The sequence below is a fragment of the Polypterus senegalus genome, chromosome 5 (genome assembly GCF_016835505.1).
Source record: "Polypterus senegalus isolate Bchr_013 chromosome 5, ASM1683550v1, whole genome shotgun sequence".
Taxonomy (NCBI): Eukaryota; Metazoa; Chordata; class Cladistia; order Polypteriformes; family Polypteridae; genus Polypterus; species Polypterus senegalus.
Genome location: NC_053158.1, coordinates 170,721,175 through 170,793,263, shown reverse-complemented (window position 1 = coordinate 170,793,263; position 72,089 = coordinate 170,721,175). Strand labels below are relative to the sequence as shown.

The following is a 72,089-nucleotide window of genomic DNA, read 5'->3' as shown; positions in this document are numbered from 1 at the left end:
TCTCTGTGCCTGAATCTTTCGTAAAGCTTCTGTGCAAACAAATGGCACTTGGATTCTGAATTAAGGCTGCAGCATTGCTGCACAATATATTACAACATTGAGGTACTTTCACAATAAATTTATCTTTAGTTTTTAACTATGCCATCTGATTCCTGCATTATGTGAAGGTAGAATTGGAGGGGGTGGCCCTGAGAAGATGAATGAATGAATTAATCAGTTAATCAACCAATTAAATCACTGATGGTTTAAATCTGGACTTCACAGAACTATTATGTAGAGGAGTCTCTTTTATCTCACAAATTTACATCGCAAATGTTAACAAGTAGAAGACACATTTCATTAAGATTTTTTCTTTAACTCTCAGTCCCATATTTTCCTCGTATTTTTTGATATATTTAGATGTCTTTTCTTAGTCATAGAGGAATCTTAAACACTATGTTTCATCATAGGCATGTCACCTTATTTTTTATTCTTAAGAGCTTTTGGGATATGTTTGATCACATTTTGTATACAAGCCAGCAAAAATGAATACCTGTTAACCCATACTTTATTAAAATACATTTTACTGTTCCTGTATATTAACACTGAAAAAAATTACAGATTTCACACTTGTAAAATCTCAAGTTTTCTTGATCACCTCCAGGGCTAAATGCAGTAAGAAAGAGAATGTGCTGCAGATATTGTGCACTTGTTCTGTTGCACCTATCCATCCATTGCATGAAGTTGCCTTTTTCATGACAGGGTAGTAGGGAGGTGCGTCCATCCAGGGACCACTACCCACAAGGCAGGAAAGAGATTTAGAAGTGACTATTAGTCTGAAGGGAGATCATCGGGGGCTGCAAAAACAGAAAAGCCAATATGTATTATTTGATTTTCCAAGCCTTTCACAAATACAGTTTGGTTTTCTTGGGTGATGGCACAATGGTGATTTTTGTGAAGAATGTCAGTACGACAAATAGAATGGTTGGATATTAAAAATATCTTTGAATATAAGAATAGCCTAATTTTTGATGCGATTGTCTTTGAGGAAAGAAAGTTAAAGCAAGACAATCAGGTCATTATTTTAATGATTATGTAATGTATCTTGTCATTTTCATTTGAACTTTCATTGCATTTTTTTTATTGTAATGGCATGCTCTGTGAAAGATGCTATATACAGTACAGTGCCTATAAAATGTGTTCCCCCCCTTTGAGGTTTTCATACCATATTTTTTTTAATCACAATGGATTTAATTTAGCTTTTTTGAAACTGATCAACAGAAAAAGACTGCAAAGTGATCTAAAATTATTACAAATATAAAATACAAAATAACTGATGGCATACGTATTCCCTTCCTTCATGATAGTATTTGGTAGATGCACCTTTGATAGCAATGACCGCCTCGAGTCTTTATGCACAGGTCTCTATCAGCTTTGCACATCTGAACACTGCAATCTTCACCATCTTTCTTTGCAAACCTGCTCAAGCTCTGCAGGTTGTATGGAGATTGTGAGTGAACAACTGCTTTCAAGTCTAGCCACCTGTTTTTAATTGCATCTGCTTTCTGGCTCGGCCACTCCAGGACATTAACATTGTTGTTTTTAAGCCTCTTCTGTGCAGCTTTGGCTTTCTGTTGGAGGTTGTTGTCTTGGAAAACAAATCTCCCAAGATGCAGATTTGTTTCAGACTGTTTGGTCTTCCTCCAGACTCTTCCCATATCTTGCTACATTCAATTTCCCTTCTACCCTCACAAACCTTTTAGGGCCTGCTGCAGAGAAGCATCCACACAACATGATGCTGCCACCACCATGCTTCCTTAGGGGGATAACAAATATAGCTTTTATAAAGCGCAATTGTGGTCTCATCAGACCACAGAATCTTCTTCCAGCTGACGTCAGAGTCTCTCATGTGGCTTCTGACAAAGTCTAGCTGAGATGTCATTCGCATTTTTATTTTTTGTAACAGAGGCTTTCTCTTTGCCCTTCTCCCATAAAACTAGTGAAGCACCTGGACAACAGTTGTTATTTGCACATTCTCTCCAATTTCTTAAACTGTAGCTTGTAATTCAATCAGACTTATTATGGGTCTCTTGGCGGTCCCCCTCACTAGTCTTATTCTTGCACAATCACTCACTATTTGTGGATGACCTGCTCTAGGCCGATTTACAGCTGTGTCAAACTCTTTCATTTCTTAATAACTGATTTAACTGGACTCCAAAGGGATATTCTGGGACTTGAAAATTTTCTTGTATCCATCCTCTGACATTTAATTATGAATGCATAGTTGGATGTGTATTTATCAATGGTTAAAGGATTTTGCTTACACTCTTTGCATATATAATTCAGTTTTCTAATATTTGTAGACCCAAATGTGTTTGCATGTGTGTATTTAGAGGACAAATTTATTACAACTAAAGTAAATAATATTAGAATTCATCATGAAGGACATTCTGTAAAATAGGATCCAAGGAAGAAAACTCTTCTCCCGTCAGCCACAGGTATGAGGTAGGAAGTAAACCAGAACAAGAGAAGATGGAAGGAAAAAGTCCATGAAACAATCCATCCATTTTCTCTCACATTTATCCAGCTGAAGGTCAATTTGTACCAGTGTGGAACTGAGTATCAGGAACCAACCCTAAATTTCCCAAAACTGCAGAAACTGGGTATTGAGAAACTTTATGATGTACGTACATTATCTCTATATATACTGCTCAAAAGAATTAAAGGAACACTTTTTAATCAGAGTATAGCATAAAGTCAATGAAACTTATGGGATATTAATCTGGTCAGTTAAGTAGCAGAAGGGGTTGTTAATCAGTTTCAGCTGCTGTGGTGTTAATGAAATTAACAACAGATGCACTAGAGGGGCAACAATGAGATGACCCCCAAAACAGGAATGGTTTAACAGGTGGAGGCCACTGACATTTTTCCCTCCTCATCTTTTCTGACTGTTTCTTCACTAGTTTTGCATTTGGCTACAGTCAGTGTCACTACTGGTAGCATGAGGCGATACTTCTCCATGATGGCACATCAATACGTGTCATTGCCAGAAGGTTTGCTGTGTCTCCCTGCACAGTCTCAAGGGCATGGAGGAGATTCTAGGAGACAAGCAGTTACTCTAGGAGAGCTGGAGAGGGCCATAGAAGGTCCATAACCCATCAGCAGGACCAGTATCTGCTCCTTTGGGCAAGGAGGAACAGGATGAGCACTGCCAGAGCCCTACAAAATGACCTCCAGCAGGCCACTGGTGTGAATGTCTCTGACCAAACAACCAGAAAGACTTCATGAGGGTGACCCAAGGGCCCCATGTCCTTTAATGGGCCCTGAGCTCACTGCCCAGCAGCATGCAGCTCAATTAGCATTCGCCATAGAATACCAGAATTGGCAGATGCACCACTGGTGCCCTGTGCTTTTTACAGATGAGAGCAGGTTCACCCTGAGCACGTGACAGAAGTGAAAGGGTCTGGAGAAGCCATGAAGAACATTATGCTGCCTGTAACATCATTCAGCATGAGCAGTTTGGTGGTGGGTTAATGATTGTCTGGGGAGGCATATCCATGGAGGGTCACACAGACCGCTACAGGCTTGACAAAGGCACCTTGGCTGCCATTAGGTATCAGGATGAAATCCTTGGACCCATTGTCAGACCCTATGCTGGTACAGTGGCTCCTGGTGCACGACAATTCCTGGCCTCATGTGGTGAGAGTATGTAGGCAGTTCCTGGAGAATGAAGGAATTGATACCATTGACTGGCCACCACACTTTCCTGACCTAAATCCAATAGAACACCTCTGGGACATTATGTTTTGGTCCATCCAATGCCACCAGGTTGCACCTCAGACTGTCCAGGAGCTCAGTGATGCCCTGGTCCAGATCTGGGAGGAGATCCCCCACAACACCATCTGTCATCTCATTAGAAGCATGCACCGATGTTGTCAGGCATGTATACAAGAACACAGGGGCCATATAAAGTGCTGCGTACAATTTTGAGTTGCTGCAATTAAATTTTGGCAAAATGGAGTAGCCTGCCACATAATTTTTTCACTCTGATTTTTGGGGCGTCTTTGAATTCAGGGCTCTGTAGGTTGATCATCTTCATTTCCATCAAACGATGTGGCATCCTTTCGTTCCTAACACATTACCCAGTCTATATCAGTATAGATATCCAGGAGGATTTCTTTTTCCCATTGAGATCTGATGTGTTTTCAAAGTGTTCCTTTAATTATTTTGAGCAGTTTATATAAAATCCAAAGTCTGTCTGTCTGTCTTTCCACTTTTCAAGAGAGAACTACTTAATGGATTTAGATCAGGTTTTTTTTCTGTAATTTGCTTGAACATTGCGGTTCATCACACGAAGTATCATAGTATGCTTGCGGTACTGATTTATTTCTGCAAATCAGAGAGAGATGCAGCGGGTCGAGGGGAGGGGTCAGGGTCCTCCTCACTCACACACCAGTCTTGGGGCGTATGTTACATCCACTTTGCTAATGAAGAGAGAACTACTTAAATGATTTAGACTGGGATTTTATCTTGAATTTACTTGAACATTCCGGCCGATTTTGTGACTTTTATCATTGCACTAAGAATCATAGTTTGCTTGCAGGAGCGATACATTTGTGCTAATCCGAGACAGAGGCTGTGGGCCGAAGGGAGGGGGAAGTGTGACATCAGGAGTTGGGAGTCAGTCTACCTGTGTGTTTTGGAGTGTAACTTACCTTTGCTAGCGATAACGATTTTTTAATTTATTGAGTTTATTGAAGTTTGTCCTGTTTCACTACTACATAGACGGAGCCATTGGGAACGGCTAATATAATATAATATAATATAATATAATATAATATAATATAATATAATATAATATAATATAATATAATATAATATATTTTTTCCAAAAAAACATTTCAATGAGTATAAAGTAACGTACTTCACTGTTAACTCCAACCACAAGGTAGCTTAGTAAAAAGAAACACACATTGATTTACAATATTTTGATCATATGGTGAGATGAAATAAAGTTAATTGGACTATGAAATAAATATGACAGAATAATTTAGTAAGTGAAAAATCTAAAAATCTGATAAGCGAAGCATAACAATAAGAACAAAATCTGAATGCTAACGCAGTTTTCAATTTAAGATCTTGTTTTCCTTTTAGATGAGATGAGTTTTGAAAGGTATACTGTACTGTTTACAACAGCACCAAGAAACCAAAATAAGTGCCTGGGCATCACATCTTAGGTTAGGTGTTGATGTGCGGAAAACTGGGCAAGGAGCAGCAGAAATAAAAAGAGCAAAGCCTCCAAACCAGCCAGTTATTAGAACATTAGAAAGATTGTGACGAGAACAGACTATTCAGCCCAACATACTTGTCCACCCTATTCAGCAAGACTATCCAAAATAACATCAAGGTCCCTCAAGTCCTGGACCTCCTCTAACGCCAAGGGTGTTCACCACTACACGCTTCTATCACAGCACAGTACCACTGAGGCCAACAAAATATGAGATCACTGAATGATTTATGAAGTCAGAAGAGGTTTCTTTTGCCTTTACCTGTACTGTGTTAGATGTTGCAAGTTCGCTAATGTGTTGTGTTGTTTATTCCCTTCAGCTGCTGTTTGGCGGTTATCTATAGCATATGTGTCAGCAGGTATGAATGAACATAATGTCATCTAGTCACATGTAAATCTTAATGTTCTACAGAGAAGCATCACTACTTGAAATTAGTGTGCTTTGTCTAGTGACCTTTGGTGGTTGCAAGAAGTAACCAGCTTAAGAAGCACTTAGGAATAAATGAGCGAATCAGGGAACACATACTGTATACAATATTATGAAGAATTAAACACTCCTTCTTATTTACATAGGATTTTGGAAAACACTCATTAATTAACGATCTTAAAAAGGAGATTATAATACTTTTGGTGCTAGGACGCCTTCATGAATTGTATCCCAGGATACTAGTCCATGTCAGTGCATGCTTTTGCACATATACACACGCTCATTCATATCAGGCCAATGTCAACTTCCCAGTTAACCTAATCTGTATATCTTTGGGATGTGGGATAAAAACTGGAATGTTATAGACAAACGCACATAGATAACAGTTTAAGATTAAAGATAATCATCATTAATTTGGAAGAACTTTTTATGTTTAGCAATATCATTTATCTAAATTAGGCCTCAGAATTTGCTGATGTTCTATAGTGGTATTACCATTTATTTAGGACTGGAAAGTAAGTCATTCAAAAGAAGTATCCAGAGTTAGAAATTGACTGACAAACAAGAATCACTAAAAAAAGCTTACATTCCAATGGCTATGGTTGGTAATCTCACATCAAGGAACAAAAAGCAGCACTAATTGGTTTCCAGAAGAATGTATCGGTGTTTAAAGTGCAGAAGAAAAAGGAGACGACTGGACAGCTTTTAGCATCAAGCTCGTGAACAGTAGTTTTGGAGATTTTAACTCTTTCATCTTCAGTTCAGTTGATGCTTAGCTTTTATAGATTTATTTTGTTTTTTTTTGCTTGCATACCAAAAGAGAATATTGATAAAGTAAACCATGAGAGTACCTAGCATTTGATAGTCTTTTAGTCTTTTGCAACTTGAAAAGTGTTTTTAAATGAAATGTGTAAAAATGTTCAATGTACAGAGCAATACATGCTTTAGTTTAAATTTATTTTATATTTTTTGTTTTTGGAGGAAGAAAATTGATAGCACTGCTACTTCATTGATCCATCATCCTGTGATGAAATCCTTTATTATTTTACATTGTCTGTGTGAAGTTTACACATTTTCTCCATGTCTGCATGATTATTCTAAGATATTTCTCCCTGACATCCTCAAAGATATGGCTTGTTGTTGGACTGCAGACTCTAAATTGGCCCAAGTCTGCGAATGTGCATAACAACGTGTAACTTATGAGTGTATGCAACAATATGTAAATTAAATTGTTTTAAATATGGTGACTGATTCATATAACCATCACGAAGATGCAATTTAAAATGCATCAGAGAAATAACCAGCTAAGAGATAATATAATACCAGATGGATATAGTATTATTGCTGAGTAGAGTGACATGAACTAACAACATTTCAAGTACAACACACGAGTTCTGCCTTAATACCTTTTTTACACACCAATCTCCTCTCTTCTCTCTCCTCTGTTCCACTTCTTACCCATCAATCAAAACTAGAACCCAATAAACAGAACAGGGATCAGAACAGAACAATTCCTTACAACTAAGAACACAATGGATAATAAAACTTGTAACTGAAGGGAGAATAAATGAATTAGAAAACTAAAACATCAGAAGAGCATAATGCGCTTTTTCACTCTTACAATATCAACCCCAAACATGTTATACATTTTAATCTGTATTCTGTGTCTGAATGGTGCAAATCTCATAAAGACAGGAGCACTCCTCTTAATTAAACGGCCTTTCACTATTGTTTCAGAATTGTTACTTCACACAATTAGACAAAATGCCCACTAGAAGACAGGCTTTCTTGAAATTGTCAAAGATTTGGGTATTTGAAAATTAATTGACCATGAGTTGCAAATCACTCTTGTGAGATCTCATTTCAAATAATCCACGAATTTAAGCAAACTTTTTCAAGAGTTTAACAAGATCGTCAGATTAGGTACATGTGTCTAATTGAGCTTGCAAGGGCTGCAAAATTACGCCGTTTCTTTGTGAAAGAAACAGCAGTGATACAACAAATTTAAACCAGTAAGTGAGTATTTTACATACATGAAGAAGGTTAACGCTATAAATTATTATTACTTTTCATGCTTTGTGTAAAATTGATGAAATAAAGCCTTAAGTAGGGGAGATTAAAGCTAAAACTGGACTGACAATTGCATTTCCTTGATTACTCCCAATGCTTTCTTGATAGGCCTCAGCTCCTTATATGCCTGTGTTGAAATGTGAATGTTTGGTTTACTTTTTTATTAGTAAGGAAAAACTAATAACTGATACCTTCAAGATCAGACAGACACTGGACACAGAGATCCACTAGGCAGAAGAATATTTCAGCATATAGGACATATGTTATTTTGGCTAAATGTCTTGGAAACTTAATAATGTATTCAAAACAATGTTGAACAAGTATGATACAACTGGTAATGTCCACTTTGAAATCCACATTTGGACTCTTGGGATCTGTCTTTGCAGTGTTGCTAACTGTGAGAAGAGACTAAAATCACATGCAGCATAAGGTAGTAATGATCTATAGACAGACAGCAATCAGTTCAGGGAAATGACCAAGACTAGTTAAGTCAAGCGTGAATCATTGTGTAACTAAGCAAAACACACAAGTACGAAGGATATTGACAAAAAAGGCAAGTGTCAAACACACACAAAGACAATAACAAAGTAAATAAGAGTGAGAGAGAAGAAAAAGACTCAACAGTCAAGCAGTAAAGCAAATGCAGCATCTGTTTAAATAGGAATTTAACCTCAGCTTCAATTGGACAACAGCATCAGCTATTGCTGTGTGGGAAAAGTAGAAGAGTAGGAATATGTTTTAAAGAGGGGTTCTGCCAATATAATAAATATGTGACATTATTATATGTTTTTATTGTAAATGGAATGCTAGCAGAAGTGTTGAAGAGTTTGGGAGAAGAGGAAGTAGATGTGTTCTGGGATTGAATGCAGAAGATCCATGAACAGAAGAGAATACCAGAGGAGTGGAGGAGCATTGTGATTGTACCTATTTATAAGAAGAAGGGCAATATTCAGGATTGTGGAAATTATAAATATATAGCTGATGTCACAAACAATGAAAACTTGGGAAAGGGTTATAGACAGCTACCATAGGGGAGCAGCAATTTATTTTTATGACCGGCAGAGGAACAACTGGTGCAGTCTTTGTACTGAGACAGAGAAGAATAGAGAAGATAGAGAAGATAGAGAAGAATCAAGAAAAACAGAAAGGATTGCATGTGGTGTTTATTGATTGAAGATGGCTTATGATAGAGTGGCACATCAACAATTCAAGTGCATGAGACAGAAAGGAATACCAGAGAAGTATGTGAGGATTGTCTAGGATATGTATGAGGGAGTGAGGACTCGGGTTAAAAGCAGTGTTGGGGCAACAGACAAGATCCCAATTAGAGTAGGTCTGCACTTGGGAATCTTCTTTAAGTCCTTACCCCTTTGATCTGATCGAAGTGTTGAATCATAGGATAAAAGATCAAACCGCTGGCGCATGCTTCTTGCTGATGACATTGTGTTGTGTACCACCAGAAAAGAGAAAGTGGAGAAGAAATTGGAAGAATGGAGAATGACTTTGGAAGATGGAGGATTGAAGATAAATAGGAAGAAGACATAATAATTTAATGATGATCAGTATTCATTTAGGTCACAGGGAGAAGTACTGAAAAGAGTGGATAAGTGTAGAATCAGTGGTATCCCGAGATGGAAAACTAGATGCAGTGATAACCCATAGATTGCCGTGTGAATAGAACAAATGGAAGAAGGTATCAGGAGTATTGTGTGATTGAAGAATTAAGGTAAAAGTTAAAGGTAAGATTTTTTTAGACAGTTGTAAGACCAAAAATGATGTATGGAGCGGAGACAATGGAGCACAGGAGAAGAGTTAGAATGTGGCTGAAATTAGAATGTTGAGATGGATGTGTAGACTTACAAAAAGGAAAGAATAAGAAATGAACAAATCAGAGGTACAACAAAAGTGGGAGAGATATCTAAGAAAGCGCTGAAAAGTGAGTTTAAGTGGTATGGATATGTGACAAGGAGAGACAATGAATTTGTTGGCAAAAGAGTGATTGGAAGTACAGGGAAAGAGAAAGCGTGAGATGACAAAGTGGAGGTGGTGTGGTATAACGGGCACGCGGCTTCCAATAAAAAGCCCGGGTTTTAAATCCGTATAGCCGTGCTGTTCACCGTGGGTGCGACTGCATGACCACAGGGAGTTAATGAGGTAACGGGAGCGAGTTGCACCCGTACGTGTGGGTGCAGTCGTTCTTGATTGCCACATTGGCTTCCTGCGGTGTGTAATTAAGGCGCTGCCCCATGGAGACGCATGTGGGGTATGTATATATATGGGTCGACACCAGAGAAAAGGGGAAGAGATATGAACAGAAAAATGGAAGGATCGAGGCAAAGAGAAAGCATGAGGTTAAAAGACGGAAAACAGCAGTCATGAAGTTACGATCTGGCCACCTGGAAAGTGGAGACACCACGAGCTGGGGCCCCATGAAGGAGTGTTAGGCTGATGCGCTCTGGGGGCTAGTTTGCCCCACTGAAAGTTTGAGTGAGTGGGGTGAGCAAGGCAGGTGTCCTCCCAAGGGATCCGAGGAGCAACTACGGGTGCGCGATGGATGAAAGGAGGAGAGCCGACCTCGTCGGTCTGGCAGTGACATCCATAAAGGGGCCAAGACGGAGGTTGGCTTAAGGAGTTTGTGGCTGTTGGGGCTCCACCGGCTGCGACAGCAATGGGTGAGCTGGGGAGAAAGAGTGACAGAGGTGGGCTGGAGAGTAATGAGAGAGACTGCATTAACTTCTGCACATTTTATTTTAACCTTGGATTTTAAAGGATTTATTTATTGATGGCTTTTATCCCCACTGGACACTGGTTTTATGGAATATTTATTGGAACTGAAGCACTGCACTATTGATTTTTGTTTGGACATGGTGATTATTGTTTTAATAAAAGCACTTTAGCACTTTTGGAAATATCCCCTGGTTTCATTTGAGATTTGCCCTCATTTGTCAGCTCATCTCGGTGACATTACTGACAGTATTGGGTTCAAGGGCTCCCATAAAGAAGGATGGGAGCGTGGAGCGGACCTGCATCGTCACAGGTGGATGTAGTGCCAGTGCTAGGTTATTGTGCGCCCTAGGCCTAGCTTATTAATGTGTAACGCCCTGCAAGGGAAGAAAACATGCCAGACAATGTTTTGTTGATGCAGACAAAAGCCACTGAGCTTTATTACTGAACGTACTTCAAACTATATACATAACTGTTGCCTCTTCACTCATCACCCCACCTCCTCTCACACTACTGCATGTGTAAGTTGTGTCCTTTACAGATGTGCAGCATCTCCAGCAGCTACAAGTGCACCAACCGACTGTTTGGTAGATAACATCAGCGGCAGGATTTGACCCCTCTTTATGATCTGCACCCTAGACAAATGTCTAATTCACCTTAATGGTGGTGCCAGCCCTGGGTGGATGGATAAAGTAAAAGAAGATCTAAAGGAGGAGCAGGAGGTGTATGAAGAAGGTTGATCAAGCACATCGACCCCACATAGGAGTGTGAAAAAGTGAAGAAGAAAAATTGTTTTTATTAATAGAAAGTTTGTGTAATGATGTACCTTGCATTACTTGTGCAGGTTATCTGCATATAACTGCTTTAAAGTGTCATGGAACATATTACTGATTCAAATAAAGACTGCTGTCCTAAAGAGGTATATGTTCTTGTAAACAAAAAGTTTGAAACATTACATAGTATCAAGAGTATATATCTTCTGCTGTGCCTTAGAAACAAAAGGTTAACAGGGAAGGAAAGCAAGAGAAAATAGGGGAGCCATGTGTCTTTCACACCCATGGAAACTCCAGATTAAAATTACTGTCAACAAAATCAGCTTATCTCAGAAAGCCATTTGGAAAATAAATAAGTTTACTAGGTGTTGTAAACCCACATCATTTAATGGGGTATTCTTTTGGAGATCCCTACTCTTTATATCTATGATATCTCTGATGTGTCTGTTTCTTCACACTGAGCAAAAAGGTGTGAATAATCATTGGCATCATTATGGAAATCTATTCTGCATGTTGGCAAAAAATAAAATGAAACTGATGTATCTACTGGACTTGCTCCAGATAACGGCACACATGGTTTTATCAACAGTTTCTGTTTAGCCTGCTACTGGCATACTGTGCAGACACCTAAATGCTTTTGACAGGTTGTGTTGTTTAATTACATTTTTTATATCTAACCTTATTTGTATTTGAGGTATATTATTGACTTGTGTGCTTTTCTGTCAGGATAGAATTGGGAGCCTCAGACACCGAAAGGAACTAAATGGATGTGCTAATGGATAAACTTATTTGTGAAATCTGTTATATGTTATTGTCCAGAAGTTGTTTTTGCTCATTCAGTGTGTGATAAGACTACACATATAAACTCCTTCTGCAAATTACATAAAAACAGAACTCTGCATCCCAACAAAAGATAACTAGTATTCTCGTTCCCTCTCCTTGGAATACGTTTTAATCATCTTTATAATTTGTCACTAATTTTAGGTGCTGCACATTAAAGTAGGGGCTACTGAAGAACATCCTCAGCATCACCATATTGGTGCTTAACCTGTGTTCACATGCATGTCTTCAAAAGTGATACTTCTCTTTGGGAATATTTAAATATAAAAATAAAAGATAATATGGCATGACCAGAAGTAAAATTTGGGGCTGTAATTTGCAGCAATGCAATATTTACTTAATACATTTCCTAATCTTTTTATTTTCATGAAAAACTGATAATCTTTAATCACAATTTATGATAACTGAGCAGTAAAATTACAGCCACCTTGTGTTTCTCCAAAAGTTACAATCAGGGATGTTTCCACGATTTGATGGAATCAGGGATCTTTGCCCCCTTTAAGTGTGTCTGGGGCTTCCTTCTCTGAGACTTTTCACACTTTCATTTAACCTGAAAACATATTTTAATATATACTTGAGGTGGAACCAAATTACTGTTGGTACTCTGTATTTTTCAGTGTCTTGTTCCTCCTTGTGATGCATTTTAAATGTTATACAACTTCTTAGCATCCGCCCCCCTTGGAGTTTCCAGCACATTGACGTATATATACATCAATGTGTGATGTGCAATCTGAACTTTACAATTCTACCATGGGGTCTGAGGACCTAAACTCTTTTAAGAAACTGACTGATTGATTTTTTCCCCAGATGGAATTTCTAGAGTGTGTGAACTTGCACATTTCTCTCTTTTTGGAGTAGCAATCGTCACTATTATTATTCATGATGATTTATCACTTTGCCCATGAAAGAAAAACTGGCAAATATGCCCTCTGTGTTGAGCATTTGATACTGAGATATATTTGAATACTGTCATTTGCTGGTTATACTGTACTAACAAAATACCCGCGCTTCGCAGCGGAGAAGTGTGTTAAAGAACTTATGAAAAAGAAAAGGAAACATTTTAAAAATAACGTAACATTTGCTTTCTATTCGTTTGCATAAGCACAGTCCTTCACCAGCAATTATTTAATGTTAGCTCAGACCCGGCACTTTTGCTGAGTTTGTGCCAAACACTATTCTATCTCTGACCATCTCATCTTCGTTTGCATAAGCACAGTCCTTCACCAGCAATTTTAATTCAGTTACAAAGTGATCAAAAGTCTCGTTTATACCCTGTGTTCTCTCATTAAACTTGTATCTTGCGAATATCGTATTCGTCTTAGGCATGACAAATGCCAGCGTGTCTATGAACTTAATTTAAAGTTAAGCTTTACACTTTGCTTTCCTATTCGTTTGCATAAGCACAGTCCTTCACCAGAAAGTTTAACTCTGTTACAGAAATTTTAAATCCGTTACAAAGTGATCCAAAGTCTCATTTATACCCCGCGTCTTCTCATTAAACTTGTATCTCGCGAATATCGTATTCGTCGTAGGCATGACAAAAGCCAGTGGCAGTGTGTCTATAAACTTAATTTAAACTTACAGTTTCCACCGTGCTTTGTTTCCGCAGTAGCTGCACTTATGAATATGCTTGTATGAGTACTCGCTTCATATTCTTTTGCTGCCTTCTCAATTGTGTAATGCACTTTTTGTTCAGCGCTCTTTGGAGCTCTTCCTTGTTCTCTGCGTACTGCGTTCACAGTCAGTTCACGTGAGCCGCTCGGAGTACATGCATCAAAGGTTCTCAGCTGTGCTTGTGCTCTTGTGCGATGTCCACGGCTTTATTTAATGTTAGCTAAGACCAAACACCACCCTGACCATCTCATCTTCGTTTGCATAAGCACAGTCCTTCACCCGTGAATATTTAGCGGAAGAGTGTTTTTATTGGATTGCCGCTGACGGACAGCCTTCTATGGGCAGGCACTCAATTACGTGGGAGGCATACACACGGCGACTGAACTGCAGGCTATGGCCGTATATACTGTATGTACATAAATAGGTTCCAGTTATGACCATTACACGTAGAATTTCGGAATGAAACCTGCCTAACTTCTGTAAGTAAGCTGTAAGGAATGAGCCTGCCAAATTTCAGCCTTCTACCTACACAGGAAGTTGGAGAGTTAGTGATGAGTCAGTCAGTGAGTGTGTGAGTCATTCAGTCAGTGAGGGCTTTGCCTTTTATTAGTATAGGCTAGCAAAATACCCGCGCTTCGCTGTGGAGAAGTAGTGTCTTAAAGAAGTTATGAAAAAGAAAAGGAAACATTTTAAAAATAGCATAACATGATTGTCAATGTAATTGTTTTGTCACTGTTTTGAGTGTTGCTGTCATATATATATATATATATATATATATATATATATATATATATATATACACACACACACACACACACACACACATATAAACATATATACATATACAGTAATCCCTCCCCCCCCGCGATAGGTGAAAATCCGCGAAGTAGAAACCATATGTTTGTATGGTTATTTTTATATATTTTAAGCCCTTATAAACTCTCCCACACTGTTAACATTATTAGAGCCCTCTAGACATGAAATAACACCCTTTAGTCAAAAGTTTAAACTGTGCTCCATGACAAGACAGAGATGACAGTTCTTTCTCACAATTAAAAGAAAGCAAACATGTCTTCTCTTCAAAGGAGTGCCGTCAGGAGCAGAGAATGTCAGAGAGAGAGAAAGAGAGAAAAGCAAACAATCAAAAAAATCAATACATGCTTTTAAGTATGCAGAAGCACCGCGATAAAGCAGCATTTTGTAGAGGAGCGTCCGTATTTTCTAGGCAAACAGCCTCTGTGCAAACAGCCCCTCTGCTCACACCCCCTCCGTCAGGCAAAAAGAGTGAGAGAGATAGAGAGAAGCAAACAATCAAGCACCGCGCAGGAAGCATATCTTATACTGTATCATTGAGGAGTTTTAGTTAATATGTAATACATGCTCTGATTGGGTAGCTTCTAAGCCATCCACCAATAGCGTCCCTTGTATGAAATCAACTGGGCAAACAAACTGAGGAAGCATGTACCATAAATTAAAAGACCCATTGTCCCAGAAATCCATGAACCAGCGAAAAATCCGTGATATATATTTAGATATGCTTACATTTAAAATCCGCGATGGAGTGAAGCCGCGAAAGTCGAAGCGCGATATAGTGAGGGATTACTGTACATGTATATACATATCTACATATATATATACACATATACACATCTACATATATATACACATATCAACATATATATATACACATACATATACACACACACATACACATACACATATATACATATACACACACACAGACACATATATACACTTATATATACAGATATACATATATATATACACATATCTACATATATATATACTGTATATAGCAAAATCCCCATGCTTCGCAGCGACGAAGTACTGCTTTTAAATTTTTCTTAAGAAGAAAAGAAAACCTTTTTAAACTGAGGGAAAATATACCACTAACTATCTGTTAAGGATCTCTTTGTATACCACGTTGTCAGTTCAGCACTCCGGTTGTAATATGACCAAGCTGTGCACTGAGCTTACTTTTGAGAATGCAACGTATAGTTGTCCAGGAGAAAAGCAATGTTGCCTCAAATCAATGGCAACCTTTTGTAGGGTCTGTTCCTGAGACTTATTAATTGTCATCGCGAAGCAGAGCCTTACTGGTAATTGAAGGCATCTGAATTGAAATGGGAGATCAGAGGGTATAACGGTGATGCGAGGAATTCATTCAGAGAGTGGTGCTCTGCTGTTTTGTGTAGCTGCCTTCACACAGCTTCTCCGCTGCTTTATAAACGAACGCCATATAAGGCCATCCTTTCTCCTTGCTTCGCGGTTCTGTATTGTTTCAGTGTTCATTTATTACGATTGTTATAGTTACTGTGTAGCTATTTGAGACTTACTTTACTGTTCAGATACCCATTTCCTTTATGTAATCCGTGGCTTCTACGCTATGTTTTGTTCGTTTATTACGATTAGAGATATTTATTGATTCCCTTCTTTAGCTGACTGCCTGCTCATATAAGGGCTCCGCTGGTTTTTTGTGAAGCAGCCTTTACACAGCTTCTCTGCTGTTTTATAAATGAACGACATATAAGGCCATTCTTTTTCCTTGCTTCACCAAGGAAGCTGCCTTTTTATTTAATCCATGGTTTCTCCGCTGTTTTATTATTCGTTTATTACGATTGTTATAGTTCTCTTTGTATAGCACGCTGTCAGTTCAGCACTCCGGTTGTAATATGACGAAGCTGTGCGAGCTCACTCTTGAGAATGCAACGTATAGTTGTCCAGGAGAAAAGCAATCTTGACTCAAATCAATGGCAACCTTTTGTAGGGTCTGTCCCTGAGACTTATTACTTGTCATCGCGAAGCAGAGCCTTACTGGAAATTGGAGGCATCTGAATTGAAATGGGAGATCAGAGGGTATAACGGGGATGCGAGGAATACATTGAGTGTGGAGAAACTCTAGAGACAGCGTGTGTATTAACTTGTGGATTTTTCTGTGAGTATTTGGTGGCAGCGTGACAAAGTTGCTTCCGCAAGACCGCGTTAGCTGTGGAGCTCAGCTCGGAGCATATTCTTTTCCTACCTTGTCAATTGTGTAATGCGTTTTTTGAACAGGTTTGATGCATGGAAGTGATCACTCGTACTGCGTTCAGTCAGTTCACGTGAGCTTCTCTCGTGTGATGTTGCGATGTCCACGGCTTTATTTAATGTTAGCTAAGACCCGGCACTTAAAATTTTCTCGCTACAGCAATTTTAACTCCGTTACAAAGTGATCCAAAGTCTCGTTTATACCTAGTGTCTTTTAATTAAACTTGTATCTCACGAATAAAGTATTCATCGAAGGCATGACAAACGGCAGTGGGAGCGTGTCTATAAACTTAATTTAAACTTACGGTTTACACTGTGCTTTGTTTCCGCAGTAGCTGCACTTATGAATATGCTTGTATGCATTTTTTCTTCAGCGCTCTTTGGAGCTCTTCCTTGTTTTCTACGTACTACGCTCACAGTCAGTTCACGTGATTACGTGGGAGGCGTGATGATGTGACACGCAATTCCGCCCCCATGGCCATCGAGCTAAAGTCCATTACAGTATATGGATAAAAATAGGTTACAGTTATGACCATTATGCGTAGAATTTCGAAATGAAACCTGCCCAACATTTGCAAGTAAGCTGTAAGGAATGAGCCTGCCAAATTTCAGCCTTCTACCTACACGGGAAGTTGGAGAATTAGTGATGAGTGAGTCAGTCAGTGAGGGCTTTGCCTTTTATTAGTATAGATAACAAAATAATATGTTGAAATATCTTCATTTTGAATTACTTTAAAGCATTATTTTTCTGACATTTTATCATCATTGGTGCTGGTAGATTATTAAATTATGAAAATTATGAAATGCAGGGTCTCTTCCTCTCTCCCTTATGTGCAGTTTGCTGGAGGTTGTCTCCTTCCTCAGCTGCCCTTACTATTCACGTTTTAGTTAACTGTAACTTGGCCTTTGGCACTGTTGTATTTTTATTTGGCCCGTCATACATACCTCATCATGCCCTATAGTCTGCGTCCACCATAACTCAACACTATTATAATTCAGCAAATGTGCAAACAAATAAATTTGAAGATAAACTGACAAATTAGACAGATGCCAAGTAAAGCAAATAAAAGGGTAAACAATACAAAACAAAACAGAATAAAGGAAGAATGAAAAATACTCCATCTATCCATCCATTTTCTAACCCGCTGAATCCGAATACAAGGTCACGGGGGTCTGCTGGAGCCAATCCCAGCCAACACAGGGCACAAGGCAGGAACCAATCCTGGGCAGGGTGCCAACCCACCGCAGGACACACACAAACACACCCACACACCAAGCACACACTAGAGCCAATTTAGAATCGCCAATCCACCTAACCTGCATGTCTTTGGATTGTGGGAGGAAACCGGAGTGCCCGGAGGAAACCCACGCAGACACGGGGAGATGAATGTAGTACTTGTTTATTGACTGTATAGAGTATGCAGGCTTTTCCCCATGTTTCATTGATTTTTGTTTCCTTGGTATTCCAGCTTTCCTCTCGCACAATCAAGAAAACCAATAATAATCGATTTCTAGAAACTGACTTATAGGGATGTAGTTCCCCCAAACTTGGAATTGGATAAATGAGGAGTTCATGTCTTAATCTTACTATCTTGTTATGTACTGATTTGAACACAGAATTCATGAGTGCCAGGTAGAGGAAGGAAGCAAAAAAAAAACAGTTATTGAAGTAAAACAGCGTGCTGATTGGATGAAATGTTATAAATGTTGAAACACAGAAGAAAAACAGAGTATTACAAATAGCTTTTAAAAATTACTACAGTACCTCAGAAGTTTGCAAGATGCAACATTTAAAAAGAATACAATATTTCCAAATATATTTATTTTATGCAATGCTATTCTGTTAACAATTCTCAATTAAATAAGTAAACATTTATGGAAGATTTTTTTTCCCTTGCATTCTCCTCTTATTTTAAGAAAAATATTTTATTTTTATATAAAAATTAACAATTGATCCCAAATAAATATTTGTGTAAATAAGTAAAACCAAAACCATAAGATTTAATATATGTAATACTTTTAAAATACAAACATTGGTCCCTCTCAGTCTGTTTGTTTGGTAATTGACCAGCTGACACGGAGGAGAGGAAAACAAAAAACCTCTAAGATTGGTTCAGTAGGCAAAAATGCTCAAGAGATCAAAAAATAGTTGCAACAAGTTTAAATATATAATCTGGTAATAAAATCCAAAGACAGAACCGAAACTAATGAAATTCCACCAGAAAAATAGCAATACTTACTAAACAAAGAACTCAAGACAAATACAGCTCTGGCCTAAATTGCTAGAGGGAGGGTTCAGAAGTGGTGATGGGGTCTTCACCCACAAAGTGCAAGGAATGGAGATGCATTTAAAGTAACATGATTATCAACTTTTACAACATTAACAGAAATAACATAAATATATGAAACATGAGAATTAAAATACAACAATAAAACATAAACAACACAAAAATAAAGACCCATACATAGCACAAATTTCCTTTTCTTATAAATTTTGACTGTATTTTCAATACACTCACAAAATTTGATTTAATAAATCATTTCATGTAATAAGACTGTTTACATTGCAGTGGTGAATTTTGTGCATTACATAGTAGAGATACAGTACATGTAAAACTTACAATAAAACATATTTTTATAGTAAAGCATATAATGTTAAACTAATTTTAAGTCATAATTGTCTGTTTCATTTAAATAAACCAGTGCTTACCAAACTCGGCCCTGTGGCCCCACTGTGGCTGCAGGTTTTTGTTCCAACCAGCTCCTGTTTTTAATTGGACTCCTGGGCTAATTAAATGAACCGTGTTTTGGGAAAAATATAGAAATTAGAAAACTACATTTGGTAAAAAAAAAATATTAAAATGTACTAAGCAGTTATGCGGGAATAATATATATTTTTTTCTTTTTAACAATATTTTCATCTTGATTTTCATTCAACTTTTCCAGGTGTTCTAATTGTTTAATTAATTGATTATTTACTAATTAGTGAGTCTGATGATAAAGTAGCAGCCCATGATTATTCAGTGTTATTTGCCTTGGTGTCTGCTCTGCTTGTTTTTAATTGCCATTAATAAGATACGTAGAAGGGGAAAACTGCACAGAGAAACGGTAAAATATAATGAAATCAACAAAAGAGAGTTAGGCATTTAAATCTATAGCAAAAGCAGAAACATTTCAAAATGTGTTATAAATGTGAAAATTATACTGCTGTGCTTTTTTGAATGTAGAATAAGAGAAAAAATAGCAACTAATTAAACGAGATCAGTGTTATCAGGTGTTGTCACTGAATATGAAGCTGGTTGGAACAAAAGCCTGCAGCCACAGTGGGTCTCCAGGACTGACTTTAAGAACCCCTGAAATAAACCATTAGAAAGTTTTGGTAAGTTAACATTATCTCCATGCTCCTAGAAAAAACATGTGTGCTTCAAACTGAAGATTAACTTTATCAGATAATTTTCAGCATATTAACTAATGTGCCCTGAGGATGTAACACCTGGAGAGAGCAAACTTGTGATTAATTATTTGTCTTGTGTGCAATGTTACAGTACGTGACCTAATGTTAAGCTGTTAATCCTTTTGACAAAGAAAACAACTACCAATTATTTTAACAAATTATATGATTAGTAGTGTAATATAATCAGAAGAGGTGAAATGAACCCAAAATAACATTTCATTTATGGACATTCATATTAAATATGTCCGTTTTACTTGAAAAAAATCTTAATTTTATTGTATTTATTAAGATTTTTTTTTACTCACAATAAACAAACTCTGCTCAATCTCAGACCTGAATAAAATGAATAATTTTGTCGTAGACGGAATCCTCTAACAAGAATCATTTAGCGAACAAAGAAAACATCTGCAAAGGGGATGACAAGACAATATACCTGTGTGTCTGAGTGGCAACTGTACAAGCTACCACTACCATCCTTATATATAATTTGATACTATCCGTATGTATGGATTTTCGCATCAATACCCCGTATGTGTGGTGTTTGCGTCAATACCTCGACTCAATACAAGTTAGAACCATGCAATGGGACTCTGTCTCTGTAGTTAGAACATAACTTGGCACACGCGGACGCAGTATTGCATGATTGGCTAAGAATGTTCGAATGCTTCAGTGACATCGCTGGTCAGCTGAGTATAGTAAGTCAGTGTTGGTTCGAGCAGATAACAGTAAGTTCAGTTGGTTTTTGGAACGCTGGTTTGGTGGGGCGTACTTTCCAGGACTAACATTGTCGACTGACTTAAACCCTTTGACAGCTCCGGAACCTTAAGTAATTTAGAACATATAGCCATTTGCTTGGTATGTCGAAATTTGTCTTTGGGCAGTTCGGTTTTGGCATCCGTCCTTCTGGCATCTACTGGCAAACTGAGTAATGATGGCTGGGTATTAACAATGGTCATTGTTTAAATTTTAGCCATTCTCAGATCTAAAATGACCACAGCAACATAATTATTACTCTGACTCTGATTAGAGTCGTAAAATACGGTTTGTTTTGAAAATTTGTTTGCCTGAAAAAATCAAATGAGGTGTGCTGAAGAGCTGAGTTCATGTCTTGCAGCCCCGTTTAAACAGGAAGCTCTTCATTATATCGGCCGAAAAGGTCTATTTTAAGCACAAATCAGTGCCATGATAACAAAATCATTTCAAGAACTTAAAAAAAGAAATAATTCTTTGCAGAGAAAGTATGAATTTTACAAACATAGAATTTGTAGCCTGATTCGATTGGGATCCCAGTGACTAGTCTATTTTATTAGCTAATATGAAATCATTAGATCACAACAGAAACAATCTCCACTACTGGATCAATATGCACCAGGACTTGCTGAGATGATGTAAAGTATATTTGCATTCACACTGACCTGGAAAGCAGGAAGGACTTTCAGCCTGTCTCATGAACAGAAACCCCATAACCATAAGCAAATACAAGTGGGGAGTCTTTTGATTCCTAAGCAAAAATACGTATTCCTGATGTTGAGGGATCTCAGAATTATGTGCATGTCCATCGTTTATAGCACCCATTTTACTTACAGAGTGAATTTCCTTCTGTTATCACCACTGGGTACATTCAGTCATAAACCTATATGGGGAATGTTTATAGTCAGTTGCACAGCACAGTTAACCCATGTATGGAGATACTTTAACCTTTTCAGCTGACAAAAGTGCAGTTTTCTTTTTCTTATGTGAATCGACTTTAAGCTAGCACAATAATATTTTGAGAAACTGTCCATTCCCCTTGTGGAAAGAAAGCCAGGTATTTTTGTTTATTTTGGGCAACATTGGAGAGAGATTGGTTGCATTTTATTTGACAAATTTTTCAGAAAGAGCTCTCTCTTTAGCTGGTCTTTGTTGCAAAATTGAGCTTACTCTCTGCTTCTTTCCTGATACTCTTGCAAAGAGTTAAAACAAACACTTTCATGGAGCTTGCTCTGCGCTGCTCTTTATCTGCTGGACACTTTCCAGGGAGCTTTGTCTTCAGCAAATCTTGCTTGTCATTTTTCAAATACCAACACAGTGGAACCTCTAGATACAATCACCTCTGTATACGAGAAATTCAAGATAAGAGGAAAGTATGAGCGAAAAATTTGGATCTAAATACGAGCATTGGCTCACGTAACGAGCCACGAGCCAGGCTGTAGTTATGCGTCACGCGTTTTTACCGATCCGCCTCGACTCAGGGATTCACCCAAGCTGACACTGCCAGCCCGTCAGCTCACTCAGTGTTCCTTGTTCTCCCGTAGCGTGAGGATCTATGCGTTTGTGCGCTTATGATTTCATTGTTTTGCTGTAGCAGTTCGCTGTATAAGCGTATCCAAAAATATCGCGGACATGCAGACGGAGAATAGGAGACGATTGCCCTCAAGAGGAGAGAGAGAGAGAGAGAGAGAGAGAGAGAGAGAGGGCGCAGAGCGCGCAAGCAAGCGAGAGAGATAAGGAGAGAGAGAGAGAGAGACGCTGCGCGAGCGAGAGAGATAAGGAGAGAGAGATGCGCACGAGAGAGAAGAACCATCAGCTCAGTTATGCTCACATGACGCTCAGCAGACAAAGTGTATCCATACTACTTGTATTGCAAGACATCGCTCGTTTTATCAAGTCAAAATTAATTAAAAAATTTAGCTTGTCTTGCAAAACACTGGTAAACCAAGTTACTTGCAAACCGAGGTTCCATTTGTATATATTATTTATCAGTGTTATTTGTTAGGAAAATTTATTTTTATGTTGATATTTTTGGGGGTGTGGAACGGATTAACTGGATTTCCATTATTTTCAATGGGGAAGTTTGTTCTAGATACGAGAAATTCGCTATACAAGCTCAGTGCTGGAACCAATTAAACTCATATCTCAAGGTTCCACTGTATATAGTTTGTAACTAAGGAACTTGACCATCTGGGAATTGTCATCTGGGACAGAATGAAGCCTGCATTAACTTTCCCAGGTTGCTATTGGCCTTGATGCAAACAAATTAAATTTTTAAGTGAAAGCTTAAATCAATGTCTCACTTTGAGTGTTACTAATTAACCAATATCTAGATTTATCATTACTTGTCTAACTGCAATTCCTTATGAGTTCAAGGGGAGCCATTTGAGAAGCCTACTATTATTAGTAAACTGGAGAAGCTGGAGAAAAGGTTTGGAGGTAAAGACAATCCACATTAGAGAGCAGCCAATAATAGTGGTCTCTACGGTTGAATACTAGGGGTATAAATTGAACAACAATATAGAAAAGAGGTTGCAGGTATCACTTGTAGAGTTTGTTTTGACTTTTCTTCATATCTGCATTTCATGTTAGGTGTCTGATAACATGATTAAACATCCCAAGTTAAACCTCTAACGTGGAAGGTATTGCTATTGTGTTCAGGGGCATCCAGCACTGAAAAATAATAAAAGTGATGCAAAAATACATTCAGCACATATGTCTTCTGACAAAACAACAAAATAAAGTAGGTCATTGTTCCAACACAATTAAGAGAGCATACAAGGGTGTTTCCTGATTAAATTTTGAAAATAAGACCAAATAACAATGCTCTTTGTTCAGAACTTCAAGCAGAAACTGAAGATTTCTCTTTGCTCTGAGAGGTCAGATTTCTCTGGACAAAGAAAGAAGGTTTAGTTTCGATTGCACATAACAGGATACATTTAAAGCTTTTAACATGGTCCTAACTGAATATACAAAACTATTCCTTTTATAGCTAGACATAATGACTTTTTCATGAATTCATGGCATACTTTGGAAAAAAAAACCTATGACACATGCAAAATGTAGTTGCAAAGTGAAGCTAGAACCTCAAATTAGAATGGAGATCTTTTGAGACTCTGGCAGGGACTACAGTCTGTTTTAAGTAACAGAGGCAGTAGTCAGAAGACGTTCATCGCTGTCTAACGTTTAAATGATTCCATACAATGTTTGTGTCGAGTCAACTGAAGTGAGATGTGTGCAGGTTTTTATTGGAAACAAAATATCTACACAGCTCAAACTGTGTGCTAGTGCTCTTCAAGTGTGCTGTCTGACCCCAAGGCTGTACTCCCTGTCAGAATGACTGTGTGAAAAACAGCAATAACCAGATTGTTACATTTGCAGATGACACCACAATAGTAGTAGGCTTGACCAGTAAAAACAATGAGTCAATGTAAAGGTATGACATTGTCCAACTGCTTAGATGGTGTGGGATAATAATCTGAACCTGAATATAAGCAAAACAAAAGAGCTGATTATGGATTTTTGCAAAATCATACACACCTATAATCCAATTCACTTTAATAAGCCTTAGGTGGAAACATTCAGCATCTTTCATTTTTGGGAATGCTTATCCGTAATAATCTGACCAGGGATGTGAACATGGAATGTAGCCATCAGCAACTTGTACTTTCTGTAATGCCTCAAGTATTGGGGGATGCTGCTGCAGGTACTGGTGAATTTCAGATATGGCATGATCAAACGTTTTCTTACATAGGCAGATCATCATGTTAAATGGCAGCAACTTGGATTGAGAGTGAAATAGGTTGCAGAGGATTTTGCACTTGCCCCAGAAGATCTTTGACTGTGGATTCACTATAATTGAATAGTGACTGAAAACTGTTGCCATGGTAGGACTTTTGGTCATCTGAGACCACGTTCACCATTCTATTCATGGGATCTTCACCTCTTTTCCTCCTGCAGAATGTACAGAGAGTATTCACACATACCAAGGTTTGTTAGAAGGTATATAGTGGTCCAATAACTCCATGGCATTCTTTTCCAGGATTCTTAACTAGCTAGATCACCTATTGTCTAGCTTTTACCTTTTGACCTTTCTGGTTTGGATAACCCTATTTTATATTATTGATTTGTAATTTAAATGTAAGTTGTAAAACTTTTACCCAGTGTTGAAAATGTATACAGTAGCTATTGATATTTATTAGGTGTTTGGGATTTTTTTTACATATTTTTTGACAAAGATTCATAGTTTAGGTTTTGTTCTGCCATTTTTTAAATGAGGCAGAGCAATATTTGAATTAGAACATTATTGGAATCATATTGTTCAGTATGTTGTAATTAGGCTGATGGAGCATCTACACAGGACACATACATCAGTTCTCCAGCAATCATACAACATCATAGTGTCCAGAAATACAAAAATGAATTGCATAATTGTACAAAACATAAATAACACATGCAAGAAAGGGTTTAATACATTCCTATATATATAGTTTGGTAATTGTAGTACAGAATTTTGTGTGAAGGGAGATGGGGAAAGGAGGAGAAGGATGCATAGTCATTAACATATCTTTCCTTTCTTGCCTTAGATTGGAGGAGAATGTGCCAGAAGATATTGATGCTACTTCCTGTTCTGTCCCTTTCTCATCTAACATATTTTGTTTATTGGAATGGCTGCAGGAAGGAGCATATCATCACCTGAAGCTTTATTAAAGGACCACCTTGCCAAACTGCAAATGAAATGAGGTTATTAGCAGCTGGTGACCCCAAATAATTGACATTTTCAACATATTTTTCTTTAAATATGTATGGTAACACTGTGAAATAAACCAAAGAGAACCCTCCGACTCAGTCTGGAATTTAAGCCTGTGGTGCTACCGGGTTTGAGAAATAAACCAGCAATGTTCAGGTTACAAAGCAATAGGAAGCCATCCCATTTGAGTAAACTCAACACATTACTAATCCTAATGTACAAACCTATACTAAACGAATCATTAGCCAAATGGTTGAACATATGTAAACCTAAGAAACCATTAGAAAAAATATCCACTACTTCTTTTATAATACAGTATCAGTAGTAGTTCCAGCTGTCTTTGCATCAAGTGAGTGTAGGCTCAGCTTCTACCCACTGTAACAGAGTCCCGATTGTGTAGGGTGATCCTTCACAACAAAGACTTACGCAACTGTCTGTTCCAAGGTGTACCTCAGTGCTGGAATTCAACACTGGAATACAGCTTGTAATGGCAATGGGAATGAGTGCATTTGACATATAGTTCAGCCATGCTTAAGGCAGGTGGAATCTATATAAAAACTAAATGTGGCCAATTTGAAAATGCATCAAAGACTGTGACTATAATGCAATTTGGTATTGTATGATGTAACTAGCTGAGACAGACATTGATTGGGAACATAACTAATGCATTTCCTCCATGTTCATCAGTGAAATGTCTCTATGGTCCTGAAAACCTCTGGAAAACCATTGCCTCCATTCCTTAAAATGACAAGAACAGGACAAAGATGAACTATCATTACTGCTTTGTGACTTTGGTTCTGAAGCTAGTATACCTTATTACCATCAAGTATTAGCATATGTATTCTGGCTGGTTGGTGTAATTTGAACTGAAAGTAATCACACGTGTGTTGAATAAATCTTTAGCTTTTATAACTTTCTTCATCCAAACTGAATAGAAAGATTAGATTTGTAAGAACTTAATCTTCTTTCTTTATCAGACTTGCCCTACCATCCCTGAGCCTCACGGCAGCCTCACACAGTGTGATGCCACATGTACACATACTAAGTGAAAGATAAGCTATACCTAAGTACACAGCTTGTAAACCAGATAGATTTTTAGTTATTTAGTTGGCTAAAAGACCCAAGTATTGTAACAATAAAAATGGACAGTTTGGTAAATACAAATCAAAACATGTAATTTATGTGCTTATTTTAGTGTTATTTTTTAAAAACTATTTAGATGTAGTTTTTAAGTGAATAAACCGTGTGACTAAGATTGTAACTACAGTCAATCCTTCTTTTTCGTGGGGATAATATTGCTGGAAAATGGCACATAAGTCAAAGGCGCAGATGTTAGTACCTTGAACCTTTGAGAAATTGGGGGTTAGGTTCCTGTGAACACCAAAAACTCTTTTGGTAGAGTTTGCTCAAAATACAGTTTTTTTACACATAATTTTTTATAACACCGTGTTTTTTCAAATAATTGGCACTTTTAATAACAGAAAACAATGAAATAACCCATAAAATGCAGCACACAAAATAAAATTGTTACTATGCAAAACATTTTCTCTTGCTAGTCATTCCCTAAAATTCTGTGACCTTTTTTTGCTAATATCTCAATAAAAAAAAGACTTTAGTCACTGCTATTGGAAGTTCTCAATGTCACCTCTGAAACTGGCCTTCATGACTGATGGATGTCCTTTCAGATTGTGAAGGACGTACGCCAATGATGTCTGATCTTTTGAGATATCAAAGTAAGGGAGTATAGCTTAGGTGTATTGACTCTTAACCTTGAGTCTGCGATTAAGAAGAGGATCAGGAACCTCAATGTCTGTAGCCAGCTGGTTGTAGCCAACAGTGACTGCCAACATTCTTGCACAAAGCTAATTTAACACCTTTATTTTCTCATGAAGTCACTTCACTAATTTTGCAAGCTTGAGCTTAGTGCCTCAAGCACACGCGCTACACTTTGGGGGCATAACTGCAACATAAAACTTGATTTTTAACCAAAACAATGAAAATATGCAATACATGCATGGGTTACTGTTCTTTACTCTACAATGCTAGGGTGAACAAAAAGTGCCAAGTAGGATACTATCCGCTCCCCAAACTTGCACTTAACAATTCTCTCATTTTTTTTCTACTTTACATACTATTATATCCATGACTTGGCAAGGGAGGGTTTTCAAACCCTTGGTTTCTGTTAGAGAATTGGTGCAGCCCTTTCAGTGGTAGCTGTCTTGTAATGGAGAGCCACATCTTTGGATCCCAGCAGAAGTGCAGCTCTTGAAGCACTCTAAGCCTTTGCTATGGTATTCTGAAGTGTAGCCCTTTACTTTTATTTATTGTTAGTTTGCAGCCATTTGTTGGTGGCAGCTTCAGTACAAGAAGACAGACAGCTGAGAGACTGCTACCTCTGCAGCTCCACCACTACTTCTCTCACTGTTTCTATGTGTAGTATTCCATGGCTGGCAGCACTGCCTCAAGTACAAAACAAGGCCTTTGTGGCCTGCAGCGGCTGGTTTTGACAATTGTTTTCATATATTATGAAGAACCCCAACACAGCACGTGACTGTATTCACCTTTTATAATCCTTATGTTATAAATAAATTATTTTGTGTTTAATAGTTGTAAATAATTGAGATATTTGCAGAGATTTGTGTACTTTTACATTTTTTCTGTTGATCAGTGTCAAAAAATCCAAATTAAATCCACTGTGATTTCATTTTGTATAATAAAATGTAAAAAGAGGTGAATATTTTTATGGGCACTCTGTATAGTACATTAATGTTAATCATGTATTTTAAAGACATAGAAAGTATATGCTGGATTGGTGAAGACTATTTTTTATTCTATAAATTCTACATTATCAAAATTTTATTTATATTAGATATAAATGATTTTTTTGTTGGTAAATGGTGCATGTGCAATACATAAATATGAAACAAACCTGACAGTTCATCTCAGTGGCTTAAGTCTTAAATTCTTTCTTTTTGAATAGAATTCAGACAGGCTACAAGCACAGAAGCTTAGCACTCCAGTAAAAAATAGCTATGCTTCTCCCAGTGAATGTGTGAACAATGGAGAGCACTGCTTCTCAGTCCACTCTTTCATGGAAACATAAACAGCAACCAAGTCTATGAAAAAAAACTTGGAGGAAAAGTTCCCAGGAAATGAATATCTAATTTAATACATATTTAGATTGAAAAGGCAGCCTCAAAGAAAAAGAAAATTATTTACTTACAAAGATGAAATTTTGAATGTATTGTAAAAGTGTAGAGCGATACAGGAATTTAAAAATGAAACCCATTAGTATTTCACAATAACTGAGTTTTCCTGCATTTCTGAATATTGTTAAGGTATGCTATGCAAAATTATGTTGGGATTTTAAAAATAAGCATTTTGTAAACTTGATTAGACACTGAAAAAGGATATTGCTATCTAGTTTTGTGCTGTATGAATTGATTAATGTCTCAGAAAGGCTTTTATCATCCTATGCCAACAGTTACCTAATGTATTTCAGTCAATCCGCCAACTCTCTTGCTTTTATTTAATAGTTTGCAAGTAGTTAAACTGCTTTTGGGAACTGGCAAACCACCAATAAGCCTAAAATGAAGACAAGATGAAAATAATTAAATGCCTTTTTTAAATTTACAAAAAAATGACAATTCAGAAATCTAGCCATTTACAGTAACATTAGTTGCCTCATAAGTTTGAAGTTAGCCTTAACTTCAGTGGCATTGACCTAGTTGGGCTTTCATATAACAATTGAGCAAACCACCAACTGGAAAATCAACCTGGATGAAAGTGTTTCAAAATGTGGTATAAACTAAAGTATGATATGTGGTTTAAGAGATTTTTGCAATTTTCAAGAATGAGGATAGTTTATTAGAAAACATTTGCTGTGAACAATTCATGCAGCTGATGATATGATACTGAAATGAACTCTTACATGAATGCTACTAATTTCCTTTGTTGCTAGTTTGAATATGATCAGATTGAGTCAATATTGTCTCAATTGAGAAGCTAGGAAAAGCTTAGGTTGCTGCTGGAAGAGGTGTTGGTGAGGCCAGCAGGGGGGGGCTTACTTTGTGGTCTATATGTGTATCCCAAAGCCCCAGTGCAGTGATGGGTACACACTGCTGTAAAAAATCAGCGCCTTTAGACGAGATGGAAAACCGAGGTCCTGACTCTGTGGTCCCAGGGCATCTTTCAAAAAGGATAAGGTGTTTCCCAATGTCCTGGCTAAATTTCCCATCACACCCTAGTCATTCTTGCCCCCCATTCATCCTCAATCCCTTATAGGCTATTCCTCTTACCCCTTCACCATCTAATAGTAATGTGTACTGTTGCCAAAATGGCTCCCATCACAGTATCTGGGTGTATGCTACAGGTTGGTGGTGGTTCAAATGGTTCCCCAATGTCTATATAAAGTGATTTAAGTAGGTTAGAAATGCACTACATAAATGTAATCAATTAATTAAATTAAAGTCTCTGGATATCTGAACTTGCAATGCTAATAACTGAACTACTGTGCCACCTGCATTCATTTTTGAGAGTTTAAGTATGCATAACTATAGTGACCTTTTTCATTGCAGTTTTCTAATATAATTTGTTTTGAGCACAACTTGAATATATTTCTGAATGTAAATAAAATTTAAACCAAATTCTTTTGTTGAAAAACAACATGTCAATGCAGTTCACTGTAAAGCTGGATTCAATATGTTGTACTGCTGTTGATATGTGGTTTTGACTTTTCATCAGTTGTATTCCCCTTTGTTAAACTGAACTGGTGTCCCCTTAGGCAGCAGCATCAGAAAGAGAAGATGATTTCAGCTTCAAAGCATTTGAGCCCCATTTTGACTCTCTACTGGTGTCCATGTTCTCTTCCTCAGTATCTACAGGCTGGATTTGATGATTTCATTTTCAGTTCCTTCTCATCTGTAGAGTTGCTGCCAGAGAGATGTAGTTGTATATCGTTGTGTCAGCATCCAGTATGCATCTCTGCTTGATTCTGTGAATTCTTCCTGCTTTACAATGTCTCCAGCTAGGAGAGAAAGAAATTAAATGAAAGGAGACTTTAGCCAACAGAACAAATTATAGCATCTCTGGGGTAAGATTTTGGATTTTACTGACATTTTGTAGGCTTACAGAAAAGAACATTTATTTATGGCATCCTCTTTTCAGTAAAGCATGGAACCATAAGCACACATAAGCACAATTAAAATGTTGCTGCACTAAAAATGATAATTACTTGTAGATAATGAAATTTTAAATGAATATTTCAGCATCATATTGTAAAAGAGGAGCATAATTCAAAAACCAATTGAATTGCTACATTGTTTTTGCAGGTTGTGATTGACACGGATGTACTGGCAACTCTTCTGGGATGGAAAGTGTTATTTTTGCCAGCCAGGTGGGCGCCATTATGTATAGACAGTCAGGATGAATGGGCATCCTGGCCAGGATGAGTGCCGCTCCCTTCCTCAGCTGGGATGCAGGGATAATGGACACATATTGGGAAACTGCCTCTCAATAGCAGATATCCATCCAGTTCACTAGGGGGCAGTACTCCCCACGTGTGCCTCCAGTTTGTGCTCCTGCAAGAGTTCATGGTAATTGTAATTTAGAATGACAAGCCTGTTGAATACCCGGAGGGTCGAAAGAAAGAAAGAAAGAAAGAAAGAAAGAAAGAAAGAAAGAAAGAAAGAAAGATTGTGTTATCTGAGGAAGACTGTGAAGGTAATTGTTAAAATAAATACTCAAATGACCCAGGAATGTATTTTGTGTAGTTGTGTCTGGAATTTGGGGCACAGCTATACCCCCTAGTGGCCACAAAGTAAATCCTAGAAAACTTTACTAAAATAATTTTACACAACTTTACTAAAATTCTGTCTGCAAACATAAGTGGTAAGAGTAACATCCATGAGACGTTCAATTTCTGCTAGAGGTGTCATCACAGAATGCTATTCTCTGATATTCATTATTAAATTAGGACAAAGTTAAGAGAAGCACTCAATGCAGATTTATATGTGTTTGCCTTTTCAGTAAAGTTTACTGACTATATTTAAATCTCAGCCTTTTTAAGCAGTTAACATACCAGATCTAGAAACCACTGTATATAAAATTGTCTTTATTTCTATACACTGACAGCTTACTTCACTAGGTTACCCTGCTCTTCACATGTAATTGAGTGCTCATTTAAAGACAGACATCTTATGTGCAAAAAATGATGTTTAAAAGAAGAAGGCAGATAACTACAGATCATGTGTGATTAATTCAGGGTGACACTGGATAAGAGTAACCTTTAATTTTAACTGCACCCAATGACCAATTATAATCCAATTCTGTCCGTTAAAACAAGAAAATGTGGTTATATGGATCTAGAGAAATAAGCACTAGACCTTGCAGGACTGCACAAACATTGAATGGCCTATAGAATCCCAGTGTTTGGTCATTCACGCTGATGTAAGGAACCGGGCATGGCATATGCATCCAATTTGTCAATGGTAACCATGAAAACTGGCAGTGGCAATTTGTTTTTTGGCACACATAGGGTCCCTAAATATACATTCAGCAATGTGAGAATACCATGACATATCTGCACATCATTTCCTGATCAATTATGTCCTGCGATGATAGCAGAATCATCTGTGAAGAGGCTTTATCAAAAGGATTAAATTAACTGGCATTAGTTTGGAAATAAATTCAGCAACCTTTCCTGTTACTACAACCATATCCCAATCAACTCTCTGTAAATGTGTTGGAAGTAGGCTATTTGAACTAGAGATTGTGAAAGCCAGGCAAGATTCCCTGTGCTAAATGTTTGACTCCTCATTGGGTCCATGTTATAATGAATTTAGATTTCTCTGAGAATAAATGGAAAATCTAATCATGAATTACTATTAGGTTGTTGTTTCTAACAAATTGGCAAGAAATTGGAATTACAGTATGAAAGTTTGCTAGTGTAATTTCATATATGAACATTAAGTAGTAAATTAAATAAATGCATTTGAGGGTGACAAACTAACCTATGTTTAATGTCTGTACTGTAGTATAACATTAGCATTACTTTGAATTTTATTTATTATAGGGACGGCACAGTGGCGCAGTGGTAGCGCTGCTGCCTTGTAGTTAGGAGACCTGAGTTCACTTCCCGGGTCCTCCCTGCGTGGAGTTTGCATGTTCTCCCTGTGTCCGAGTGGGTTTCCTTTAAAGACATGCAAGTTAGGTACATAGGCAATCCTAAATTGTGCTTGGTGTGTGTGTGTGTGCCCTGTGGTTGGCTGGCGCCCTGCCCGGGGTTTGTTTCCTGCCTTGCACCCTGTGTTGGCTGGGATTGGCTCCCGTGACCCTGTAGTTAGGATATAGGGAGTTGGATAATGAATGGATGGATAAATCATTTGCCAATAAATGCCATGGGGTTCTTCAAAATGCTACCACCTCACTCAAAGCCTTTTTCTCTTATTTTCCTTCTTCACTTTTACTCATCTGTGGCAGCTCAGTAATTTTTAAATAAATCTTGCAGCCTTCTTGCAAGTCTTAGCCATCATATACAATGTGTGATACTATGAACTATTTTGGCTTTCTTTCATGCTACTTGTTATACAGATTCCAATAAGGTATTTCCACGCTATTAAATTTTCTAACTCTTCATGCAGCACTTTCACATTTCAAAGTAATAAAATCTATACTGAAGAACTAAAAAGACAGGTTATTCTTTTTCATGAATTTGAAAAAGTCATAAAATTAACAGAAGCTTAATGGTGTTTTTCAAAAACAGTATGTTCCCCAGGCCGTAAGCATTATACCTGAACTAACCAGTTTTGATTTACAAATTCCACTATATATTTTTTACTTTTTGTAGTTGGTAAATAAATTTATGGGCAACATGGAGGTTGAAGAGGGTATCATTACAATTTTGCTGTTCCTGTATTCCAGAATTTGCTTTCCTCCAGGTGTTAATTCCAAAGATTTGTACTTTCCTCCCAAACCCCAAAAATATATACAGACAGATGTATTGTAAATGAGTCCAGCGTGAATTGTGTCCTGGCATGATTTCTGTGTGTCATTGTAAGGACTCACTCCAATGGCGCTCTGCTCTGACCAGAAGAAACTTACTGTACAAAACGAGAATAGGTTTATTCAGTTACTGATGGCTGCACCAAGCAGAGTACAGAACAACTGACTTTTACCATTTGGAAAAATAGGACATGGAAATTCTGTGTTTTCAGTAATCCAAAGTGGCTATCTCAGCAGCACATAGTGTTTAAGGTTAAGTATTCAAACACCCTTCTTTTTTTGCAGACTTACTTTACCAGTTAATTAGTTGTAGTTTAGAAGAGTAATGATTTCAGTTAAAGGAATTCTAGTTAATATGAAAATTAGTTTATAGTTCAAATTAGTTACAAAGTCTGTAGTGCTAGGGTGTTGTACCATGTTAGCCATTATGAATGTAGAGAAAAGCCAAGCAAAATGACACCTTTTATTGGCTAACTAGAAAGATTACAATATGCAAGCTTTCGAGGCAACTCAGGCTCCTTCTTCAGGCAAGATGTCAAGACAAAGTCTATAATTTAATAAGTGTACAGATGTCTGAGATAAGGTCTCATGAGAAAATATGGGATATGATTAATTACTGAATATACTCCAGAGTTTAAAACAGTGTTTTTTATGTTTTTCAATTATAATTCTTCAAGCCCAAGATTGTATGCCTAGTCTCCATTGTTGTAAAGTATTTTCAGGACTATAACATGCTATTTTAGTGTGCGACCCCTAGAGGTCTCAGTTAAACCGTAGAATTTCAACAGAGCTGATGTATGTTTTATTATACGCATTCATAATCTGCCCATTAAGTATTATGTTACACTTACCATATAGAAAGTGAAATTGTAGCACACAAAAAGCATGGGCTCTCAAATAAATACTAGCAATAGCTGGGGGCAGCTAAAATAACTCCTGATTATAATTTCAATATCATAACTTTAGACTCAATGCTTTAACTCTAATATTAATTTATAATTTAGTCTGTGATTTTTATAAACTACCTGCTAATATATGTCACATATATGGTTACCCTTTTAATCACATGTATTATCATTGAGTTTCCATTTTTCATTCTAAATTTGCTTGGATATTGATAATTATTTGAAAGTTTATTTAATCTGAAATAATTTGTGTTTGCCGCCACTTTCATTTTTACCACTAATTACGTTTGATGGATTTCTAATGTTGTAAGACATTTTATATTTTAACTTCTGTTCTTCTGTGTTACTGGGACATGATCAGAAGTCATTAATGATCCATATGTACCCAACAGTTTTGTTTAAAAATATAGTGCACTACCAAAAATTACACAATGAAAATAGTAGCACACTATAAACAAGATAAAAACAGGGAATAGATTTAGGCCCATTGATCGTGAATTTTAAAAATGCAACATTGCTTAATCAAACATAGGTTTGACTGTCTTAAGTGACATTCAGGAAGAAACTACCGTTCAGAAGGATTTTAATTATATTAGCTGTCTTATTTTGCGTGCATAAATATTTACAACTTATACTGACAGCTCATTCAACACATATTGATAGGACAATAATGGCCCTGTGGTCTTGTAATGCGTGGCTGTGAAAAGGGATGGATAGAAGTTGTGTGCAGTAATTAGAGGTGGTTGATGTTAAAATTTCAAATATGTTTAAAGATTAAATTCCAAATCTTTAACAACATTGCAGAAATCTAAATGTAATGTTTAAGGGGTAATTTCAAAATCTGTAATATCATAAATCCTGATTTTCTGTGGAGCACAACTCTTAGTTGTTACAAAGTAGAATGAATCAAACTAATTATCTGTGTGTTTTGTAAACCACAATCAGATGTATACCAACATGTACCAGAGGAAGGAGTTATTTTGTATTACTCAAGACGGCAAATGTGAACAAAGAACAACTGACTAATGATTGGCCACTTTCATTGACCAATTATGACAGTCTAAGGAATCAAGTTGCCGTATTTTTTGCTTTATTTGAAACAATGATGTCTGTTGTACCATAGCCGACTTGCTGGCAGATTCTTTTTTCATTTTATTTTCCATGCAGTAATATACATTTGGCAACTGTGACCACAAAGTCAACTCCCGTACAATAATGCCTGCTACAATGTATGTGATAACACGGCTCATTAAGCTTAACTATATGTAGCAAAAATGAACACTACACTGTCTGTGCTGCAATTTTCAACTATATATTTCAGAATTCAGAAGGAAATTGTTTTGATACACTTTTAGAAAGAGGGACGAAACAACAATATAGAGTAAGAACTACTGGTGTCTCAATAATAAAACTATCTTGTTATCCATACCAGTTCCATGACAATGTGAATGTAGTGTTATGGTAAAAACTGTCAAATTTCTTTCATTTACACTACTATCTGTAACCCGTTCAAGTCGATTCAATACATGTACAAGGATAATAATAGTAAGTCTCTGTAGTAGTGAATTTTAAGGAGAGATGCGGATTGGGAATGAAGTCTTTGGAGCATGATGAGGACATCTTCCATGTACTGGATTGTATGCATTTAAGCATCACAGCCTTCCCCACAGTTTTGCATTTGATTTCTGTAAAACAACATGATGATTGTTTTGATGTGCTTATAAATAGGCAAATAAAAAAAGAAGAAAAACAACAGTTACATGCCGAGTTAGAAGACACAAAGTAATTTCAACTGAGATTTTGCTTCCGTATTTGACAGGACAGCTTATGACTTTGCCTGCGGGATTTACACCGTATCAGCAATGCTACAAGTCTGATAATAGTCATGATCAAAAAAGGAAGTTTTGAACATTTTAATTGCTTACAAAAATAATAATAATAAAAACACATTTACCTTTTATTGTCTTTTTATTTATGACCTCACTGTAAACTCCCTTTTGGAGATGTTTTCTAAACCAATGCCCCACACTGATAACATTACTTCCCCTGTGTTGTTTTAAAACAATAGCTTGACAAATTCAGTTTCATCCCTTTTTCAGGCCATGAGGATTCTTGTTAATGGTCCTCATAATAATACAGATTAGGTATAATCGTTACTCAAAAGTGAATTGTCTTGTCAAATTTCAGTTTACTGAAATTCATTTTCATTATTGATTTTTCAATTAACATGCAATGATCGAGATGCCTTCTGACACTTTCTAGTATGTAGCAGCTAACATAAATAACTTTCTTTTCCATGTAAATAACTTTGACATTACGGTTGTTAGAGCAGGCAAAATGTTCAGTCTTTCCTTGTACTTTTTTGTCACATTTGTAATATTTCTTAATTAGAGATTTCACTTTACCCAGAACTAGCAGACACATAAGTGCATACGAGCCTTTTATATTCTGTATTACTTAACTTAAAGGGGAAAAACGAATGGTGGCCATAAAACTGACCTATACATAGTGATCTGGGAATAAATGAACATACCCAGTAAAACAGTAATGTCAAAACAGCAAGTGATTGTACACTGGAAAGTTCATAATCAACTTAATCAGCTGATGCAGTAAATGAAGTGATAAGTAATAAAACAAGATAAAAAACTACTTTCCAAATTTTCACCATGACAATGTTAGTTCGTTTGTTATCAGAACTTAATAAAATCAATTTCACTTATTCCTAATAAAAGCAAATTGTAATTTGATTTACTGGCACTGAAAGTCCAACTGTTTAAAAAAAATAGGACTGGATATAATTTTTTTCCCAATATTAAGAACCATGTGTTGAATGACAAAAATATGACAGATGTAGCATGAATATTTCCTTTATCTTAGGTTTGTAATAAAACATAAATAAATTCTAAATAACTCTTTAAACACTGTCTCAATAAGAAAACTGAAGGGCATGGACACTTAAAAGTCTTAAATACTAATCAAATTCTGACTCTTGTGTCTTTTATTTCTATAAAACTAATTAACTATTACAAAATATGCAAAAAATACATTTTAGTAAATTTACACCAGTTATGTTTTTAAAATTTCTTAAATGAAACATCTTGGTTGCCTGTACTACTAGAGACTATAAGTGGAAATTGTCAACATGTGCAGTTAAACAGTTTCTGAAAGAAAATTAAAAAATATATATATATATATATAATCTTGTCTCTGTGATTCTTCCCCGTTTATACAACACGCTGCAATTCCCAAATAATATATAAAAATAAAATAAAAAAAAACCATAATCATGAACACAAAATCGTACAAGATGGCCAAGACTTTATATTTTGCAACTATTTAAATTAAAATAATATATTCTCATATCTTACACTATTTCAAATAACGAAATGTAATTCAGTAACGATCTGTCAAAAATCTAATTTACAATTCTGTGTATAAAAATATAATTTATGGACCCCCAGTGAAGTATGCACCCTCAGCAGGTTAACAGTCATTTTAAGCACAAACGTTGCTGGTTTTTTTTTTTTTTCTTTTTGTTTTCTTAAACTGAAGAAAAAAATGTGCACTGGACTCAAAATTTGAGTTCAGTTACAGTAGTGACAGTTCAAGAGAAAATAAATTACTGAAATAGTAGGTTTAAGGCTCTTGAGGGTCCATTTATTCTTTGAGGAGAAAAAGTGTATATGTCAATGAAATAAATATTCCAGAACTTCTTTGTGGGGTCTCTGTCTCTTTAGTCCTACTTTCATTTTTGTCCTAAATAAAAAAGAACAAAGTCTTTTAATATTCTTTAAATTTGTTAACACCTTCAACTAGAGTTCATTGCCATTCCAAGTGGATGAATGGAGTCATTGACCAAGAGCCATGTTCCTATGTGATACAGAGCATTGGAATACCAATGAATGCCATCTTCTTGGCCAGTACTGTTGGTTATTGAATTGTCTTTTGGGAACAATAAAGATGTTAGTCCATATACCAATCGGACAGGTCCAAATGCCCAATGTGCCAGTCTGTGTTCTTCTATCACAGCATAGCAGGATGCTAGTATATGATCAACTACGATGGTACCATGGGTAGTGATTGGTGCAAAGGCATCTTTATGCTCTTCCAAGTAAATCCTTTTAACTGTAACCAGTTGGAGCGGATCACTTGCACCTTCAGCTACATAGACCTGTTGCCCAGGTTTTACTTTACTTGCAAATGTTGTCTTCATTAATGAGCCGCCAGTAGTGTTATCAGACACAAACAGAAGATGGGCAGCTGTGAGAGTGATCTTTTTGCCAATCTCCTCTGTTTCAATGACATAATAAATTCTCCTGGTATTGCTGTCTTTGTCTGCAAACATAATGAAATCTGTAAAAACGAGGCCTCCTTGGTCATTCACTGCCAATAGTTTGTCTCCAGGGATCAGATTTTTCACTAGTTTTGGTTCTCCGTTACTCAGTATCACAGAGGATGAACCAGGAAAACAACCACCTGATTTAGCAGCCACAGAGTTTTCTGTAAGACAGAAACATGAAAAAGCACAAGTCAGTTTAAGGCATACTGTACACCTTTTTAGTATATAACTGGTAACATTTCAAAGACCATTACTGATTACATGGCAGCACACACTAAATATATTATAAAAGGTTATTACAGTAGGTAAACAGCCTGACTTCTGCGATAAAATTAAGAAAGTCAAGATATCCAGAAAGATTAGCAAAGTAGTGTCAAGCAAACAGGCTATCATATTGATAGTGCAAGGGTTAAGAGGGGGCCAGAAAGATAATGTAACCCAGGCCGAAGCCGATTTGTAGAATTAGGTTATTCTCAATTGCAGGTTGTTTCATCTCTCTCTCTCTCTCTCTCTCTCTCTCTCTCCATCTCTCTCTCTCACTCTCTCTCTTTCACTCTCTCTCTCTCTCTTGTCTTCGTTAAAGCCCAAAAGATATCCCGTTGCTAATCAATTTGTAAGACTACCGCATTACAAAGACACTTAACGCGTTATCAGGAAATCGCTTTCTGTTTGCAAGCAAGAGGTCGGGGGTTATTGATTTGTTAAAGACTTTCGTGGCCATCATATGACAAAAATCTCAAGTGGACACTATTTGCTATGTGAAGGAACTTCCTGAGAAAACAACTGTTCTCCTCTTCAATCTCAAGTCAGCATTTTAGTAATCCTGAAATTTTCAGCGCCCTCCATCCATAATGTGAGGTAAAACCCCGCACAAATCTAAAAGAAAGAGGTGTGAAAAGGGAAAGCCTAGAGATGTGCAAGCTCGGTTCTTCTAATTAAAAACCGATAAAGAGCAGACATTGTCATTCAAATTCGCTTAATAGATGAACCCACTCTTGGAGGGAAGGACACTGACACTTTTCCCAGCTCCTTTCCCATATTTGCTCAGGTGCAGGAGCTCTAATGTGCCAATTCACGCACATACTCTCAAGGAAAAAAAAAAAATACAAGCCGCTGCGACCACTATTTGCACAGCAGAGCCACTCAAGATGTGTATTTGAATTTTAAATGAAGCCAATGTCTCTAAATGCTCGCAGCAGCCCATCAATGTCCTTTTACGACCACTGCCTAACTGACAATAAATTCAAGCCTTGGGAGAACTCTTCTTTACATTCCAGTCTCCGGGATCATACTTTTAGCAAACAGAGATGGGGAGAAAGGAATCTTCCTGCTCAGTATTTACGCGTTTAATCTTCTCATAAGATGCTTTGGCATGAAATGAGGTGGCAACAATTGAAAACCAGCTTTAGTCGACATTGCGCTGCTGAAATCAGCCTGGGTACAGTCACACGACCCTGCATGACATAGATCAAATATGATCTAAAAAGCTCAAGGTGTGCGGTGAATTTTAAACAGTAGCTTTGCCACTTGCTGTTTTAATACAATATGTGTGTGATGGGATTATTACATTCATCTGGTGTTACATAGTTGACCAAAACGCGAACAATAAGATAATTTAGAAAACCTCTATAGCCCTTCTCGTTCAAATGTATAGTGTCAGAGGCAATGGTCTTATCCTTCACAATTCTAAGATTAAATCCCTTTTACAAGACTGCTTCTATTAAGGAAATCCGTCACATTCTTTCAGGGATACAAAACATAATTCCCAATGTTATCCGGTGCAGAATTTTCAAATCTACTAAACTTCATATTAAACAAGATGAATTGCGGGTCTGACACCGGTGGGAAAATTATTCATGAACGGTCGACGGCTTTAAGTCAGCCTTTTTATAAGATACAGGCAGCAAAATTGTTATTTTTCTATTTGCATAAAATATGAAACAACAAAAACTGTATTCAATTTTGTTAATGGCTTTCAATACAAGGAGATTACAGATTTTTAATTTCAATATCAAGTTAAATTTGATTTACTAGTCAAATGTATTAAACTTTTTTTTCTCTTGAAACAGAATACACAACGCCTACATGTTGAACATGCACACAAATAACCAGCCTTAGTATTGAAAAGTGATTCGAATTAATAAAACAACTCCGTTATACCTGAGAAGCCGTTTCTTAGAATGTAAGATATTTGCATGTACATATTTACAAATTTAAATAACCAGTTTTCACTTCATATTCTAAACTATTGCTATTCATTCTCAAAACGCAGAGTGGCGTTACATGAACATAATATAATCTTTCACGTTTATCGGATTAGGTGTATTTCAACATTTCTGTGCACGTGATTATTAAAGATCTGACAAACACTTTCACCACTCTAGATTTAGGGAAAAAAAGTCTATAATCTTTTGACTAGTTTTTGGTTCAAAAGTTAATTTAGCTTCAGTTATTTCGTTAAAAGTACCCATTTACAAAAAAGAAATTGACTTTTCAAATTGCAAACAAACAAATACATAACAGAAACTTATTTGTCGGGAAAGGCTTTACCAGGACATAGCAGTTCAATTTCCAAACGAATCCCATCATCAACTATACATTCATCGCCATACTTCATTTATTCATTCGCTACAACAATCTTCTTTTTGGATAATGTCATGAGTCATAAAAACATAAACTTAACCGCAAAAGATTAACAACGGAGCAAATGATTTCATTATTGACTACCGTAATTACAGATGAGGGGTAATGGTTAACCAAATGTCTTTAACATATCAGACCTCTCACACCTAAGTGCACGTTTATATTACTCATGAGCCACAAATGAGATTTTCTTTTCCTTTAAACGAAACCAATAACTTTCGCCTTTTCAGTTTCCACCACAGATGTCCCAGTAAATGCACCGTTTGGAGTGGGTGAGCCCAAACAAAACGGTGGGCACAGTAAAATGGCTACAAAAACCTGTCCTGCTTCGCAGATACTGTATGGTTACAACAAATAATGATCCTTATTCAATAACAGATTATCTTGTGTTGCAAAACTTATGATTTTAATAATTTTAGATTTCCATATTTAGTGAAAAAATTTGTTTTTAATAAGACTGTCATATAATAATTTAGTATAAAGAAATTTATATAAGTTTCTTTGGGATGCCACATTTATTTGAAATTATTCACAGTTTACGCTCCTATTTTTAAAAAATAAATTCAAGCAAATGGTATTTTTTCAGCTATGGTTAGATTGCATTAATTTCCTTTTTATTTACCTCATTTTGCCCCCTTCAGTAATATAAATCTTTTTACCTGCTTTTACTGAACAATGTATGTGGGCTTTTGACTCATAATAAACCCAGTCAAAGCCAGCCTCCACTGCCAGCCTGGCAAGCATGCCATATTTGCTGCGGTCTCTGTCCGAGGTAGTGATATCAACGGCTCTCCCTTCATAATGCAGAGATTCTTCAGAGTGGTGACCATCTTCATCCCAGCCTTCAGTTACTCTCAGCTTCACGCCAGGCCACTGATTCATTACTGAGATTGCCAAAGAGTTCAATTTGTCCTTACATCTCTACAAAAATAAATAAATACAAAAGGAAAAAAGTTTTATTAAGAAGCCATAAAATGAAAGAACTTCCTTTGGTATACAGCTATAAAAGCATGAACCCTAGACAAATATGTATCCAACGTTACTGAATTTGTTTGTGTGACTTACACTGCGATAGCTGATATCTTGACTTTGAGACATGTTTAAACTCAGGTGGTATTGAAAACAAGCTTATCTTAATTTTGATTGACAAACTATACTGCAGTTTTCAAGTCAGTGCAGGGCAACCACTGCAACTAGAAGGAATACAATAAAGAAATAATACAGTTTAGTAATGACTTCTGTAATTCCACTAATTTGTTTTTCTTTAATCAGCACTACATGACTTTTAAACTAACATGATACTGAAAATTGAACCACGTCATATTTAACAACATGTGCTAGAATGAAAAGAGTTACAATAAAGCAAATTTGACTTGGACTTTATATTAAAATGACCAAAAATGATATACATAGTTATTTTTAGGTGCACTGTTATACCTTTGCTATTACATAACTAATATTTAAATTAACCATCTACTTATGTCATGAGAGTTGGACAAACTTTAAAGTTTCTTCCAGGTGTGTGTTGAATTGACTAATATGAATTGAAATGTTTAAATGAACTTCATAATGCCAAACAGTATGCCCACAACATGAAAAGAATGTATGCATGCGTAAGAAGAGTTCATATTTTACAAAATTACTTATATTCATTGTTACTTACACTTATTTATACAGAGGTGAATAATGTGTTTAATTTCTGTCAATCAAATTGAACTGTACTCACTACTTTCCTATTCAGTGTATAATCTACTAATAAAGCTAAATCCCAAAAATGACAGGAGTACAGAAAAGTACAAGGACACCAAATCAACATCAATACAAAGACTAGACTGCAAGAAACGGAGTTACCATTGTGATGTTTATTATTATTATTATTATTATTATTATTATTATTATTATTATTATTATGTTTTATGTTTCTATCAATCTCTTTAGCAACCTGAAGCAAAGGAGGGTCATCCCCAGAACACAGAGATGGAAAGCTTTGGCAAAGCACCCAAACAGGACTCAATGAAACATTTTCCTATACTTTCCACCTTATCCTTTGAATATGTGTGCTATATTTGGGAAGAAAATGCCAAACCTTCGTAATGGTGCACACATTTCGTTAAGGGAAACAGACACCTGGCTTGGAAATCTCAATATAGCTATGTCTATATATTGTATAATCGTCAAGCCCAATATAATGGAACTTGAAATATAGCACTTAGTAACCTCTCTTGAGACCTTCCACCGGGATGCTTAGCCTTCTCCAAGACAACTCTGTCCAACACTTTACCAATATGTCAAATAAAACATCACAAAGACGCTTTTCATCGGTCCCAGAATGGGACAGAAACTTTCATTATTCATGTAGTGTTACTTTTAGGAACGTGATTTGACTGCCTATGAAGAACTGTGAAACTATGATGAAACATGAATGTATTTTACTTTCTTCTATACCAATACTTATTTTGCATTTTTTTCTATTAAAATAAGGAGCTTAGAACCTTGACATTCCTCATTTTAAAAAACACTTGTCGTACATCCTGTGATATAGTATACTAGTACATGTGATTTTTAACGAAACGTGCCAAACTAAACGGCCGGTGTCTTGCAAGCATTTTGCTCCGCGGATGGCGAGTTCTGCGGCGTCGGCCGAAGCGTAGCCGGTTCTATAACTCAGTCCCCCTTTCATTCCGAACACCGATTAAGAAACATAAAGATCAAAATGCCCAAGATTGCGCTGAGCGCTCATAGCTCGCTGTCAGGAAGAGGCCTGCCAAGCCTCTCCGCGCGCACTCTGAACAGGATTGCCAGAGTCAAAAGCCGTGAAGCCCAAACTATTTATTAATTCATTGGGTCGTGTGCCGCAAATCAAGCCCAATTCTGCTCAGTCACCGTGAAGCCCAGCAGGACCCTCTGCTTAGCGCTTTGTGCTTTATACAAAGTTGTTCAACAAGCCCTCGCTGCCAGTCCTTAATCTCTTCACAAATGAATTGCTTAAAGGAAACACTTAACAAGTACCTGTCAGAGTAAACAACCTGGTGGGCTCTGCAAACTTAAGCAGGATTTTTTTCTTGGTTAATAAATTGTGACTGGCTATTTGTCTTGGTTGCATTTTAGTATCAGAGAAATCCCACATGCACGTTAATAACACGGCGCTTCTTTGAGGTGATCCCCGCCGGTTGCACGGAAGCCTACATCTTTGTACTTAAAAGTCGCTCGAGTTTACTCCGTGCTGATATCAATGATTATATGCCGCCCGAGGTAAACTCGTTTATTGCCATAATAACTTTACCTGGTATATGATTTACATTTAAGTTAAGGATAAAAACCACACCAGAACTCGGTTTTATCTTCAGCGTAAATGCCCCGCAGGGTACCCTATTCGTCTAAACAGACGGCTTTTGATCCGTTAACCGTTTCGGCAGATAAACCCACATTCAGCATTTTAAAATGAACGTTGGTTTGCAAAGAATGTGCAAGAAGAAACGCTTTATTACGCCGGTGAGACGTGAAACTAACAATTGGGCTGTCAACTTGCATTTCTGTAAACTGGCATGAACAGGTATAGCCAATACATGAAAGCAGCATCTTCGCGGCGAGCATGAGGTGCTCTGAAACAATAATTTAAAAATGAAATGATATCAAAGCGGGAGCGAATCCCCGACTGTAACTGCCTCTCTTTGAGGACCTTATAAAGCCTCCGGAGTCATTCAGATTAAACCCATAGAAACGTTTCACAAGAGACTCCTTCTAATCGCAAAGTCGGTGATGGACTATTAAGAAAGATGTCAGCTGTCAAAAAAATCCATGCCTGTTCAGCTTGCCACCAATGCTCCGTCGGACTAATATGAGTTGCTTTTGTTTAATACAGTTGAGAGAAATTGACAGAAGGTCATAAGTTCAAATGCTGCCAGCTAATGCAGCAAGAGTGGCAAGTGGAGTAGAAGAGGCAGTCTACTCCCAGGGAATTGCCTCTGTCTTGAGCGCTAACATCTTTTAAAAGCACAGCCGGGACAAATGCGTCTCAACAGCAAAATTCAATTCAGCCAGCACCCTAACAAAGCAGAGAAACATTGCAATATTAAAACAGAAAATAAATATCCTTTGGTATTTTTTCATTTTACGAAAAAAGGCACAACAGTCTCTTAGATAAAGCAGAATGCATCTCTGAATGATGCTCTTCTGTTACCATTGGTTGTATAAAAAAAGATACAAACTGAAATCCTAGCTGTTCCGATCGATAAAAGAGGAGTAAGTGGAGCTGAAAATGCAAGATGTGTCTGACTTGGTGCGGATCACTGTCTTGCAGCTTCAGTAACGATGACCGAGGGCTATGTGGGACTGAGCTGACTCTTCACTGATGGAACTGGGGGGTGGGGGCTGTCACCGTCTCTCACAAGGTTATGATTTGAATCGGATATTATGAACGTGCGTGTGGGAACGTGTGCCTCTGTGTGCAAGAGTGGATGTCGATTTTCGCTGCACACGAGAAGGAAACTGAATTTCCCATTGTGGTGAAGGTAGTGAATATTTAATCGTGCCTCCGCGTGCCACGCGCTGCACACTCCTGAGGGTCCTGTAATATTTAAAGAGGTTTATTCCATAGAGCACCACCGCCCCGTGTCTCTAAATCGCCCCACACACTTGCCGCTGCATGGAAGGAAGGAATTCACTGCAGAAACCAATTCAAAGGCTAATAATAGCTAGATCGCTCAACGCATCTGCAGTGATCATTTTTCTGACCCAAATTAAATATGAACTAGTCTATGCAAACGGGTCATGCAGATAAAGTCTATTCAAGCTCATAGGTCATCATTACTCTCGCCTCCCCTGTCTCCGTCTCCTTGACAAGCAGGAAGAAACAGTCGGCTCCAATAGGTTAATAACTGATGCTGAATAATGTCAGAACGGTATTCTTATTCATCTAACAAACACGTCGCACTCACAAAGTATGAAGTTGCATATTTAAAATATCACGAGGTTAATCTTTGAGTTCCGCTTACAGTGTCACAAAATATATTTCAAGAAAATAGCATTATTTTCATGCTCTAATGCACACCTCTGCGAATGAATGCTTTGCGGTATGTGCGGTGTAATTGCTCAAATCCTAAAGGCGCATTTAAAAGAAAGGTCGAGAAAGCGACTTTCCATGACTGTATTATAGTTACATTTATAGATTCCGTCTGTCATTCACATGATTTCCCTGTCTCGCTGTTATTCGGTACCGTTAATTCACACATGTATACACATACATACATGCATACACACGTATGAACGTGCGTGTGCGCGCGCCCGTACAGACACTATAAATATGTTCGGCACTATACCTTATGGAGCAGAATTCATAGTACTCCATATGAATGTCCAGTTGTTCAACAGAGTGTTCCCATCCTCTGAGGTACCTACTTTCATTACTAAAGATGCAACCCAAAGGCCTATTTTAACAATACCCAGAATACCAGTAAAATTTAATTTATAATTGCTCGCGACTTGCTACTACCCATAAATGACTTTCAAAGATTGACATAAGCATACCACAAATCAATGAAGGCTTTAAACTTCATAAGCTTGTTGCACGCATATTTTTTTGCGGCTAAAGAAAAAAAAAAAATAGCCACAGATGCGTCTGTTATTTCTTTCTTTCATTTTTTTTCTTTTTACTCTACCTGTGTCATTAGTCTGTCAGCAGCTGTGTTTTCTTCATCCTTAAAAATAATGTCGGGATTGTAATTGGGAGTCAGTTCCTTAAATCTCTCTGAATTCCTAGTAGTCTTCCCTTCATATCTGCCACTGGCCCCTAGGGTCTTCTCTGCCACATTGGGAATGAACTGCTTGTAAGCTAAAGGAGTCAGTTTTTTCGGGTGTCTTCTTCTCCCGTAGCCCCTTCCTGGTCCACAAGCCATCCCGAAGGAGACCAAGGAAGCACATATGAAGCCGGCTAACACGATTCTCGTCAGAAGCAACATTCCGTCCATTGAATCTAATTACTTGAAGCCTCTTCTGTGTCTATCTCTCTCTCTCTCTCTCTCTCTCTCTCTCACTCACTCACTCTCGCTGCTCTTCTCTCGCTCGCTTTGCAGTGTCCTTGTCTCGTCTCCTTCTGTTACTATCCACCGATACCTATAGAGGCAGGTGCAGAAATGACAGGCTTCAGGTTGCTGATAACGGAACACATCAGAGTTGTGTCTTTTAAGCGGAAAAATAAAAAAGGCGGAATTTAATGGTAGCCAGGCTGCAGACGCTTGTGAAGAGAGTCTGCCTTTAGTGCTATGTATTATAGCTGTGATCTACGGCAGGGAAGGAAGCTGATTGGCTCTGCCAGACAACAAACCCTTCTGATGTTATCCCGCAAGAGGAAAAAAAAAATCTTTAAAGATTTTTCTTTTCACCTGAAGGACTGGAGTTAACGAAAGGGACTGCCCCTTTTTGGGAAACATTAATTACAAAGCGCCCTTCTAGCCAGACCGCGCCCCCCCAACACTCACACTTCACCCGCTTGTCTGGGCTTAATATAATACAATTCTCAGGCACCGTGAAATCATTTAATATAAAGATTGTGTTACGTGACATAGGGACATGCTAGCATCGTTGACCATAAACCAAGTATACTCTAAGTTCTGTATTGTTAAGAGTCTTTGTTTCGGATTATTATTCTGTAACTAATGTGTATATTTGACTTAAGCAAAAGTTATAAAGCTTTGTCAAAAATGTATGCGTATGTGGAATCAAAGTGCAGGACTCGATCTCACCAGCTATAGGGGAAGTTGAAGAGTTTTATACTCAGTTGTGGTAAGCGTTGACAATGTGAATAAATCTCGGGAAGCGCAAATATAAATATTTGTATTGATATTTTGATAAACTTCATTGACTGGCTGACGCCGAAAGAAAAAATGCAGAGGTTCTCTGATGCGATCCACTTTTCGGGAATGTTCTACTGATGAAATATAAAGTTAAATTTATTCATTTTAAAATTCATAATTGTTTTGATATCACATAGCTAACAATTACCGTTTCTTGAATTGTAATATATTTACAGACGCTTATATGCTTCTTAAAACCGTGTACTAATTTTGCTGTTATTGTTTATTCAGTTTCAAACTATTTTAAGTGTGTTAAGTGCTTTTAAAAATGCACTATCTATCTATCTATCTATCTTCAGGCAAGAAGCAAGTTTAACTGTTAAAAAGACTTTTACACATTAAATTAAAAGTATAATTAAAGTTATAGCCTCCTCAAGTCACAAGGATGTTTTACTACTACATTTGTGTTAAAAAGATTACATGCTTTGACTTGAACAGTCCACAACAACAAGTGTTATGTAAATAAATGCAAATACTTGTATATACTGTAGGTGGGTTTACATATATTACAACAATTTATTAGTGTAATTATTATTATTATTATTTCTCTCTCTCTCTCTCTCTCTGTATCTTTTAGTCAATATAAAAGTGACCAAAGAGAAACAGGTTATAGGAAAAGTAATTGAAAAGACTCAAGGTTCATCTAAAACAATGAACCAACAAATCTTCTTACAGTATATGTTGTTCCTGTTAGCATCTCAGGATAAGATAATATTTGCAGTAGCCTGGGAACTATATATAAAATGAGGGAGTGTTTAGTTTAACACAAACACTGTTTAATCAATAAGAAGTTCCTGTACTTTCACATAGTATTAAATCAATATTTCATACCATGCTGTGCATTTATAAATATCATAAGTTCTATTTTTTAACACAAGACTACAACTTTCATGGGAGTGTCTGGTGCAAATGCAAATTGATTTGAAATTTATTGCAATAATTACTCATACATTATCTACCAGTGTAAAATCAAACACTTAGCTGGTTACCATAGACTCACAAATAGAAACAGACAAGTCTTTTTAGTTGTACCTATACTGGCAGACCAATTTCTAAGAAACTTTATATTAAGATTGGCCTTGTAAAGGACATTCTTAGGCAGAAGATAAAAGTTTTGCTAGTGTAGGTCATCTGAAAATTTTCATACCTTTGTGTGCTAATTTATTATAATCTAAACAGTATAAACAAGTGAACGTAAAAATGCATTTATAAGATTACTATACTTTTATATTGAGATTTTTAGAGTAACAACAAAAACAACATTTATTTATATAGCACATTTTCATACAAACACTGTAGTTCAAAGTGCTTAGAGTATAGATAATAAGGATTTAGCTAGCCATTTTATTGAGATAGTTGTGTGTGTGCCTTTTAACCAAGAAGTATACTGATAAATGGCACATGTCTAATACTCGTACGTTTGTTACAGTGGCAAGCACCACTGTTGGAAGTGCTTCAGACATCATCATCAACAATAACATGACAAGTAAACAAGTACATTTCTACTAAAAGAGACAAAACATAAAAACACATAATCTAAGCTTACCAGCCTATCTAATTAACTGTGTGTGTTTGTGTGTTGTGAGGAATTTGTATGTATTACTACAACAACTTTTCAGGTCTTCACATCACATTAAACATTCTGTAAACTCCATTATAACATTTTTTTTTTAAATTCTTTGGTCAGTTTAAAATGCACTACCTAATATGAACTACACTTACTACTGCAACTACTACATTTCCAATAGTTTCACAAATAATATTTAATTAAAGACACTATACTTTAAGCTTAGGGGTTATCTGGGCACTAAAAGATGCAAAATGGGAATGAATGTGCAACACATGTGAGGGTATCATTGTTTTCCAGCACCTTTTCCCCCTTGTCTGTGGACTGACTTGTCCAGTGTACACAAACCTCCTCACTGCTTTAGAGCCTTCTGTTTGGGGAGAGATCAGACACAAAGCCTATCATCCAAAGTCCACTTTATAGATAGTCCTAGCCATGGTAACCACTGTATTCTCTTGCCCATAGCAGCAGGCAAAGCATGTGCATAATTACTTTACTTTCAATTGCTTTCATACATTTACAGAGTATGTTAAAGTATTGGAATGTCTGACTCTGGGTGTGTGTGGAGGTAGAAGCTGGTTTTATATATTTATATATGTTTGTGTGTGTGTTTTCACCTGATACTTTTATTATCTGGTAGATTCTATTTAAAACATTTCTAGCAGAAAGTTTATTTAAAGAAATGTTTTCTTTTCGATTCTTCCAACATTTACATGATTGTTATATAAATTGTGTAATCCACAAATCGAGGAATTTCTGTAATTTACAGAGAGAATTTTACAGCTAGTAGGAGAAGATAAACATATACTATACTGTGTGAAATACTGTATCATGAACATGTCCACCTGTTTGAGAAGCATTTTAGGTTTGATATCAGCTGTGTAAATTTTTAATTACTTCTTGTTAATAAATGTGCTAGCCACATTTTTAAGGTCACTATGCATCTAAACAGTGTCTAATAACTTGTATTTTTTTATTTTAACATACCTTAATTAAGTAATATATTGTGAGCATGTTTGCTGCCCTAGCTAAATATAACTACAAGTCTTTTCTATCTTTGGAAGAAAATATTATGACACAGTACTCTACCTTTGCTGCCATCCTAATGCAGACTACGGTTAATATCCTAGAAAGTTAACCATAAACAGTTGTTTTGTTCAGAATATAGAAAGAAAAGTCAAAATATAAGGATGTCCAAAAGTAGCATGAAATAATAAATAATCTTGATAACACTCGCATGGGCTTTGAAGCAGTTTTGAGTGGTTCACATTCTGGCACACTTCAAAACAACGGCAACTCAATCATGACATAGTTTTCTAACTTACCTCCATGATTCTTCTCTAAACACTCTTGCCTTTATTCTTTTCTTCCATCTGAGTCCTTGCCCTTTTTCCTGTGCTTCATTCAGGCTAAAATAAGTTCTGGCAAGGAGTGATCTTTAAACATCATAATGGAGTGGCTTCCTGATCAGTTATTTACATAGTCAGGCCAACAAAAGTCTAAGGCTATTAAGGAATACCTACTGTATTTCTGAGGTCCCATGCCTAGTTAAAGAGCCACACACCCACTGTAGCATGCATTTGTTCAGTGCTTAGGACCCACTTGTTCTTTTTTGCAGTCTTCAATGCTATTCCTGCCTATACTACTTTGAAACTGGACAATCACATATTCCTGCCCCATGTGGGGCCAACTTACAGAGACATGCTAGCTTAAAGAATTTAACAGGCTTTCCCCAAGTCACCTATGGCTTTTGTTTTACCCGTGGAGTGTCTCCTTCCTGGGCACTCTGCAGTTACAAAGGTTGTCCACTGCCTACCCTCTTTGGCCTACAGAAGAACATTATAAATAATAGTAATTCTTTGCGTTTATATAGCGCTTTTCTCACTACTCAAAGCGCTCAGCAATTGCAGGTTAAGGGCCTTGTGCTCAAGGGCTCAACAGAGCAGAGTCCCTATTGGCATTTACGGGATTCAAACCGGCAACCTTCCAATTGCCAGTGCAGATCCCTAGCCTCAGAGCCACCACTCCGCCTGGAAGTACTGCAATACCAGGTTGATGCAGGTAGTGGATGGAGCAGGCCCCTATTCCATCTCCCTGTTCCAAAAATCATATGGTCCCCAGATAGGGGACGTATCAGATATTAAACTGATAAGAACAGATACTACACTCGATCTTAGCCAAAAGGCAGAGAAGCGGCCTGTGAAATCATCAGTACAATATTCATAAATAGAACGACATCATAAAAAGTGCAATTCATATCTACAACAGAAGTCCATCTGGTGAAATCTGAAAAAACAGAACCAGCATTTTTAGAGAAAATGCCCTTACATGTTCAAATCATGCACAGAAATATTAATAAAACATTTGTGAATTTGTATGTTTGTGTTTAATTTGTTCTCCCAATACGTATTAATATTTTTTGTATTTTTGCATTCATGGGAGAGCTGGAAATAGATATATTTAAACAAGATTTCTAAAAAATATATTTAAATTTAATTAAACTGCAAAATGGAGAAGGTTTGTCATTTGCCAAGATATAAGTGCAAAAATATCCTTTTTGTGGTGTTATATTTCATCAAAAAATAAAAATAAAAAAATTAGGAAGAAGGTAAAACAGTTTAGCTCATCTAGCTTGTTTGGATAGCTCACAGTTAATGGTATGTTTGTTACTTTGTTTTATTCAGTTGGCTTCTAAACAATAGAAAGATTATCATCTTGATCTATGTGACAGGTCAGCTTACTTTAAATTTCAATTTCTCTCTGGGTAAAAAAGTATTTACTTGCTTTTGCCTTGAAATGTGTGCTCATTACTACGCTAACTTTGAATATAATGTTCTTTAACTCATATTGTGCACTTTGTGTGACATTTCATAGCCTATAGCCTTTTTAAATGCTTCTTCACATGGCCTACATAATTAAAATATGGAGTCAATATACACTTCTTCTTTGCTTCTTTTGGCTCCATTTCTTCCCAGTTGTACTAATAATGAGAGAAATGTGCTTGCTTCAGAAAATTTGGGTTTACTTGGAAGGTGAACTCTGCTTGAAGAATGTAAACATTAGAAACAGAAAATGAGTCTTATATGTAAAAATTACTTTACTTATATTGCCATTGTTAGTATAGTAATACTGATTTGAAACATGAAATCAATTAGGTATTTTTTAATCTGCTCAGTAATTATGCATATAACTGAATTGTTAAACAAAGAAAGAAGTGTTCAGAATAAATTGTTAGATGCCAGCTGAGAAATCAGTATTACATGAAAAAGACAGTTTGACTAATAAATCAATTGACCAAAATAGGAAACATACCCTACCTTTAATAGGACTCTTGTTGACATCTAGCTACCTGAGGAAGTCCTTTACTTTGAAGATCCTTTTGGATTTTATGAAGTGACTAAGCCAGCCCATGGTACGTATGCCACCACATGTTCATCCATGCAAACATGCCATAAATAATATAAGTTAGAATTAAAGAAAAAATTTCAATTTTTAAAACAGTTTTATTGGAAGAACATGTCCCAGCATTTAGGCTGTGCTGTTTAGACCAATGAAGATGATGCAGTATTTTAATACTTAAAATTTTATAAGGGACATTTCAGCAAAATACAGAAAGTAAAATAGTGTAAGAAAATCATATAGATCCTAACATGTCTCCATTTACAGATTCTGCAGACCATTGATACTAACAAAATATAACTCATCCTGAAGTGATTGATTTGAATTTCCTATTCCCTGTTTAGTTTTTGCTTAAGTATAAAGTACTATAAAATCATGTCAAACAATAAGAATGGATTATAAATATGTCAAATGATGCAATATTACAAGGCAAATAAATTAACAAAATTCGGAAATACAGGGTACAGCAAGCACATGTTTTAGCATGTGAAAATAGTGAAACAAATGAGTTGGTCAGTACTTTTAGCCAGTAGGTGACACAGACAGAATCATCATAGTGAAGTTCTAGACAATTTTCAAAGTGAGAAATGCAGGAAAAGTATTGTAGAAGGCAACAATGAACAAGTGGGTCCTCAGCATTGATTTGAATGCTTTGGCAGATGGAGCATCACAAATAGACTTATGAATAGAGTTCAAGAGAGAAGGAGCAACCAAGTTGAACAGGCACTTAACAAGGTTTGCAGAATTGGTCTTGGGAACAGAAAGACAGCCCGTGAATGGCAGCCACACTTCTCTAATTGGTTAATACTGACACAACACCATAGACACATATTCTAGCACTGTACAGTTTACTTCTTTGTAAATATGGGATACTGTAATTTTGAGGATAATTAGGCATGAAACGACAAGTGTGTTGTAGATGAATCTAGTGGGAAGTGTATTCACTGTATTTGGTTGGAGTCAAAGCTCTATTGTAGCATATTGGAATGTGTTGATGTTAAATGCAGGAAACGCACCGAAGTGGGAATTGAATCTCACCAAGACATAATGAAGATATGACAAAATTAACAACCAAAAAAAAAAACTTACACATTATTGGTATCTGAAACCAAAGACCCTTTAACAGTAATAATACAATCTTTTTAATCAGGACCATAACACCATATAGCATGAATGGTCAAACCTGGGTTATATGAATGTTAATTTAAGCTGAAATCAATGAACTTTACAATTTCACTGTAGCTGACCATGTATCAAAAAAAAAAAAAAAAAAATTAAGGTCAAAATTTTGAGTGAAATGATAAAAAAAAAAATATAAAAGTTTCAGAAGGAATTTTGTAGCAAACAGTTGTCCTGTTTGCTATCTCAGATAGGGAGAGGTCATCTCTGTCAATTTTTTAACCAGTCACGCCAAATGCATCAGAAATCGTGACCTCAGACATTATGGCCTTGGCAACAAGGAGCTGCTTACTATCAACTGGACTCAAAAAGTGTCCATGTCCTACATTAAAACAAGATGGTGTCAGAAACAGTGTAAAATAATTAATTTTAAATATGCAATGAAGCTGATCTCAAATACAAATGTGACATACTTGGAAAACCCTAAGGCACCAAACCACCATTAAAAAAATGACCAAATGTCAATTACTAATAATAACTTGGCTCACATGGAGGAAGTTTCTTTAGACACAAAACCTGTACAGTAATTATGCTCCTCTTTCTAATAAAACTGGATATTTGATAATAGTTTAACACACTACTGTACTTCATTTTCAGCAAAACAAACAGAAGGTACTGGGTACACATTACGATGAAATTCTATCAAAAGAGTATTGAAAACGTTGAGAGTTTGTTTTAAAATCCAACAAACATTTATTTGTGATTTGTTCTCCCAGGTTATTCAAGTTTTGGAGCCTAAATATCTGCTGTCATTGATTAATGAAAAAAGTCACACTGCTTTTGTAGAGCTATTGAAAACACTTACCTTGGTTAGTATAAGGATTGAAAAATGGATACTTGTAACTTGGGTTAAAGAGCTAATAGGTCATTTTAAAAGGCTGATTACACATTGAAATTAATGTTTATTCTTCAAATTAGAAGGAGAAAAAGAATTAAACTAAAGAAGGTGTTTGGTCCAAGAGAGCAGTCTTAGTTGTAACATTTCTTAGCACGAAGAAAGGCATCTGCATGGGACCACAAGGATATAGATTAAGAAAAACTGTTCTCAGCGAACTGCTATATACATTTTTTCTTTTTCTTTTATTATAATAGAACTTGGAACAAAACAACATACTCTTGGTTGGAAGAATACTAACTTTCATTGGAATTTCTTCACTTTAGGCATTTGAAGCCAGCATTCCAACCTGGGCAGCAACTGGTATTTTTGAACCCCAGAATCTGACCTGGGTAGGTGTTTCATTTTATTTACTAGTTTACAAAATTGAGTGATTAACACAAAGTGAAATAACCAAGTTTTGTGAAGGACACATTTTTTACTTCTCACTCTTGCACAAGCATTAAACGGCTTGTAATAAAGTGAAGCACTGCTAGTTGTTTAACAGAATGTACAATATATAGCTGCACCTCCACATTTGCAAATTTGATATTCACGATTTTGGTTATTTATGAGTTAGTCATGAACAAAAAATAGAAATATTTTTGGAGTGTGCCAAAAGAAACTCACAGACAATGCACAGGCCAAAAATATATTAACAATACTGCAAATGATTTGATCATTATTTAATATTTGTTAGTTTAAATGCATATCATATAATATATAAATATTAGTGTTATTTATTTTTTGTTAGTGTAAATGCATATTATATCTTTAATATCAAATGTAATTTTTTGGTAAAAACATAACAAAAAAAATATTTTGAAGCGATGCAGCAGAGGTGTTAAACACTGCAATTCTGTTTGCTCATCTGTCTATTGTTAGTGAGCAAATGAACCTCCTGTTTTCCTTCACTGAATTGACACTGCAAATACTATTCGTGGTCCGGATTTTAACAATGAGACTATCCATTGGCAGCTGCTCTTTACCACCTCTGGGATCTGCCTGGCCCTTTGTCTGAGCAGTTTTACCACCAGCCCTGATTTACTCGGCTCAACTGGATTCACTGGCAACTTTTTCTACCGCGCTGTTTTCCAGCTTCATAATCCCAAGGCTCTGTCATTGTCCACGCACCAGTACAACAAATTGAATAGTGTTAAAGCTTGATTTGTTTAAAACAGGCCCACCTACTTAATCATTCTGCATGTTTGTTTGTGTGTTAGGTGGGCCCAAGTATTATTCGCAAATTTTCGCATCCACTGGTGTCTTCTGCCCCTAATCCTGACAAATGTGAAGGGGTTACTGTGTATAGTAATTTTAAAATTGTGAACCATTCCAGAGTTTCTCAGATTGCAATTATCAGATGTTGATGGTCAGAGCATATTTGAACTATCATTCTTAAGGGAATATTTTACCCAAAAATTATATTATTTTAATATGGATTTTATAGTGATGACCAAGAAACATTTTTAATCCCATGTTTTTATGGAGAACAGACATAACAAAGTTTCTGATAGAACATGACCCAAAGGTGACCAATGTAGGACAACAGCAAACAATCACAAGACATCCTTGAAAAATCTCACATTGCTTGTGACGCATAATCCATACTTTAAGTCATCCAGTTGTATGCTCATAATGTGCAAAACAAATGCATTTATTGTAAAATATTGTTAAAATAATAATATGGAAAATGAAAGTAGTCTTTAAACAGGAAGCTCGTTCACACGGCATTGTGTTTTGGAATTCAAGACCGCTTCTTTCCTTATTCATTAGTCAAGAGTCCTGTCTTCATCTTACAAGCATGATCCCGTGTTAAGAGGCTACTTGCTTATAGAGTACTTTTGTTTTCATAAGTATCGCTAGAGACTACATGGGGCAAGTAAAATATAAAAAATATAATTTTTGGGTGGAGTACTCCTTTAAGTGAAATATTTTTATACATTATAACATTAAAAAGTACTTTAAATGAATTAAATTGAATGTTTTTGTGCTCTAATAATATTTTATAAATTCCGAATAATTTATAATACTGTACTTGTCCCCAGAAATGTTAAAATAATTGGATTAATTTATAGAGTTCAAAGAGTAACACAGGTATATTGACTTAATGGATATTATATGTTATTGTCATTTTTGCTATAAGGTTTTCTGCGTTCTCAGATATACTGTATGTAAAAGTAGTTATGTCAAGTAAAAGCTCAAACATTAAATGTCTGTAATTTACCCTGAAGAATATATGCATAATGTGCATAATATATACATAATCTGTCATAATTATGTGGAATCACTGAAGAATATTTATTATACTTTGTACATGTCTACATGTACATGTAATTAATACATTTCAAAAGCAATTTTGGTTTTGGACAGGTGTCGCCATTTTTGTTGTTCTTTTCCACTTGTGCTGGCATATTGTTGATGTTTGCTATACTTAGATGTTGACCATGTGACATAACCGCATCAGTATCAAACATGGCAGGACACTGGTGAATCTGATAGACTCGTGTTTCTGTTGTTCTTTTAAAAACATCAAACAGAAACCAGAGGATATCAGATTGTCTTCAGTTTGCTAGTCTCATTGCCCAAGTCATTGGCTTCCAAACAACTCTTGCAATTTCTTTGAGTAGTTTTTACTTTTAATTTCGTTTTTTGGTTAACAATTTGGATATGGTAGCATGATCTTTTGACTTCCTGTTTAGCTATTTTTAACCACTCTTTTTAACCAGATGCCTGTGTGTCTTTCATGTTCTGGTCCATCTGACTTTTGCCTGTTTAGTACAAGCCCTTTTTCTTCCTAAATGAAATATAAATAAACTTCAGGCTTTAAAATTAATGCTCATTAAATGTTTTCACTGCTGTTACAAAAAGTATTTTCTATAAAAAATTGTTTTATAATTATTTCACAATTAAACTAAATTGAAAAAAATCCTGTATTTGTAGCGTAAGCGTTCAACATGCATCCATATTTGGTATCTTGGATCATTCTACATCATTGACTGAAATGACTCTTAGAGCTGGGTAATGAAAGATGTGTTACAGTGCCAGGTGGAGTGTTAGCGTAAATCCAACTTGATATAGACATAAAGAAGTTTTCCCATATCTAAACATTGTGGTTATAAAGGAAGGCTTTTGACTTCTCTATGTTCTGGGCAAAACTGTATCCTGGACTGATTTTCACTTGGAGCTTTGTTTCTTGCAAATATTATTTCTCAGTGGTAACATGCAAACATTATCTAGAAGTGGAACAAATACTGAACCTTGAGAAACACAAGGGGAATGAAATAATAGATATTTTAATGCACTTTTTGTTAATTATCTTATTTCTGGATTAGTTCACAATAGTATAAGATGCAGTTTAGAATTTCTGTAGAAGTTTTTCAATGACAAATGTCCTGAGAGTGAGGTTCAGTATGGACAAACAAAAGATAAACTTATGATAGGAAAAGAAAAAATAACCTAAAAGGTGGTGAATATATGTTTGTTATTGGGCAAGATAATCTAAATGTTTGTATATATAACTGAATATTGCCCTTGTGTTTGAACAGTGCTAAAATATTGACTAGTTTTGGACAATCATGGGATTTTTCTACAATACTACATTTGTAATCTTCGATAATTAGAATGTCCCAGGTCTTTAACAATATCTTCTTCTTGTTCTTTTTCTTTTGGCTGCTCCTGTTAGGGGTCACCACAGTGGGCCATCTTTTTCCATATCTTCCTGTCCTCTGCATCTTGCTCTCATACCCAGCTCCTGCATGTCCTTTCACCACATCCATAAACCACCTGTTAGGCTTTCCTTTTAACTGGCAGCTCCATCCTGAACATTCTTCTTCTAATATACCCAGCATCACTCCTCTGCACATGTCCAAACCAACACAATCTTGGCTCTCTGACTTTGTCTCCCAACTGTCCAACATAAGCTGACCCTCTAATGTCCTCATTTCTAATTCTGTCCATCCTTGTCACACCCAGTACAAATCTTAACATCTTTAACTCTACCACCTCCAGCTCTGTCTCCTGTTTTTTGGTCAGTGCCACTATCTCCTACCCATATAACATAGTTGGTCTCACTACCATCTTGTAGACCTTCCCTTTCACTGTTGCTGATACCCATCTGTCACAAATCACACCTGACACTCTTCTCCACCCACTTCCCCCTGTTTACACTCTCTTCTTCACCTCTCTGCCACACTCCCCATTACTCTGTACTGTTGATCCCAAGTATTTAAACTCATCCACCTTTGCCAACTCTACTTCTTACATCCTCCCCATTCCTCTGACCGCCCTCTCATTCACACACATGTATTCTGTTCTGTTTTGTTTCTATTGACCTTTATTCCTCTCCCCTCTAGAGCATATCTCCACTTCTTCAGGGTTTCCTTGACCTGCTCCCTACTCTCACTACAGATCACAATGTCATCCACAAATATCATAGTTCATGGGGACTCTTGTCTAATTTCATCTGTCAACCTGTCCTTCACCATTGCAAATAAGAAAGGGCACAGAGCTGATCCCTGATGCAATCCCACCTCTGCCTTGAATGCATCCGTCACTCCTACCGCAGACCTTACCATTGTCACACTTCCCTCGTACATATCCTGTACCACTCTTACATACTTTACTGCCACTCCCGACTCATAAAATACGACATCTCCTCTCTAGGAACTCTGTCATATAATTTCTCTAAGTCCACAAACAAACAATGCAACTTCTTTTGTCCTTCTCTATACTTCTACATTAGCACATTCAGAGCAAACATCTGTAGTGCTCTTTCCCAGCATGAAACCATACTGCTGCTTGCTAATCATAACCTCCCTCCTTACCTTAGTTTCCATTGCTCTTTCCCATAACTTCATGCTATGGCTCATCAATTTTATCCCACTGTAGTTACTACTGCTCTGCACATCCCCCTTATTATAAAAAAAATTGTACTAGTACACTTCCTTTCCATGCGTTAGGCATCCTCTCACTTTCCAAGACTGCATTCTTCTTCTATAATCTTGTTAAAAACTCCACTGCCATCTCTCCCAAACACCTCCATGCTTCATCCTCATCATAGCTGTCCTTACTTCCTCCTTGCTAATCTGTTGCAAATCATGATTCACTATCTCATAAGTTCTTATTCTTTTAATGTCGTATTTTTATGAAGGGGGGCTTGGGGTTGGTTTTATTGTGGGATTTGTTTTAGTGCTTTTATTTATTTTAGTGCGGTGTAGTTGTAGAGTGGCTGAACTGTGGACCTGGGCTCCAGTTGCACAGGGTTGGCTTATGGGGGGTGGAATGTGGTATAGTGGGTTCACAGCTCCCGTCAAAGGGCTGCTTTTGAAATAAATAATCACCGCGCTCACAGCTTGGTGAGTGGGCGTGGTGGTTGTGTGTCTGAAGCAGTTCTCGGGGTGATTCACGATGTGGCCGTTTTTGACCTAAGTTCACAGGTGAGAAACCGTCCACATCTGTGATTGATCCTGGGGCTGCTGATTTGCCCCAGCTGCCATGCCCTCTAGTTAAATAGAAGCACGAGTCGGCTAAGGAGGAAAAGAAAAAGAAAGAACGGATGGGAGGTTGCAGGAGGAAAAGCAGGCAGCAGTAGGGAGAGAGAGAAAGTCGGTGCGGGAGAATGAGCGAGCGAGTGCAGACTCGTGGCAGCTGATAAGGGAGCTTGGGTGTTAGGCCGACACCCAAGGAGTAGCAGTAGTGGTTGCTCCAGCAGAGTTTATTTTGAAGGGCGGGAGTGACCGGAAGGCGGATGACTCTCCGCATAATGCCGTGGAAGGCAGCAGGAGTTGGGACCTGGGACGTGGTGTCCCAAGCATGAGAGTCCTGGTTGTTAGGGAATCCCAAGTTGCTGTTCGGTGGTGCCTACCGGAGCCAGGGATCGGAAAGATGACCGACCAGTTTGCGAGTAGAGAGAAGGCCAGCTGCAGGTATAGCGACTCCCCTACTGAGAAGCTCAGATGGGGGAAGCAGGGGAGCTGCAGGTAAAAAGGCACTGGGCTTGTTGTTGTTTTTAAAAGAATGCTTCCTGCTGTATTTTAACCTAATTGTTTTTAAGAAGACTTTTTCTATTGATTTTAACCTCCACGATTGCACAACTGTTTTATGGATTATTTATTGACTTTATTGAAGGCACTGCACTTTAATTTGAACACCTTGTTTTGTTGATTGTTTAAATAAAAGCACTTGACACTTTTGCACCATCCCCTTGCTATGTTGTTGCCTCACTGGTAAGGTCATCGGTGATATTAAAGACGGTGACGGGTTCAAGGGCTCCCAGAGGCAAGATGGGAGCATGGAACCAACCTGCATCGTCACAAAAACATCCAAGCTTTCTCTCTCATTCTCTTCCTTCATCAGCCTCTCAAAGTACTCTTTACATCTACTCAACACACTCTCCTTGCTTGTGAGTATGTTTCCATATTTATCCTTTATGACCCTAACCTGCTGCACATGTTTCCCAGCTTGGTTTATCTGTTTAGCCAGTCTGTACAGATTCTTTTCTCCCTCCTAAGTGTCCAACCTTTCATATAACTGATCACCTTACTCACCTTACACCTTATCTCCTTGTACTCATGTCTGCTTTCTGCAAACTCTTCCTTTATATACTCCTCTGTTCTTCCTCATTCCACCACCAGGTTTCCTTGTCCTCCTTCCTCTGTCCAGATGTCACACCAAACACCTTCTAGCTGTCTCCCTTGCCTCTTCTGCTGTAGTTCCCCAGCTATCTGGTAGTTCTTTACTGCCATCCATTGTCTGTCTTACCTTCATCCCTGAAATCCACCTGACAGTCTTCCTTTTTCAACTTCCACTATTTGATCCTTAGCTCTGCCCTCACTCTCCTCCTCTTCTTGATATCCAGCGTCATCCTTCAAGCTGCCATCCTATGCTGACTAACAACACTTTTCCCTGCCACCGCTTTGCAGTGTCCAATCTCCTTCAGAATGACCCTCTTACACAGGATATAATCTGCCTGTGTGAATCTTCCTCCACTCTCGTACATCACCCTGTGTTCCTCCCTCTTCTTAAAATATGTATTTACCACAGCCAGGTCCATCCTTTTTGCAAAATTCACTAACCTCTGACCTTCTTCATTCCACTCCTTGACACCATACCCACCCATCACCTCCTCACCCCATCTGTTCCCTTCATCAATATGTCCATTGAAATCTGCTCCAATCACCACTCTCCGTCTCCATCACTTCATCCAACTCACTGCAGAAATTTTCTTTCTCATCCATTGCACACCCAACTTGCAGGGCATATGCACTAACAACATTCATGATCACACCTTCAGTTTCCAGCTTCGTAAACATCACTCTGTCCGACACTCTTTTTACCTCCAAAACACTCTTGATATACTGTTCCTTCAGTATAACCCCTACCCCATTTCTCCTTCCATCCACACCATTGTAGAACAATTTGAACCCGCCTCCGATACAATTGGCCTTACTCTCTTTCCATCCTGTCTCTTGCACGTACAATATATCAACTTTCCTTCTCTCCATTATATCAGTTAATTCTCTCCTCTTACCAGTCATAGTGCCAGCATTCAAAGTTTCTGTGCTCACTTCCACTCTCTTTACCTTCCTCTTCTCCCCCTGTCTCTGGACACACCTTCCCCCTCTTCTTCTTCTTCAGCCAACATTAGCCCAATTTCCGCCAGCACCCTGTTGGTTAACAGTACTGGTGGCAGCCATTCTTAAACCAGGCCTCGACTAATCCAGTATGAAAATCTGTATTGCTGTCCGCGTATTGATCTGGCAAAATTTTACACTAGATGCCCTTCCTGACATAATCCTCCCCATTTATCTGGGCTTGGGACCTGCATGAAGAAACACACTGGTTTGTGCATCCCCTGTGGCTAGTTCAGGTCTTGAATAATATTATTAACAAAATACCTCTTTCTGCTGATGATATGGTGCGCTATAGCTATGCCACTCATATTAAATCTACTAAGAAGAATTTATAACATGTTCGAATTCAGAATCAATTTGGATGAAAGCATGCTTTGTACAGTGAATTCTCTTGTGCACTATTCAAACCTGTATCACTTTTCGCTGATTGTATCAGAACAGTTCAAATAACTGTGAATTGCTATTACAAGGAAACATAAAGATCTCCTTAAACACAATTTCTATAATGCAATGGAAAATGATATTAACAAGCTATTAATAGGTGGTCCTCCCTCTAACTTACTTTAGTCAGAAAGATACATATTGCCTAAATGAATATCCTCCCAAAGATCCTTTCTGTAGAAGAAAAGTGAATTTGTACTACATTTCTGTGGTAGCTATTGATAGTGTATAATGAACACCACGACTGCTCAGAAGGTGCCTTGCACCAAAAGTCCTTGAATCAAAATTCTTTGATTGACTAATCATAGTATTTGGTCTGATGTGTTACATTCTTGAACACACATACAGAAACTTTCAATTTTCAACTGATCACTTGGTAGTTAGTGGTTGTAGATAACTAGGCCTTAAGCTGAACTGACATAGAAATCCCAAACAAGTAATGAAGGTGACCTGGAGAAGCAGAAGCCCTAGGGTCAACATAGTTCAACTTTCACTTCCAGAAATACTTATCCAACAGGTTGAAAATATGTACTCAAGACTTTTGCATAGACTGTGGCCAAAAGGTAGCTGACAACTATTGAGGCAGCAAAATTAGATTTTTTTTTTTAATACAATCAGTATAATGCTCAATATGCTCTCTTACAGATATTCTGTGGAAACCATTTCATAAAATGTCCATTGGTCTTAAAATTTACATTAAATATTTTTCTTATTCCAATTATTCTGTGGGAGGCACATGTTGCAATGTATCCTTCTGCTAGGATAGTCACTACCCACTGTGATCCTGAATTGGATTAAGTAGGGTTGAGAATCTTATGAAATGTTATTTATCTTATGCATTTTCCTCAGTGATCAACTTTAGTGTTAGTGTTAATCTCAACAGTAACCAGAATGTTTAGTCACATACAGTATCTCAGCTGCAATGAATACTTAATTTCACCACTTAGAAAACATCCTTATCTGTTCACATCACATGTTGATATCCTTTGTCATGCCTTCATCGCCTCTCACCTGGGTTATTGCAATTCTCTCTTCAACAGCCTTCTTTCACAAAGTATCAACAGAGTACAAGTTCAAAATGCAGACACGAGAGTCTTCAATCTGAGAAAATGTAGGGATCACATTACAAGCCAGGTAACTTTAATGTATTGGCTTCCTTTCAGATAAAGAATGATGCAAAAAATCTTTTTTAACTAACAAAGTAGTTGTCACCAACAAACAAGATTAACAGTTTATGCTGCTTATGCCATACTGCACAGCAAAGATTGGCATATGGCGACAATAAAATGGACATCGGATTTTGTTGCATATTTCTAGATTTCACATTTTTGACTGTATACCCAAACTAGCATACTTCTAATTTTCTTTTTAAAAAATGTAACATTCTTTTCTAATTTTAACCTTTGCCATTTTTTTGCAGATGCACACTGAAATATGTCTTCACTAGTACGATGATTGTTTATCAAGCCACTTTTTAAAATTTCTTTCAAGAATAATTTAAACATGATGATTTGCCAGAATAAGCTCAAACCAAAATATCCAACTTGAATGTAATGACAAAAGCTTAAGTTTTAAAACAAAATTAAAAAGTATACAAAAATCTAACCAGCAGGATCAATATGCTTTCTACAGACTATTATTCATCAAATCACTACAACTTTAAGAAAGACTTTGATTTAGTTAGTCATAAGCATTATATGCCTGTGATATTATGGAGATAAGCACAAAAATGGCTTTGGGACTCCATCTGGAACATATGTTACCTGTTCCACCATAGTGGGTTACAGTTGAAGTAGAGAGGCACCAATACTGATTGCTTTAATGTTAGGAGTATCAAAAATGTAATAAGTGAGTTAAGTTCATAAGTAGCTGAGCGTAATTATAATATTATAGCAAAAACACAAACCTGACTAATTAAGAGAGCTGGGGATGAGTATAATATACAGTAGATGGTTACATATTTTTTGTGAAGGATACACAACAAAAAAGTGGGTAACTAACACCCACTAACCCTAACCCTAACTCTAACCCTAAAACCTCAACAAGAGGGTAACAGTGTCTAGATTTAGTGTTTTGTAATAACAGCTATAGAATTCTGGGCGTAGAGGTGATCGAACCATTAAAGTCAAGTGACCATAATATAATACATTTCAGTATTTTGTCAGATGCAAAAACTATAACTGTTAAGTTTAAGTTTAGTAGAACAATATTTCAGTAGATGCAGTAAAGTCTAAAAAACACAAAACGGGGTTAGACCTCTAACTTTACAAAAAGGTGAGAAACAATGGAACAAGTTTAAAATAGCTTATATATATGTATTGCAAGACAAGTTCATCTGGCAATTTTGAAGCAGTCATAAATTAAAGAAAAGTCTGCAGTGGGTATACAAAGAGATAAGAAGCTGCTGCAAAAGAAAAACAGCCATATAAGATTAAAAACCTTAGTACTAACCATGTTACCATTGAAAAGGATGTTAGGGAAGCCAAAAGGAAGTTAAGAAGAAAATACTGCAGAACAGGAAAACAATGACCCTAGTAATGCAATGATCAATGGGGAAGTGAAGTGTATCAGAAACACCAATAGAGAATTAAAATATGCAGAGTGTAAAATAGAGAATGCTCTAAACTTGTTTTTTTCAGACATTTTCACATGTGAAGAAATGGATAACTTCCAATCAGTAACTGGGACTACTAACAAAGTAATTAGTGATTATTAAAATGGCAATTGTAAAGGGAGAAGTGGTGCTTGGATTAGAAAGTATGAATTCGAACAAAACACCCGACCAAATAACATTTATCCAAGAGTGCTTAGGGAGATTAGGGAGTCATACAGAACCCTTTGATACATATTTTTGAAAGTCACTGGGGAAATTCCTGAAGACTGTTAAACAGAAAATATTACCATGTTATATAAAAAGAGCAACTGGGCTGACCCCAGAAACTGTGGACATGCAAGCTTATCAAACATCAAGAAATTCAAATTAATGGAAGGCACAATTAAAGAAAAGATTGAGCATCACATTACAAAAACAGCAGCATCAGTGAACTTTCAACATGGGTTCAGAGGGGAAAAGTCTTGTTTTACTAATATGTTAGAATTCTATGAGGAAGTAACAAAAGCATATGATGTTACTTGTCTCAGTTTTCATATGGCATTTGTCATACATGTGAGGTTTGACATCAAATGAAAAGAAGTGGGAACTAAGAGCATAGTGTGTAGATGGGTGCAATATTGGCCAAAATGTTGGCAGCAAAGTGTTATGGTGTGAGGAGCATTATCAGAATTAGGTGATGTTAAAAGTGGTGTCCACTCAATGTTCAGTGCTAGTGCTGCTGCTGTTATTTAATATATATGTAAATGACCCAGAAGGAATATTAACAACAGACTAGTTATGTTTGTAAATGATACCAAACTAGGTGGAATGGCAGATAACATAGAATCAATTGAACCCTTACAACAAGACTTGGAAAAACAGAGGCTTTGGAAGAGTTGTGGCAGATGAAATTTAGTATAAGTAAAATGTATAAAGTATTGCATGAAGAAAGCAAAAATGTTATATTTGAATACAAAATGGGAGGTTTGAAACTTAACTCCTTATGAGAAGGCCCTAGGAATCATATTGAACTCATCAGTACCTACATCCAGACAGTTTACAGAAGCCATTAAGAAGACTAGCAGAATGTTTGATTATGTAGCATGATGTGTGTAGAACAAGTCAAAGGAGGTTATTCTTAAGTTTTATAAAGCACTGGTGATGCCTCACCTGGAATACTGCACGTAGTTTTGATCTCCAGGGTTCAAAAATATATAGCAGTGGTAGAAGAGGTCCTGAGAAGAGCAACTAAGCTGATTCCAAGACTGACAGGCATGAGTTATGAGGAAAGATTAAAAGAGTTAAGCCTTTTCAGTTTAAGCAAACAGAGATTGAAGGCACGACATGATTACGTTTTTTAAATTATGATATGAATCAGTACAGTAGATCCAGGCTATTTTCTTGAAGAAATTAGGTGTGTAGGATTGGCAGGCCTTGTTGGGCTGGATGGTCTGCCTTGACAACATTTTTTCTAATATTGTAATGTTCTTAAATTACCATCATTAAAAAGTTTACTTAGCCATACTATTCTAACGCAATTAACTATTCACACACTATACAACTATATAACACAACTGCCACACAGATTTTTCTCTGCCAAGGTAATTTGAAAAAACAATTTTTTAAAATTGTTGTCTGTTGAAATTTCTCTTTTGCAAACATAACTACAGTTACATGTTTATGCGCAAAACATGGAACTGTAATCTTTGAATTTCTTGTTTCCTGGTGGACTTTAAAACTATTTTTTTAGGGTGTGTTAAATAAAATAATAAAAGTTACCTTCAATAGCTAAACATACATCATAAGGACAACAGTACTATCATTAATCAACAATTCACAAACAACTAATTAGACCAATGAATTAAAAAACAAAACAAAAAAAAAAAAAAACAGAAAACAAATTAGTCAAGATGTTCTTGTGGCTGGAGGGCGGTTACTGTTTTGAAACCCTGATACCCTTGACATCAATTGGCCTAAAATATTTACCAGAACAGAGAGTAAGTGGGATATGATAGGTTATCTTACAGACAGACCTCAATATGTGCGTCTTGGGAACTGCAGGTCTGACATTGTGTTCAGCAATACAGGGGCGCCACAGAGGACTGTACTTTCTCCGGTCCTGTTCAATCTATATACATCAGACTTCCAATATGACTCGAGTCCTGCCACGTGCAAAAGTTCGCTGATGACACTGCTATTGTGGGCTGCATCAGGAGTGGGCAGGAGGAGGAGTACAGGAAGCTAATCAAAGACTTTGTTAAATGGTGCGACTCAAACCACTTACACCTTAACACCAGCAAGACCAAGGAGCTGGTGGTGGATTTTAGGAGGCCCAGGCCCCTCATGGACCCTGTGATCATCAGAGGTGACTGTGTGCAGAGGGTGCAGACCTTTAAATATCTGGGAGTGCAGCTGGATTATACTGATGCTCTATGTAAGAAAGCTCAGAGCAGACTATACTTTCTGAGAAGGTTGGCATCCTTCAACATCCGCAGTAAGATGCTGCAGATGTTCTACCAGACGGTTGTGGCGAGTGCCCTCTTCTACGCGGTGGTGTGCTGGGGTGGCAGCATAAAGATAAAAGACGCCTCACGCCTGGACAAACTTGTTAAGAAGGCAGGCTCTATTGTAGGAGTAAAGTTGGACAGTTTAACATCTGTGGCAGAGCGACGGGCATTAAACAAACTCCTGTCAATCATGAAGAATCCACTGCATCCACTGAACAGTGTCATCTCCAGGCAGAGGAGTAGCTTCAGTGGCAGACTTTTGTCACTGTCCTGCTCCACTGACAGACTGAGGAGATCGTTCCTCCCCCACACTATGCGACTCTTCAATTCCACCCGGGGGAGTAAATGCGAACATTAATTTTATTTTAATTCTTTTCATTTTTATTACTATTTAATTTAATATTGTTTCTTTGTATCAGTATACTGCTGCTGGATTATGTGAATTTCCCCTTGGGATTAATAAAGTATCTATCTATCTATCTATCTATCTATCTATCTATCTATCTATCTATCTATCTATCTATCTATCTATCTATCTATCTATCTATTATTATGATAGTTAAGTAACATTTACTAATGGTGAGCAGACCATTGATCATAGTGTAGGTGCTCAGAAAACACACGTACTTATTTGACATGTTAAACACTATGGCAGGTTTAGCAGTACACAAACTAACCTTTGTATTTTAATATTTTAAAAACCTTTATAATATACATATTATTTTTAAACAGAGTTGAGCAAACAGCCAACATGAAATTTTGGCTGTCTCTGCAGAAAAGTCTCTTCATAGTTGGATGACTGATTGGTTGATACAAAGGTTGAATCAGAAACTGAATTGTTGACCAAAAATTATAAATGGAAAATAAAGAATTTATCAATTTCATAGTTCAAATAAAAATTAAACTTGAATAATTAAGGATAATCTTAGTGCTAGAAAGCCAACATCCTCTATTTTAAACAAGATGTAACGTGTTGTTTTTAAGCATTTTATGTCATGTTGCACACTACACAGTATATCAATCAATCAATGAACTGAAAATTTAAAAATTTGCATTATAATAAGTTCTATATATACCAAAAAGTTCTGTTCAAAGTTGCTTGCAACTAGATATTTCATCATTGGTTCATCTGAAGTATAACAAATCGGAGGTATTAAGCCATAGCTGCTTTCCTAGCTTAACGATTTCATTAACATTTATCAAGAATTGACCATGGCCAAGCATGAAAAGGCACCTCTACAAAAACCTAAAGTTTAAGAAGGCATGGCACTTCCTAACATTCAGTTCTATCATTGGGATGGAAGTATACGTGGAGTAAAATATTGTAAACTGGAAGAAATTAACAAAATTGCTTTATCATCCAGTCAACGTTAATCATTGTCACTTTGTCAGCAACCACCTGCTTCGGACTTCTTTACGATATGCAGTATTCAGACTTTGGCATTTACTAGTGAGTGTGACATTTAGAGATCTCTATATTGTTAATTCATTGCAAAAAAGTTCCACAATTGTCGCTGTACCTAAGAAATCACATCCAACCTGGCTGAATGGCTGTTGTCCTGTTGCACTAAATCCTATAGCTTCAAGAGGCTTGTCAAAAATCACATGTGCTCTTCTTTGTCAAAAGAACTGGATCCATTAGTTTGCATATGAGGATACCATCACCTTGATCCTACATACTATACTGGCCCATCTGGACAGCAAGAGTGGGAACTACAGTATGTGTGGATGCTATTAATAGACTGTAGCTCTTCATGTAACACAATAAACTCCGCTCTAAGATGAACATCAAGTTCAGGGTCCTGCAGTTGAGGAATTGTTTGTGCAGCTAGATTTCTAACTTCCTGACAAGTAGACCCCTGGTGGTTCAAGTCGGTAACCACACCTCATTATTCCTCACTCTCAGGTGTTCCACTACAGTTCTCTCTCCACATGTAAGACTGCACAACTGTAAGCTGATGAAACACTTGTGGTAGCCCTGATATTTAACAATAATGAGTAGGCTTACCTGAATGAATTAGAGTGTCTGTCACACTGGTGTCAGGTCAACAGTCCTCTTCAGCAAGACAAGGAGCTGAATGTGGACTTTGGGGGGAAACAGCATTTAGGAGATAGCAGTAATAGCAGTTAGGTAGAGAGGGTGGACAGTTACTGATACCTCAGTGTCCACAATATGAAGAATATGACCTGGTCCCGGCATATTGACACCTTGTGGTGGTCCACGTCTGTAAAATCTCAGTTGCCTCAGGGATTTCATTCTGCTCTCTCAGATACTAAACAACTTCTATGTATCCACCATTGAAAGTATTCTATTAGGAAGTATCACAGCTTGGTTTGGAAACAGCATGCAGCAGAACCACAAGTTTCTATAGAGAGTGGTAAATTCAGCTGAGCGTATTACAGGGTGTACACTCACTAACTTTCAGGAAATCTACAGTAAGCAATGTTGGACCAGAGTAAAGAAAAGTATCTGTGACACCAGCTATCACAACAACGGCCACTTTTCTGTGCTGCAGCCAGGTAAATGCAACCGCTGTCTAAAGTCCAATTCAGAGAGACTGAGTGGGACCTTTTTCCCACAGTCATTTCACATGCTGAATAAGGAAAGTGTGTAGAAATACGTAATGCCCTATTGTTAATCCTCTCACATTAAGCTATATGAGTCATCTATTTAGTTATTAGTATTATGTATTACATATTTATAATTCTATTAATGATTTTTGAAATTATAAAGTTATATATTGTTATTGTCCCATTATACTTGTCTCAAGGCAAAGTCACAGGAGTTGAGCAACTAAGGATTTCTCTGTATGTCGTACTGTATGTATAATTTGTATGTGACAAATAACATTTGGTTTGGTTTGAAGCATACAGCCAAGAAAAAATTGAGTTGCTTTGTGACAAGTCTCTGAGTGTCTTTGAGTGGCCCAGACTTAAACTCTGTGAAACATCAGTGGAGAGACTTGAAATGGCAGTTTACAGATGCTTTCCATCCCATTTACACCAAAGGGGCTTCCTCCAAGTACTGGATTACATTTATGAATACTTTTATGAATAAGAAATTTCAGTTTTTGTTTTTCAATAAACTTGCAAACCTATCTAAAATCATCTTTTCACTTTGTTGCGATGGATTATTGAGTGTGGACTAATGGGGAAAAGGGTAAATATATTAATTTAAAGTGAAATCTATAACACAATAAAGTGTACAGAAAGTGAAGTAGTCTGAATATTTTCTGAATCCATTGTGTTTAGATAAAATGTTTGGTCACATTTTGACCTAAGTATAAGTAGTAAATAAATAATTACTTATTTGTAAAGCATGATAATATATTTAGTAAAACAAATAAGTACACAATTTTGGTTAGTATTGAAGCTTAGATTATTGCCCTAAAGTAACTAAGCAAGATATGCAGTATATATTTCTGGAGCTGTGGAAAAAC

At 36.9% G+C, this 72,089-nt stretch overlaps 1 protein-coding gene, 1 long non-coding RNA gene and 1 other non-coding gene across 5 annotated transcripts; 1 reads left to right on the top strand and 2 right to left on the bottom strand.

The window, feature by feature from the left end:
• The first annotated feature begins 20,066 nt into the window (after nucleotides 1–20,066).
• Nucleotides 20,067–25,757, top strand: LOC120530028. Its single transcript, XR_005633882.1, has 2 exons — nucleotides 20,067–20,141; nucleotides 25,553–25,757. It is a non-coding gene; the product is annotated as an uncharacterized LOC120530028 (long non-coding RNA).
• Nucleotides 25,758–38,137: 12,380 nt separating this feature from the next.
• shha (sonic hedgehog signaling molecule a) lies at nucleotides 38,138–47,934 on the bottom strand. Of its 3 annotated transcripts, XM_039753625.1 has the most exons (4): nucleotides 45,813–45,852; nucleotides 42,670–42,797; nucleotides 42,264–42,525; nucleotides 38,138–39,122 (listed from the first exon to the last, which is right to left on the bottom strand). In XM_039753625.1, the coding sequence occupies exons 2-4, from the start codon at nucleotides 42,700–42,702 to the stop codon at nucleotides 38,431–38,433; spliced, it is 987 nt and encodes a 328-aa protein (XP_039609559.1). In that variant the 5' UTR covers nucleotides 42,703–42,797; nucleotides 45,813–45,852; the 3' UTR covers nucleotides 38,138–38,430. The 3 variants fall into 3 exon arrangements, with proteins under 3 accessions (XP_039609559.1, XP_039609556.1, XP_039609558.1); XM_039753622.1 differs by lacking the exons at nucleotides 42,670–42,797; nucleotides 45,813–45,852 and adding an exon at nucleotides 47,262–47,934; XM_039753624.1 differs by lacking the exon at nucleotides 45,813–45,852 and having other exon boundaries at nucleotides 42,670–42,853.
• A 4,102-nt stretch (nucleotides 47,935–52,036) lies between these two features.
• Nucleotides 52,037–52,219, bottom strand: LOC120530419. The gene has a single exon (XR_005633961.1). It is a non-coding gene; the product is annotated as a U2 spliceosomal RNA (small nuclear RNA).
• Nucleotides 52,220–72,089: the final 19,870 nt, after the last annotated feature.

Coding starts and splice junctions, on each gene's coding strand:
- shha (XM_039753622.1), bottom strand. CDS start 47,570: ATGGACGGAATGTTGCTTCTGACGAGAATCGTGTTAGCCGGCTTCATA. Junction 42,526..47,261: donor CTGACAGACTAATGACACAG/GTAGAGTAAAAA, acceptor TTATTTTTGTAG/AGATGTAAGGACAAATTGAA. Junction 39,123..42,263: donor ACATTGTTCAGTAAAAGCAG/GTAAAAAGATTT, acceptor TCTGTCTTACAG/AAAACTCTGTGGCTGCTAAA.